The sequence below is a fragment of the Lolium rigidum genome, chromosome 1 (genome assembly GCF_022539505.1).
Source record: "Lolium rigidum isolate FL_2022 chromosome 1, APGP_CSIRO_Lrig_0.1, whole genome shotgun sequence".
Classification (NCBI taxonomy): domain Eukaryota; kingdom Viridiplantae; phylum Streptophyta; class Magnoliopsida; order Poales; family Poaceae; genus Lolium; species Lolium rigidum.
In genome coordinates, this window is record NC_061508.1 from 323542330 (window position 1) to 323595397 (window position 53068).

The 53068-nt window shown below is 42.3% G+C and overlaps 3 protein-coding genes and 1 long non-coding RNA gene across 6 annotated transcripts; 2 read left to right on the top strand and 2 right to left on the bottom strand.

Moving 5' to 3' along the window:
• Nucleotides 1-10345: 10345 nt before the first annotated feature.
• LOC124662503 lies at nucleotides 10346-14046 on the bottom strand. Its single transcript, XM_047200335.1, has 3 exons — nucleotides 13952-14046; nucleotides 12308-13517; nucleotides 10346-10724 (listed from the first exon to the last, which is right to left on the bottom strand). The coding sequence occupies exons 2-3, from the start codon at nucleotides 13497-13499 to the stop codon at nucleotides 10717-10719; spliced, it is 1200 nt and encodes a 399-aa protein (XP_047056291.1). The 5' UTR covers nucleotides 13500-13517; nucleotides 13952-14046; the 3' UTR covers nucleotides 10346-10716.
• A 2387-nt stretch (nucleotides 14047-16433) lies between these two features.
• LOC124698770 (SKP1-like protein 1) lies at nucleotides 16434-16937 on the top strand. The gene has a single exon (XM_047231201.1). It carries the CDS (start codon nucleotides 16434-16436, stop codon nucleotides 16935-16937), a length of 504 nt encoding a protein of 167 aa, XP_047087157.1.
• An 8042-nt stretch (nucleotides 16938-24979) lies between these two features.
• On the bottom strand, nucleotides 24980-42448 carry LOC124698781 (disease resistance protein Pik-2-like). Of its 2 annotated transcripts, none has more exons than XM_047231209.1 (4): nucleotides 41351-42448; nucleotides 40058-40672; nucleotides 37109-38958; nucleotides 24980-25093 (listed from the first exon to the last, which is right to left on the bottom strand). In XM_047231209.1, the coding sequence occupies exons 1-3, from the start codon at nucleotides 42446-42448 to the stop codon at nucleotides 37150-37152; spliced, it is 3522 nt and encodes a 1173-aa protein (XP_047087165.1). In that variant the 3' UTR covers nucleotides 24980-25093; nucleotides 37109-37149. The 2 variants fall into 2 exon arrangements, with proteins under 2 accessions (XP_047087165.1, XP_047087170.1); XM_047231214.1 differs by lacking the exon at nucleotides 24980-25093 and adding an exon at nucleotides 36166-36267 and having other exon boundaries at nucleotides 37510-38958.
• LOC124698799 lies at nucleotides 29082-32197 on the top strand. Of its 2 annotated transcripts, XR_007001126.1 has the most exons (6): nucleotides 29082-29238; nucleotides 29679-29739; nucleotides 30142-30191; nucleotides 30293-30397; nucleotides 30812-30869; nucleotides 31421-32197. It is a non-coding gene; the product is annotated as an uncharacterized LOC124698799 (long non-coding RNA). The 2 variants fall into 2 exon arrangements; XR_007001128.1 differs by lacking the exon at nucleotides 30142-30191.
• Nucleotides 42449-53068: the final 10620 nt, after the last annotated feature.

Here is a 53068-nt window from a genome sequence, read left to right on the forward strand (position 1 = left end):
CCAAAATCTAAAACCTGAAAAAAGTCCTGTTTCTGTTTCGAATTTGACGAATCCATTTTTTCTCCAGAATTCGAATAGAAAATTTCGCGTAGATCGATTTTGATATAAAAAAGTTTTCCATCGGAGGTCGTATGCAACCAGAAAACCCGTTTTACCGAAAGATGGCGCCATTTTGCATAATATATCAAAATTCATTTTTTTCAATTTTCGCTCAACCTAGATGACATATTACATGGGCATTTCAAAGGATTTAATTTTTTGAATTTTCTATCTATTTCTTTTATTTTTTCCAAACTCGAAAAGGCGATCCACGGTGGGGGGTGGGGTGGTGGAAATGTTTGGGCACCACTACTAAGTGATACCCAAACATGTCCATCCTCCCCTTTACATAGTAATGGCGCACCATGTAGAGGTGCGCCACCGCTACAAAAATAGCTGTGGCGCACCTCCGCACGGTGCGCCATTGCTATGTATAAGGCTGGGTCAAACCCATAGTCAAACTTAGTGGTGGCGCACCGCAGGAGAGGTGCGCCACTACTACATTTTTAATAGTGGCCCACCACTTTCCGGTGCGCCACTGCTAAGTAGTAGTGGCGCACTGCCCTCCTGGTGCGCCACTAAAACCCATCTTACGGCTAGGCCTTTTCCTAGTAGTGACGTGTCCGCCACACCTCCTTGAAGTGTGTGACTGCTGCTCCCTGCAGCAGGCCATAGTAAACTGACCGCGTCGAGTACTCCCCTGAGGTCTCAAGGGACCATGAAATCCGATCATTCCCGTCTCCCACCGGTAGACCTTGGATTTCACGACAGAGGTTATCCCATTCAACCTTTTCCGCCAAGCCCAGTTGCCGACGGAACCGGATGCGCCACTCCCCAGGGATCCCCTCAGCCACCCTAGTTGCGTGGACCGTGGTGAAGGGGTCGGAGCACCATCCGAAGAGGAGCGGGAAGAGAGCCCTTAGCGGCCCTCTCCCCGTCCACCAATCGAGCCAGAAATAGGTCCATTTTCCATTTTGGACCTTGTGTCGAGCCCCCAGCTTGAAGTACCATTTAATCTTTTGTATGAAATTCCAAAACTGGGACCCCCAAGTCGGCACCTCCTTAGAGGAAAAGTCCCTTTCCCCGAGGTATTTGGCGCGAATCAGATAAGCCCACAGACCCCCTGTGTTCTGGTAAAACTTCCAAATCCATTTCAACATCAAGGCTATGTTCATAATTTTGGTGTTGAGGATACCTAGGCCCCCGAACTGCTTAGGTTTACACACCGTGGCCCAATCCACCATGTGATATTTCCTCTTGTGGCCGACTCCTTCCCAGAAGAATCGGGATCGCAGTCTATCCATAGCCGCATGGGTAGAATCGTGTAGGAGATACATACCCATAGCAAACATTGGAAGACTCGACAGACAAGAGTTAGTGAGCTCCAGGCGGCCGGCCGAGGCAAGGAAGAGGCCTTGCCAAGGGTCGACCCGGTGACCCACCTTCTCCAGGAGGAAATCCCAATCAGCTACCCTAAGCGACCGACTGCTCACCGGAAGACCAAGATATTTCATCGGTAGCATGCCCAGTTTACAGTTGAGCATGTTCGCCACCCGGCGTTGCTCCTCCCCAGTGACCCCCGTCACGAACACCTCACTCTTGTCAAAATTGATCTTGAGTCCTGACATGTTTTCAAAACATAGGAGCAAAAACTTCAGGTTTGCGATCCCCAGATCCGAAGGCTCAATCAAGACAAGAGTGTCATCCGCGTATTGGAGGTGTGTGATAACCCACAAGTATAGGGGATCACGTGTAGCCTTTTCGATAAGTAAGAGTGTCGAACCCAACGAGGAGCTAAAGGTAGGATAAACATTCTCTCAAGTTCTATCAACCACGGATACAACTCTACGCACACTAAGCGTTCGCAATATCTAGGAAATAAAACTAGAGCGATAACGGGTATGAGAGGTGACTTTGCAGAACAATAAAATACACGGAATAAATGTTAGTGTTGCAGCAATAAAACAAACTAAACTAACAGTACTATGAGTGTGGAAAGGCGGTGGTAATAATGGTGGCTTTGTCCAAGATCAATTAGTGAAGATCTTGGGTTCAATGTCTTCGATGCAGCTTTCTATGTAGGAGAGGCTAAATATACATGATCTCCCTCCGGGATTACAAGTACTATATGATTGGCTTGCTAGCAAACATCCGTAAATACTAGCAAGCATTAAGGTTTCTCCAACCATAGCCTTAAGTAAATGGTCCTCTTACTCCCATACATGCAACTATCCGGTTCGCGTCCTTAAGTTTCTGTCACTTCGGCAGAACTTCCCCCTTCTAGTATACAAGTACTACCAACCCTATGGTGCTTGATCCATGCGCGCACAAATATAATGGGCACCAAGGACGGTAACATGTCAACATACAACTCTAATGAACCAAAGAGAAACAACCAATCAATCAAAGAACAAATAAACTATGGCAACATGACATAGATCATAGGATTATAACTTATAGCATCAAACACCATGTTTACATAGGGCGGTACAGAGGTTTGTGAGAGGATGAACCACTGAATACAATGAGGAGTTGGTGATGGAGATGGCGGTGAAGACGTTGGAGGGCTCAGTGAGGAGCGCCGGGAGGCGGAGGAGTGGGCGGCACCGGCGACGGCGCGGGGGACTCCTTCCCCGCCGCCGGCATCATAGGGGAGTGCCGCCCCTTAGCCTTCTTCTTCCTTGGGTTGGTGCTGGTGTAGATGAGTGTTTCCCCCTCCTTGGCTGCTGCCAAGGAGGAGGATTTTCGTGACAATGCTTGGGGGCCTCCAAAAATAGGGTTTCCCATCAACATATAGTGTTGAAGATGCAATCTAGGTCATGGGATGGATGCCCCTTTGATCCAAGGGCTCTTGGGCACCTCTAGAATCTTCCTAGGACTCCCCTCTGTCCTTCATGAACCTCACAACTCGTGGCTGGGCCGAAATATCCAGCTATGGAAAGAGTTTGTGTCAAATACGTCACCAACTTTCGGAGTCCCGAGACTGCATGAACCTCCGCAGTAATTCTGCATTCCCGGATACATCCGTTGTCCTTTCTGGACGAATAAGATGTCCAAATTGTTCGGTTTGAAATTCTCTACAACTTTGTAGTTTACGACTTTTCCATTGGACGTCGTTTCGATGGAGTTTCGAAGCGATCTTTGAAAAGTGTTCAGCAGGCACAGTTTCCGGGAAATTCCAGATTTCACCATAATGAGCTATTTCCTTCCATATTTGCCTATTTCTTGCACAACAAAGTTGAAACCAAGAACTTGTGTACTTTTGCAACTATTAATAGGTTAGTCCCTTAAAATATATAGTAATTGGTGTAAAACAAGCATGGAACATCAAAAATTATAGATACGCTTACGATGTATCAACATCCCAAGCTTAACTCCTGCTCGTCCTCGAGTAGGTAAGTGATAAAAAAAATAATTTTTGAGGTGACATGCACCTTCAAAGTTCAAAGGATGACTAGATACAAATAATTTAAGAACAATTAATAACACATTCATGATTCAATCAATAATAATTTTGGGACCATGCACATAGAACTAAGAATGACAACTATGCTCTCATAAGACGGTGCATATAACTTAGAAGATGAAGACTCAATATAAAAGTAAAAGAATGGCCCTTCGCAGAGGGAAGCAGAGATTAAACATGTGCTAGAGCTTTTTATTTTGAAAACATAGAGATATAAAATTTTAAGAGAGGCAATTGTGTCAATGGTAGCAATAAGTAATATAGCTTATGTATAAAATTTCCTATAAGTTGCAAGCCTCATGCATCGAATACTAATAGTGTCCGCACCTTGTCCTAATTAGCTCGGATTTCCATGGATTATCATCGCACTACATATGTTTCAACCAAGTTTCACAAAGGGGTACCTCCATGCCACCTGTACAAAGGTCTAAGGAGAAAGTTTGCATTGAATTTCTCGCTTTTGATTATTCTCAACTTATACATCCATACCCGGACAACATGGACATCAGACAAATGGACTCCTCTTTAAGCTTAAAGCTTTTGCCAACATAAATTTCTCATAAGACATTTTTGAGGTTTTAATGTCCATGCTGAAACTTCCACCATGTAAACATGGCTTTGATTAGCGGCCCAATGTTCTTCTCTAACAATATGCATACTCTAACCTTTTATCATGGTTATCTCCTTTACTTCAGACAAGACGAACATGAATAGTAACTCACATGATATTTATCAAAAATATGATGATGGTGTCCCCATGTTAGCATGGTTGCCACACAACAAGCAGCTTATAAGAACTAAGATACATAAGTGACATATTCCTCACCACAATATTTTTTAGGCTACTTTCCCATGAGCTATGCATTGCAAAAATAAGGAATTATTTTGAAGGTTTTAAAGGTAGCACATGTAAATTTACTTGGAGTGATGGTGAAATACCATATATAGGTAGGTATGGTGGACACTTTTGGCATATTTTGGTTTTTGGTGGTTGGATGCACGAGTAGAGATCATACTCAATACAGAATGAAGGCTAGCAAAAAGAAAGATAGCGACCAACTAAGAGAGCAATAATTGTCATAATCATGCATAGCGACAAAACTTATTAATTAAAGCATATGGTGATATTAAAAGTCTAAACTGAATGATCAATTCAACTCAATTGAAACATCAGAGGAGATCTTCCAGTTGCATCATTATTAATATGAAACCTTTTTACTCGTATCCAACACCAATCAACTTATTTGAAACAACTCTCATTTATAATATTCATTAAAGATCAGAGAGCTAATCATATATAACTGAAGCATACTAACAAGCTCTGAACAAAATAGGAGTGAAAAACCAGAGCTAAACGCAATACTAGCAAAAATAAAACGCTCGTTGAACAATAAGAGTGAAAACTAGAGCGTTCATACAATTAAAACGGAGCGTGTGTCTCTCCCAAACAAACATGGTATGATGGTGCCCACTTTATTGAAAATAAAATACACAACAGAAAATAAAGACGCTCCAAGAATAACACATAGTATATGAAGCAATAAAAATATAGTGGACAGAAATAGGACCTGCTATTTTTATTGATGATGAAGGGGATGTCTTGGGCATCCCCAAGCTTTGACGCTTGTACTTCTTGAATATATCTTGGGGTGACATGGGCATCCCCAAGCTTGAGCTTTTGTCCATTCTTCATCTCATCTCATCATTCTTCCTTCCTACACTTGAAAAATTCCTTCATACAAAACTCATCACAAATCTCATTAGCAGCGTTAGTGCAATGATAATATTAATCAAATCTACAAAGTTCAGTATGACATATCAAAAGCATTTTAATAAGCATTAGCTACTGTAGCTCAACTTCAATAAGGTTCTTTGATCAAGAGAACTCAAAAAGGTGGGCAAAAAGATGCAAATGCAAAATAGTGCAAGAATCTGTCAAAACAGAACAGTTCGTAAAAATTGATTTTTGAAAAATAGTTACGCTGCGTAACTCGAAAAACTCTGAACTAATGAAAGTTAGATAAATACCTGGGGAAGATGCTCGTCAATTGGCAGCTCAAACTTACGTTCTGGTGATTTTTGGCGATTCTTCTCGTGACGAACCAGAAACAGTAAACAAGATTGCAAATCTCCCAAATACCGCTTTCTTACCATTAGAGGCAATTCTTGGCACAAAAACAAAACAAACATGATAAGGAGAGGTCATTACAGTAGTAATGACTTCCAAGACTCAACAAAGCAGTAAATAACCGAAATATAAACATATTGGGTTGTCTCCCATAAAGCTCTTTCTTTATAGCCATTTAAGATGGGCATGATTATTTGATGGAGCTCTCAAACCCCCTTTTTTGTTGTTGTTTTTCAATTATAAGTGAAACTGACAAAGAAACAAGAACCAAATAAAGAACCTAATAAAACTAAATAGGATAAAACCAAAGATAATAAAAGCAACTATATACAATGCTTACATGTGGATGGGTAATATTGAGTTTGAAGGAGACAACCTCATGTTGGTTGATGAATAGGGGGATGCCTTGGGCATCCCCAAGCTTAGATATTTGCATCTTCTTGAATATTCTCTTGGGATCCATCTATACATCCCCAAGCTTGAGCTCTTGCATCCTCTTGCTCATCTCATATCACCATATTGATTGGAACTTAAAAACTGCATCCACATAAAGCTTCACAAAACTCATTAGTAGGTTAGTACTCATTAAATAAAATCCACAAGTGTTCAAGTATCCCTAATTTCTATAAAATCTATCAAATATTTAGCCACTGTAATACTGAGGTTTCTTATTATTTCAATCGTACGTCGAAAACGAAGGAAACTTTTGAATTCTAAGTACAATATTTAAACAAAGAGAATAGAAATCTGTCAAAACTGAACACTCTGTAAAGATGTCACTCAATGAGATAGTTACGTAGCTCAAATTGAAAAACTCATGATTAATGAAAGACAGATCATAACCTCAGGTCTATGCACAAAAAACATTTCAGATCAAAATGCCATACTGAGATTTTTCACGAATTTTTGCAGCACAGCACAGGAAATCTGTCTCAACAGAATCAGTCAGTAAATATTGAATTATTAGATCTGTCTACGTACCTCAAATCAGAAAAGTCAGAACTAACGAAAGTTAGATAGCAAGCACTACTATGCACTCAAGAAATTTCAGATCAAGATCACGTTCTGGTGATTTTTAAAATTTTCTTCAGCGGAGCACAGAAAATCTGTTTTCTAGGCAGCATAGTGACAAACCTGCATAACAAACTAGGGGTTATCTATACATTCTATTTACAGTGGGATATGTACACTATATACACTATTTACAAGTTTTTAATGAAAAGCTTCCATGGAAAGAATTGTTTTGATTTCGCAGGCATGAACACAAGTGTTCAAGGTCGACCCCCACTTCACTATTACTCATCTTTCCAATCACTTTTCTTTTCTGAAAACATTTTTGTTTATTTTTTTATATAAGAAGTACAACTAATTTTTTTTTGTAATTCGCATTCCCTATCCATACAAGAGATATAGAACAACTAGGTACAGGAAGTAAAACTACTTAGAGATAAAGCAAACAAGTGCACACGAAAATATTCACCTACGCTATGGCTCCCCGGCAACGGCGCCAGAAAAGGTCTTGATAACCCACAAGTATAGGGGATCGCGTGTAGCCTTTTCGATAAGTAAGAGTGTCGAACCCAATGAGGAGCTAAAGGTAGGATAAACATTCTCTCAAGTTCTATCAACCACTGATACAACTCTACGCACACTAAGCGTTTGCAATATCTAGGAAATAAAACTAGAGCGATAACGGGTATGAGAGGTGACTTTGCAGAACAATAAAATACACGGAATAAATGTTAGTGCTGCAGCAATAAAACAAACTAAACTAACAGTACCATGAGTGTGGAAAGGCGGTGGTAATAATGGTGGCTTTGTCCAAGATCAATTAGTGAAGATCTTGGGTTCAATGTCTTCGATGCAGCTTTCTATGTAGGAGAGGCTAAATATACATGCTCTCCCTCCGGGATTACAAGTACTATATGATTGGCTTGTTAGAAAACATCCGTAAATACTAGCAAGCATTAAGGTTTCCCCAACCATAGCCTTAAGTAAATGGTCCTCTTACTCCCATACATGCAACTATCTGGTTCGCGTCCTTAGGTTTCTATCACTCCGGCAGAACTTCCCCCTTCTAGTATACAAGTACTACCAACCCTATGGTGCTTGATCCATGCGCGCACAAATATAATGAGCACCAAGGACGGTAACATATCAACATACAACTCTAATGAACCAAAGAGAAACAACCAATCAATCAAAGAACAAATAAACTATGGCATCATGACATAGATCATAGGATTATAACTTATAGCATCGAACACCATGTTTACATAGGGCGGTACAGAGGTTTGTGAGAGGATGGACCACTGAATACAATGAGGAGTTGGTGATGGAGATGGCGGTGAAGACGTTGGAGGGCTGAGCGAGGAGCGCCGGGAGGCGGAGGCGTGGGCGGCGGCGACGTGGGGGACTCCTTCCCCGCCGCCGGCATCATGGGGGAGCGCCGCCCCTTAGCCTTCTTCTTCCTTGAGTTGGTGCTGGTGTAGATGAGTGTTTCCCCTCCTTGGCTGCTGCCAAGGAGGAGGATTTTCGTGACAATGCTTGGGGGCCTCCAAAAATAGGGTTTCCCATCAATATATAGTGTTGGAGATGCAATCTAGGTCATGGGATGGATGCCCCTTTGATCCAAGGGCTTTTGGGCACCTCTAGAACCTTCCTAGGACTCCCCTCTGTCCTTCATGAGCCTCACAACTCGTGGCTGGGCCGAAATATCTAGGTATGGAAAGAATTTGTGTCAAATACGTCACCAACTTTCGGAGTCCCGAGACTGCACGAACCTCCGCAGTAATTCTGCTTTCCCGGATACATCCGTTGTCAGTTCTGGATGAATAAGATGTCCAAATTGTTCGGTTTGAAATTCTCTACAACTTTGTAGTTTACGACTTTTCCATTGGACGTCGTTTTGATGGAGTTTCGAAGCGATCTTTGAAAAGTGCTCAGCAGGGACAAATTCCGGGAAATTCCAGATTTCACCATAATGAGCTATTTCCTTCCATATTTGCCTATTTCTTGCACAACAAAGTTGAAACCAAGAACTTGCACACTTTTGCAACTATTAATAGATTAGTCCCTTAAAACATATAGTAATTGGTGTAAAACAAGCATGAAACATCAAAAATTATAGATACGTTTGCGACGTATCAGTGTGTCACCCCGCCCCGCCCCGGGGATGAGGTGCGAGACCACTCCACAGATATGGCCAGCCGTGTTGGCCTTAGTCAGCATCGCAGCGATGCCATCCACCAAAAAATCGAACAAAACGGTGAGAGTGGGTCACCCTGACGCACCCCCTCGCGTTACGGAAGAACGGTCCACCTCTCCGTTGACGTTGATAGCCGTCTGGCCTCCCATGACCAGTTGCATAAGCCTGTGGACATTCATGTCCGAGAAACCCTTGCGCCGGAGGATTTCCTGCAGGAACTCCCAGTTCACCATGTCGTACGCCTTCTCGAAGTCGAGTTTAAGCAAGAGGCCCCCAAGCCTCTTAGCATGAAGCTCATGGGCGATCTCGTGTAGAGCAAGCACCCCCTCTTGAAGACACCTGCCTCGGATGAAAGCAGTCTGGCTTCTGTCAATGGTTATGTGAGCTAGCGGTGCTAACCGAGTCGCATACGCCTTCGCCACGAACTTGAAGATGACGTTGATAATCGCAATAGGCCTAAACTGCTTGATCAAATCCGCCCCTTAACCTTTGGGATCAGGGTGATAACCCCAAAGTTCAGGCGGGCGATGTCAACTCTACCTAGAAAAAAATCATTCAGGATTTTGAGGATAGGGTCACGAAGGATTCCCCAGAATCGCTTGAAGAAGGTGACCGACAACCCATCCGAGCCAGGTGCGAAATCCGGCCTCATACCCAGGAGGACCTCGTCGAGCTCATCAGACGTGAAGGTCAGTTCCAGAGCAAGGTTTTCCGCCGGGGAGATCTTCTGGTCCCCCGACCACAGATCGATGGCAAGGGAGAACACCCTGTCCTCCCCCCTCGAACCCAAGAGGCCGTGGTAGAAAGCATACACATGCTCCATAAGGCCATGTAGTTCGTCCACCTCCCCGTGGTCCATGATAAGCCGAGGGATCGTGCATTTCCGCCATCTCCCGTTGGCGATGGCATGGAAGTATGCCGTGCAGGAGTCCCCTTTTAACGTCCATTGCACCCTACTGCGTTGCCTCCAATATTCTTCCTCAAGACTGAAACTACTCACTTGCAGCTGCTAATTTTTTTTATCACTCGCGTGCAGAACCATTATTTTTCAGAATGTCCAGTTAGAGTGACTGAACTCTCGACTGACATATATCCGAATATTTCTCTACTCCCAAGCACCAATAGCTTTTTGTGACGGACTTGCCAAGTAGTTGAGCTTCAACCGATAGTAACCGCACCCAGGTTCTAATGTTCATCTCCCAAGTCCCAACCAACGTGAACGGTGAACCCATAACCAGTTGCAATGTTCATCCCTATCAAATCCTTCAAATTTTCAGATATGGACCAATCCACTATGCTGGCTGGCGTGGTGCCTACATTTTGTTTTTTTGGCACCCACTTATTTGCGAGCTTGCTCTCCAGGCCTCATGCAGCTCCAAAAAAGCATATCCCCGATTCACAAATGCATGACGAATAGCTTAACATGGTTGTAAATCATCCAATACAATTTTTTTTTATAAATGCAGCCTCACCACTGAACCACGAATGTGTTACAGGTAATAGCTTACTTGATCCCATGGCAGATTCAATATACAATCAGCCAGACTGTTTCCAACGGTTCAAGGAGAAGAAAACGAAAACGTTCAAGGAGGACCTATATATTCATATTCATGGACAGAACAGAGAAAGCCATATAGGAACATGGTTGAATCGTTAGACCAAGGCAGGTGCATTCAACCTTCATGACAGATGGGAATGACTTCGGAAATCGGATAACAATAGGAAGTTAGCACATTTAAGGATTAATAATTCCTACAGCTACACTTCATAGCTCACCGGCGCATGCTACATTGAGGTCAACCTACGCGTCCAGCATATGAATGGAAGAAACTACACCCAAAAACTCTCTCTGCGTCTTAGCCACCCCAATGCAACTCAGGTACCTGCGGAGCAAAGCAAAAATACCATCAGCTAAATAAATTTCCACGGTACCATTCATTCAGTAAAAGCCATTGGGCTTATTGTCACAAATTTTTGTAAGGCACAAACAGTAAACATGAGCTTTGAGAAGGTGGAACTTGTGCCAAAAGCACAAAATTCTAATTGTAGTATCAGCATAATTAGACAAAGCAAACATTTCAGAGAGAACAACAATAGGTAATTTACATGCTACATAGAGGGTCAACCTTAGCGTCCCGCATACAAATGGAAGAAGAAACTACACCCAGAAACTCTACATCTCAGCCACCCCAATATAACTCATGAGGTACAAACCTCAAGAAAGGGATCGTGCATCATCTTATCAATTGGTACTTCCATTGGTCAAATAAAAACTGTCACTGTTTTTTTTACACTGCACAACATCAAGCATTGATGATAATATATGCATAAACATTACAAACTATTACTAGTGATCATAACTTTTTAAAGATGAATCTATCATGTCATCTGGATCATGTGTTCAATAGTATTAAACATTCAAGGTAGCCAAAACAGAAGATATTACACTGCACACAAAGCATACATGCATATAACTTGGACCAGCCAAATTGGTGAGGAAATGTTTAACCAAATAACCTAAAACTAGATTAATCGTTAGTAAATCAACAATAACTTCAAGAAACATAACAAAGAGCACTATATGATTTAATGAAGGCACATGACACAATAACATTTCACAGAGAGCCCAATAGAAACGAGGAGGCATCAGCGAGATTTTGATATAGTCACAACCGTAATTTAAGAAAAAAAACTCAGTTTGAAACAACAAAAACAATAGATATATACAATACATCTACTGCCAAATTTACTGAATAATTCAAAGCAACATTTATTCAGTAATATCATAAAAATGAAGAACATGCACAATCATACACTATTACCTCATCAGAAGGGATAAGTTATCTGGAGTTATTGTTAAGTTTGTTTCACACCATATTGGAAGGAAACTAAACTATATTCTCCTGGCAACGTGAGTGGTCATAATTTATATTATGTAAATAAATTTAGACAAAAAGATGAAAATGAAATCTGCTACAAAGGCCCTAAATAGACTCGCCACATGCAAGGCTATCCCGTAAGGGATACAATAAACAGTGTCATAAATTTCAAACCGACGGGTTTAGGATTATTAGCCATATCAGAAGATATAACAATACTGAACGTAAAAAATACAACTAGCCTTAAGCTTCCAAACGTACACCCATTGAGCAACCTATTTGACATCTTAGTTGGTTCAAGCTAACTTTACATGCAGTCAACCTCCAAATGATGTGCATCTCATCTTGAGAAAAAAAAAACCTGCAGAACAGTTCAGAACAACACCACTCTACATGAAGATGTCATGAAGCAGCAGATTAAACAGTCATGTGACACAACTTAAAATTGTTAGCTTATCACAAAAGGATGTGAAGAACATTTCATCAACGAACTATCATAAATAACTTTGTTTGTTATACTCGTGGTTTAGAGCCATGTTAATTTATTTTAATTTGACATGTGTAAAGGGTTGAAGGTGAATTATTACCTGCTGCATAGACACTTTCAAATGAATGATTGCAAGAAACCAACGTGTGGTCCGGAAGTTTCTTGAACTGCAATGACTCAATATGGATCATGAATACGCCAATAGGTGTCCCCAGGAAGAGCACATTATTGTCCTCAGCAAACCCTCTTACGCACAGGTTCACTCTTGCCCCAGAATTCAGGGAAAGTAGTTTCTCCAGTTCAATAGTTCTTTCCAGCACCCAGGACGCAACACCATCGAGATTGGTCTTCCTTTTCCATAATTGTGCGTTGTATTGTGATCTTGACACAAAGAGGAAACCAAGCCCACCACCCTCAGTCCGCACAACCGTATATTGATATTTACTCATGGTAAGCACATCTACTGGCGGCTGTATCACAGCTATGTTCTTCCTCTCTAAATCAAACTCAAGAATACCAACCAAATCCCCATCAAGGATCCAGTAAAGGGAATTCTCAACCAGCACAGCCGGCTTGGTTGGATAAACAAAGACGACACGGTTACTCGAAGGAACCATGATCGGAAGCGGTGCCGAGATGAGATCACCCCATACGCCGGTCTCCGATGAGTAAACACAGGCGAGCACTCGGTTATGATGAGGGTCGTTGGCATCTGCATCTACCAAGACCACCTGGAAGTGTTGAGCATCTACGGCATCGCGAAGTACTGCTCCATGGATCGCGAACCCTGCAAACCCTGGGGGAAGGTTAATGTGGTGTTGGTCAGCAGTGATTGGATCCCACACCAAGAGCTGCTTCCGTGGTGGTTGGAGGACGAGTACGAGGCCATGGCGAGATCCGAGGAGATGGAACTTGTCACCTTCGTTGAACTGCAAGGAGAATCGCCCAGGCGGGACACGATCAGGGGCATCCAGGGCTGGTACGAAGTGGAGGTCGCGGGAATCCACATCGAAGAAGCCTAGGTGTGGAGGATTCCGGCGGTGGTGGAGGCGGAAGCGGCGGAAGAATCCGGGATCGGAGACAAGACGGCGCCAGCGATGGGAGACGAGGGAGGCGCGCGGGAGGGATGACGGCAGTGGGTGGAGGCGGAGGAGGATCTCCTCCAGCAGGTGGTCGACTTCCAGAAGTAGCGGCAGCGGCGGTGAATCGGGGCGGTGGCCAAGGCTCACCATCATCTCACCCGTCTTTTTCCTCATCTCGCCATCCTCAGTCCTCACATTATTGACCTGCATCGCTGGGGATCTCTTGACCTGTTGAAGTAAGCACAACATATTAGTTGTAACCATTCTCAGATTTTTCAAATTTATTTATGGGGTTCTTAGTACACAAACCATTTTCCAAAGATCTTTTTAAATTTTTCGAAAGATGTAGAATAGATACATTCTCAGATTGATGATAATGAAAGCAACCTCACCGACAGTCAAAATGTACATGGGGAAAATTATTTCAACTATGTTGTGCGGTTATGCGTATACAGATTTACCATAGCAGAGAGCTTCAATAGTCAGCCGAGACCACTATTTAACTATGAAGTCTAAATTAAAAGTTCCCTGATAATACATTGACGCTAGCATCACTCGTGTAAATGTGGTTGCTCCTAGGAACATTTAGGTAGGAGAAAAGACTGCAATTCATGGTTCAATCGTTCACTGACCAGAACTCAAGGGCTAGGCCAAATGGGCACCTGCGAAATCGGGCATAGATACCCAACACCAGTGCCTTCTCCCAGGGGAATAGGGCAAAGGCAAATTGATGGGAAACATGGAAGACCTTCCAGTACCCAACACTAGACCCACCTTTAAAGACCTCCAGATTTAGATCTAGACCAAACAGAGTAGACTAGTCTTCCACACTTGAAGACTTCAAGTTAGGGTCCAGGGAGCATCTGCAGTAGGCGAGCAAGACAGTTCCAGCCAGTATCCATGGTAGAGACGTCAAATTTGGTGTACACACACAGGTCCACATTAAGGATGATGCTTGTGATTGATGACAGGTCCTGCCAATAGCATTGACACCACAGTAGTGTGAGCACTAAAATGTGGAAGATTTTGATAGCATCGATCCTTTCCAATTGAATGTTAACAAATCTAACGCTGGTGTTTATTTATTTACCATTGCAAATTCATGGGTCGAAGATATGTGCATGGCGGGATCCCTGGATACCAGGGAATCGAACCACCTCCCGCAATCAAGCCAAGGACGATGTAGGTACCGCTGGGTTGCAGATTTTCTGCTACCAGAGGGTGCCTGGAACCTACAGCGTTTAGAGCAGTACTTTACAGAGGAAAACATAACAGAAATTCTAAAGATCCAACCCTCACAATGCAATGACGACGATTTCGTTGCTTGGCTTCCAGAAAAACGAGGTAATTTCGCTGTAAAGAGCGCTTATCGCCATGGCCTGAACTGTCTCATGCAGGATCCAGACCGTGGTGCAACGAGTTGCATGCCGGATGGCGAAAGACCGGCGTGGAAGCTTATCTGGGATTGTCCTGTACCTCCAAAGGTCAAAGCTTCTGGCGTGGAAGGTTTCCTGCAACGCTGTAGCAACACAGGTAAACATGCATCGCAGGGGCATGGCTACATCAAGCTTATGCCAGATTTGCGGTTCAGAGGATGAGGACACCTTCGACACCTTCACACGGTGCCTGCATGCACGCAGCCTCTGGTTAGCAATGAAAGAAATATGGGATCTCCCAGCTGATTCTCTGCTTAAGAATACAGGGAAGGAGTGGTTGCTCAGCCAGCTACATGAAATACCACTGAACCAGCACTAGAACACTGATGGTATTGTGGAGAATATGGCATGGCCATAATGAACTCACGCATGATAAACCTTGCCCCTCAATTGAGGGCTCTAGACGTTTTCTAGTAAGCTACTTAAACTCACTTGATCAAGCAATGGCCCGAGGCTGAGATGGAGAAGGGCAAGATGCATCACACTTTAACTTTTTTCTATCACTTCCACAGCCGAATGATGGATACTCACTGTCTAACAGAACAGACTGCTAGCAAGATAGTTAATCTGCTAAGACTGCTTCTGTTAGCCAGTAAGGATCTGGAGAACAGAGTGCTAGCAAGATAGTTTATATGCTGCTAAGATAGCTTCAGACCACTCCGCCCCTGCAGAGCTTGCCTCAACATGGTCTTCTCTTCAGCCACCTCAACAGCTTGTGTCAATCTGTATTGACATCATAGCTCGCCAGAATAACCTCAATGGTTTTACACACATGCCTCTTCACAGTTTACCTTTTTTCTTGTTTTGCATTCACATATTTTTGTGTGTGGGTTCCTGGGGTTTGTGTAGCATACATTTACGCCAGGTGTATATTATTGCGGAGTAATGTGTAATGCTGGACCAGCTTCATGTCGCTGCAGTGAAGCTGATTTAATAGTGATGTTAGCTGGATAAAAATAGATGCGAACTGACAACAATTTCAATAGGTGATGGTTGATATCACCCGTCCAAATGTGTTCCATCTTTTCTGTTCCAAATTTGGGTTGCCTATTGTAGATGTTTTAGAAGGCTGCACTTAGCTATTTCATTTAATACCTTCCATACTCAACTTGTAGATATCCTTGATCAGCATGGTGCTACTAGTATTCCCTGCGGACTTTAGAAGATAGTTTGCTCCGGGAATTCTTATAGATGGATGCAAATCATCTGTACTGCTCTTGAGGGTAGCAGTTGCTGTTTATTCACTGCTAGGCCTGAAGATTTCCTGCTGATTCACTAGTTCCAGTCTGAATGAATCTGTTATGAGGAGCTATCTTGGTATGTTAGTTGGACGCACTGTGTCACATGAAGCAGTTTCGTATTCCCTATCAACTTCTATTGCTTACTTTTTTTGTAGTAGATATACGCGAGTAATTAGGAAACAACAGATTTAGAAGTACCTGTTTTGGTGGGACATTGTACAATTTAGAGTTCATATAGAACCTATCCTATGATGCTAGAGTAGTCCCGACGGGAAACAAAATATCAGCGGCTGATTGCTGGTGTTTTTTTTCAGAGGGCAAAAACTTTCTACTTAAGCGTTCGGTGACACCGGGTCATTGCCCCCAGACTCCTCTCTCTTCTGCAGCCGCCCCCTTCTCGTTCGCTAGGGTTTCCTCTCCTCCCAAATCCCCCCAAATCCACCCCAGATCCCCAACCTCACCCTCCCATGGCGGCCGAGGATCTGAAGAAGATGATCATGCTCAAGTCCTCTGACGGGGAGGAGTTCAAGGTGGAGGAGGCGGTGGTGATGGAGTCGCAGACGATCCGCCACATGATCGAGGACAAGTGCGCCGACAACGGGATCCTGCTCCCCAACGTCAACTCCAAGATCCTCTCCAAGGTAATTGAGTACTGCAACAAGCACGCCCAGGCGGCCAAGCCCGTGGCCGATGGTGCAGCAGACGGCGCTTCTGCCCTGTCCCCCGCGGAGGACCTCAAGAACTGGGACGCCGAGTTCATTAAGGTCGACCACGCCACCCTCTTCGACCTCAGCCTCGCCGCCAACTACCTCAACATCGAGGAGCTTCTGCACCTCACCTGCCAGACCATCGCCGACATGATCAAGGGCAAGACTCCGGAGGAGATCCGCAGGACCTTCAACATCAAGAACGACTTCACCGCTGAGGAGGAAGAGGAGATCCGCAGGGAGTACCAGTGGGCCTTTGAGTAAATCTACAACCTGCCGCGTTGCTCGCTGTTTCCGTATTTCAACGCTACTTTTTAATGTCGGAATTAGTGTCTGAGAGTCGAGGTCTGCTTTGTGAACATCCTCAGTGGTTTGCTTATGTCTGCAAGAAGAAAAACTATCTATCTGTCGTTGGTCAGTGGTCAACGCTTGTGCTGCACAACCGAGTTCATATCGTCAACTGAAATTGATTTTGCAGCTTTATTTATGCAGTTCCTGTGCCATTTTAACCAAGAACCCCAACGCACTTCAACCCTGCTGGCCTCCAAAGCTAACACTAATCATATACTCATAGTTTAACAATACAGAATGCTAGCAAGTTAATCTGCTAAGACAGCTTTTGCTCTACAATCTGTATTTACATCAACAGTAGCTGTTTAACACCATATCAGATTAGCATCTGGTTAAGGATCTGGAGAACAGACTGCTAGCAAGATAGTTTAATCTGATGCTAAGATAGCTTCAGACCACTCTGCCCCCTGCATTATTTGCTTCCACATGGTCTTCTCTTCAGCCACAGCAACAGCTTGCGTGGCAATCTGTATCGACCATCATAGCTTGCCAGAATAACCCTAATGGTTTTACACACAAGCCTCTACACAGCTTACCATCTTTCTTGTTTTTCATTCACATATTTTTGTGCGTGGGTTCTGTGTGGCATACAAATGCCCTGGGCTTTCGTAGGAAGGGCAATGTTTGCACCTGGTGTATATTATTGTGGAATGACATGTAATGAGGCAGGACCGTCTCCACATCGCCGCAGTGAAGCCGATTTACTAGTGATGTTAGTTGTTGGACCGAAAGAGATGTAAACTGACAGCAATTTTGATCGGTGATTGTCGATATCTTAATCACCTGCCAAAATGTGTTCCATCTTTTCTGTTCCAAATTTGGGTTTGCCTATTCTGGATGCTTTGGAAGGCTGCACTTGGTGGTTTCATTTAATACCTTGCATACTCAAGTTGTAGACATCCTTCATCAGCGGTGCTACCAGTATTCCCTGTGGATTCTACAAAGACAGTTTACTCCGCGAATTCTTGTAGAGGGATGCAAATCAACTGTATCACCCTTGTGGTAGCAGTTGTTGCTGTTAACTATGACCTGATGATTTCGTGCTTAGTACCCATGAGAGTCCAGTGCAGATTCTTAGCAAGAACTAGTTCCAGTCGGAATGAATCTGTTATGAGGAGATATCCTGAATCAGTTTCGTATTCCCTATCATCTTTTATTGCTTACTTTCTGTGCAGTGAAGCAGTTTCGTTTGGCTGACGACGGGAAAGAGATACCAGTCTTGTAAAGATTAGTAGGAATTGTAACCAGGTTAGCCATGAACTAGCTAAAATGGGCAGGCTTATGCGTCAGACTTAAGTCTGGGTCGGGCTGGGGAGTTATCCACCTAGGCCATGACTGCCGATTGTAATCCTGTGTTTGTTTAATGCATGGTTTTTGAGTCAATGTATAGTCGCCGAGTCGTTTTCCAAAAATCACGGTGACTCGCGACTATACATCGACTTATGGCGACTATACAGCTTTTTTGGTCGACTATACATGAGTTGCAGCCTTAGGCGACTCACTTTTGAGTCGCGACTCAAAAACCATGGTTTAATGTATTTCCTTTCCCCGCAAAAATAAAAAAATCATGGGTTCAGGTCCTACATGATAGGATTCACACCTGGGAACTTCAAATGGTGACTCGGATTCTAGACATGGCAAAGGAAATCTTTGGACTCTGGTGAGGGAACCTACCACTTGATTGGAAGATTTGAGTGCCCTTTAATACTGTTAAAAGATCAACATCGCTAGCAAGTAGCAACATGTGGGGATCGCTGGCGAGAACAGGAACAGTACCTGCAGTCAGTGCCGGCGGAGAAGCTCGCTGACGGGGACAGCGTCGTTCAGCAGCACGCCGGGGACGGCGGCAGCCAGCCGGGGACGGTGTCGTACGATAGCAGCAGCAGCCAGCCGGGAACGGCGTCGTACAGAAGCAGAAGGTCGGAAACGCCGTCGCACAGCGGCAGCAGCCGGCCGCCGTCGTCGTTCACCAGGAGAGGAGAGCCAGGGCCGGCAGGCCGGTCAACGGCGCGACCCGGGAGACGTAGGGAGTGGCGGCGCGGAGGGCGGCGGACGGGCTGCGCAGAGAGACGCAAGGGGTGTGGGGCCGGCGGCGCGGCCGGAGAGGCTGGCGGCGGGGGAACCCTAGTCTTCTCCGGCGGCGCGTGTGGTGATTGGGGAAATGTTTCAGTTCAAAAACAAATTGGATCCTTCCATTGTCAACCGTCTCTAGCAAAATACTGCAAAAAAACTCGGAAATTCAATTCGGCTTCCGGTGCGTATGCTCTCTCTACCAAAAAATCATATTCCGAAATATCGAAAAATTTGGATAAAAAATTCTACATGTACATATCCATAATATACGTGTGTTCGTCAAATTTCAAGAAAACTCAATATTTTGTGTGTTCTATATAAAAAGGGGAAAGTTTATCTTGTGAAAAACATTATTTTTAACACTGAATTTTGTCTTTTTTACACACGGTCACATGTCAATTTTTTATGAAACAATTTTGTGAGCACGTAGCACGTGAAGATGTACGTGCGAACTTTTAGTTTTAATTTTTAAAAAATATAAAATGTATGTAAGGTGCATTTCGAAATATAGGAATCATATGCGTTCCAACACCGCTCCCGATCCCTTTAAAATAATCTAATCCTGATCGGGCCACGTTGGCTCAGCTGGGCCAGCTTAGCCCATTAACCGCACCTTTCTATGCAGCAATGGCATCTGAAAAAAAAATCCTATTTTTTTTTATCAGTTGTGAATGCGACGAAGGAGCAAAACCGGGGCCGCTATAGCCATATTTTGCATGAAATCATGGCGTCCTCAGTAGCGTTTTCTGATTTTTCTTTAGTTTATGAGAATAGAAGTTCGAATAATGAGCCGCATGTTTTGGCTCGCTCGATTTTAGGATCCCCGCATGGAGGTATGTTTGGTTTGGCAACCCGCCTGCAGACGTTTGTATTCCCCAACTATTGGTGACTAGCCGTGTGCCCGCGCGATGCTGCGGCTATCTTTGTGACCCTCTTTTTCCTCATCACGGGTACGCGACCATCTTTCCCTTCGACATGAACCCTGCCTTGTGGAGGTACCGGAGTCTTTTTCATTGTCTTGCTGTAGTCCTCCGACTTTAGAACGGTACTCGGTCGCAATGTTTCCTTCCCATCGATGGCCTCGGCTGGTTTTTAATCTCACCACCCGCACCAGTGCGTGTATGAACTGTCTAATTGATGAAGTTTACATCTTTTGTAAATTCCCAAAACATTTTCCATCATTTATTTAATTTTGATGTTCTTTTGAAAGTATTTCTTCAAACTGAGGAGAATTCTAGACGCAGGCATTTGGTTACCTGAATCGTGTTTTTGCAAGATGAAGTATTTAACTTCTTATTATGTCCTTTGTACCAGCTGTACACCTATCATCTACTAATGCCCAAGTGAAGTTGCATAATACTGAAGCAAACTGCACCGCAGTGCTTGCTTTTAGAAGAGGAAAAGAGGTCAGCTCTACTAATAATGTCCTAGTGAAGCTGTATAATACTGAAGCAAACTGCACCACAGTGTTCGCTTTTAGAAGAGGAAAAGAGGTAAGCTAAGTAGATTTTTGCAAGAGATTCACACTGCCGAGCCAAAAGATTAAAAATCAATTGATTTTTGCGTGGTAACATTCACATCATCAGCACATGTGAGCCCGCGGTGCAACCAAACTGGGCCATTTAGCTGGCTCAATGATTCAGGTACAACTTCGGAATTGAGGAGCTACAGGTAAAGTGTATCATTATGGCTCTGCTCCGCAGTACTTCGAGACGAAGCCCTCCAAGATGCCATCGTGTGGGTGGAAGCATCGCATCCGCTGAATCGCCTACGTGTCGGGGGAATCATCGCGGCCGCTGAATTACCTATCGCGCAGCTGCAAATCATTTGCTACTAATGCAGCAGTGTGTTTAAACCAGACAACTTCACCCAGGCTGGAGATTATGTCGAACACTTTGTGGGCATAGCCGCATAGGCCAGGTGGGCGACCTGACGACCGCGCAACCCCGCACCCAGCACCTTCACCGCAGCCTCCCCTCTCCGCTCGCTCAGTTCCTCTACCTACGCCATGCACAAGTAGCTCAAATCCCCCGCCACCGCTTCACCGTCGGCAAGCACTGCGTCACGTGTTGTCCTGCCGGCCTTCTCCGTCGGCTAGCCCCAGTCCCGACTCCGGCAGGCCCCAGCTTGGCCTCCGGCCGGCCGGTCGTGTCCTCCATGCGGCGTCTCCAACATCCGGACCGGACGTCGCCTCACCTAGCCATGGCTGCCAAGCGCCATTGCCATCGCGTCTTTCTGGCGGCTTCGAGGTCGAGTACTTTCTTTTTACGGCTGTAGATCCTGGTCGATGTTTTTTTTGTTTGATGTTATGCTCGTGGTGAGGAAACAACGTTCACCGGTTCACGGAAAAACCGTTTGATGTGATATTGTTGGGCCTGCCAGTTGGCCCACACGCGGAAGTAATGAATCTATCGCGGGACGCTGAGGACGTACACGTACGAACGACGCATTGGAATTTAATAGTTAAGAAGATTTAATAAAGGAGTGGTGGTTTGTGCTCAAAAAAAAAAATCTGAAAAAAAAAACAAATTCCGGCGATGGAGGTGTGGGGATCACGGCGGACAGGCGGCGGGTAGCGGTGCGAGATGTCTGAATGCGGTGCGGGAGGCGCGGCAGCCGGCGACGACGGTGGTTAACGGCCGCGGTGCAGTCCGCGCGCCGGCGGCGGCTTCGGCGTCGGACCTGCTGCCGATGGGGGCGGTAGGAGCTGGTGGTTCAGCTACCTGCCTTGGGTGCTATTTGTGCCAAGTAACTCTTCTACTCACTTTCTTACTCTCAATGCCGATAGTTGCAGTACAATATATTTTTCAAGCGTGAGATGATCCAACCTAATTACAACATTGGATGTGTTCAAGCGGATCAAAGATTTTCTGCAGATCCAAGTTTGGCAATTGGAGTTGAGATTCACCAACCAGTTACTGCACTGGTATCATCAACATTGCTGACAGACTACACCATACATATTGGCTTGATTTATCTTTTATCTCTTAATAGGAATCCCCCACTACATGAATTTCCTTCCCTGTGGTGAAGCCACGTCGCCCCTTTTCCTCACACACCGTGTGTTCGCGCACAGCTTCGCCGTGCGTTGCTTCGCATAGCTTCGGACCGATATGGGCTCTTTTCCTTTGCCTTGCTTCGGACTACATGGGCTGTAAAACATGGAATGGAAGATATGGGCTGGACATCCGTATGTCACATTGTATACGGGATATATTCACTTGATTGCCAACTCGCTGGACGTTCCTCCTAAAAAAATCTTAGACTCTGTTCGTCTTCCTCCACCGCCGCCAGCGCCCATTCTCCTCCCCACGAATTTGCCACGGCGAATTAATACTCATGAAATCACCTCATAGATCCGAGCATTCAACCACTGAAAACTGCTTAAAGGAGCTCATCCGCCACCGCAACTTCATCCAGCTTAAAAGGAAGGCCCGGCTGCCAACCTGCCATCTGCATCGACAACAAGGACGCCAACCTGCTCGCGCCGCATCACGCCTAGCGGCGTCCACAGTGTTACCTAGCCACTCCCCACCCTAATACCTCCTATATTTGTTTACAATCCCTCAATAGATCCTCCCAATTTGGTAGGTTGATCTCCGGCTCGATTACCGCTCGACGTTGCACACCGGCACCCGATTCCATTGGATTCAATCCGCTGCTACCCCAAGCCCTCCCGATTTCTTTGGATTTCTTTGCTTCTCTGTCCTCGGTGGAGATTTTTTAGGTTCAGTGACTTCTTGCTCTGCAGACACTAGACAAGGCCTTCTTTCTTTTTTTGAAACAAAACAAGGCCTTCTTTCATTGGTAAGCATACTCTAATCTCTTTTCCCCGTTCTGTTTCAGTAAGCACATGTAATCATATTATTTAACATGGCAATCTTTGTATGCTGTCTAATGGATTGACAGGGATCAGTAAATACACATATTTTTCTCATATAGCTCTTTCTGTAGTTCCTCCAGGTAATTATTTATTCGAAGATATTTCTGCGCTATTTGTAGGAAGAATTAGACGCTGAATTGTGTGTGCCTTTATATCTTCCTACCAAGCTATGTTTAGTGACCAAAAAAATTATAACAGTAGTCCGAATTGAGATGTAGATGGAACAATCTACAACTGAAAATAACCTATTAAATTTTAGTTTACTTTGGCGAAGCACAACCTTCTATTTTCGTAATCATGCTGCACAAATTAATTTGTTACCCTCAACTCTCGCTAAATTAGTTAGTGCAATGTACCGTCAAATTGCCCCCGCAAAAAAAATGTGCCGTCAAATGCATGTGTAACAATGTTGGCTATCAAATCACAACAACAGTAACTGCTTCTTTTCAGGTCACCTGTGTACGTTTGCAAAGATGGATATCTCTCAAAATCCTGAACCTGGTAGCCATTCCGTCTCACGTCCCATAACTAGCGCGGGCACGAGCAGCTTAGGCATAGAGGTTGGTCAGGGTCAACATGTCTCTCCAAATATTCTATTACATTAACTGATATACCTGCTAACTTATTTATTTAATTGCTACTGCGTGTACTGAAGAGCGTTGAGTACATCGACGATTAAATGAGGAATCATATTTTATTCTCTTAGGCAAGATTCATCAGAGATTTAGTCTGCAAGCCTGATGTTTATTCGGGTTCCAGGTTATGATTTGGGCTCCAGGCTGTGAACTTCAGGAGAAAGATGGCAACTCAAATTGCGAAGTCTTGATGTGCGGATCTATTTTGCATTTCTAGCAGCAAAGGAAACATCAATGTATCATGATGATCGATGCTGCAATAGTATATGCCTCGGTTGTTCACATCAGATAATGTCAACCTTTCATGGCACAACGTGTTTTTGCTCTAATTAAGGCTTTCAATATTTGTCTTTCAGTCAGGGGTCTAAGTAGCTTTTTACAATCTACAGAGGTATATCTGAAGTGCTGACGAAAATCAGCATTGATGCTTTTGACAATATAGCAGAGCTGGAGCCATCGTGAGTGTTTATTGCAAGTACTATCAGAAAGTCAGCTAACGCAATGGATGTAGGTACTGCGGTCATACTTATTATTTACAAACTGGCGCATGTATTGTTCTTTGTTGTATTAAATCTGGTTAAGTGGTGTTAAGAATAAACCACATAATCCCTGTACACTCAACCAAGAGTATATATTGTTCATTCTTAATGCAGGTATCGTGGAATTTAAGGACCACTTTATAGGATATCAGTTCTCTGGGCTTTAGTAAATTAGTACATATGTTAGAAAGGAATCGGAATGAATTTTACCATCTGATTCCCATCATCTCATGTACAATCTCCATTTTCTTCCTTTACACAAATAATATAACCTCGCCTCCGAATACAATTGGATATGGTATTTCAGATCAAGTGTAACTCCTCATAAATTAAATATTTTTTTTTGTTTCTTGCTTCATTTTTATTCACATTTTAACTACGATCCTGATTTTGTGTGTGTATCAGCTCTACAAATTATTTTAGTCTATTTATTTCAACATTTTGTAACATAAATTTCCGTAGCAACGCGCGGGGTATCATCTAGTACCTATAATGAAGCGACTAAACATTTGAGGTCATAAATAGGGATCAGTAATAACTACTGCACTATTTCTCTTCAATTCACCCTTAATTTACTGAAAAGCTGAACCATACACACCGGCAAGCTTCCCGAATCAAATTGTACCAATGACGACCAAATGGGTCCACTTCATCTAACTACAACTGCAAGAGGAGTTTGGAAGAAGAAAATTAGATAAAAATATGTCCTTAGTGGTAGCTCCCACAAACTCTTTTATGCTAGTACACTGCAACAGGCTCACTACCATCGTAACATCAACCACCGCTCCAATGAAAGTAAGTTTCTTCTTTTTTGAGAAGGTAAGCTAATTAGAAGACTGCATATAGTATTTTATTACAGGATACATGTTTATGAAAAATAAAAACACAAGCCAAATACAGACATATGAGAAATTGCAAGGGTTGGGTCCAGCTAGTGATTCTTCCTATAAATGTTACAACACTACCCAGCCAGCCAGGGGGTCTGAGAGGGGCAAATCAATCTGGATCGCACGTTTTGACCTCTACAGTAAAATCTGGTTCCCACTTTCTACCACAGCCGTCGGATGCGCTTACTTTTCTTTTACCAGTTGCTTCTGCTGCTGCGTGCATGACGGCTGGGCCAGAGCGTGTGCGGGTCCGGCCAACAGACACAGCGAAACGTGCTCGTTCGCGTCGCCTTATTTCGCTTTCATTTTCGACCGGATGAAAACCCTAGCTTTCTCCCCACCCGTCCCCAATCGTCCGCCTCCTTCCTCCTCCCCCAATCCCGCTTCTGCTCCTCCCCATCACATCCCTCCTCTGCTCCTCGTTCAATCCCCACCTCGTCCTCTCCTCCTTCCCTAATCCACGGGAGCAGCGCTCGAGTGACGGAGACGGGCCGGACGCGGGAGCCGGGCGGCCGGCAGGGCTCGCGTGCCTAGCGACGACGGCGGCTGGACGGCGCGGTGGAAGGCGGCGGCTGGACGGGGTAGTGGAAGGCGGCGCGCGCCAGCCCTGGCAGTGGTTTCCTTCATCTCCACGCCGCGGTTGGCGGCGCAGAGATGGGCGACGAGTTCTACCTCCGACCGAGATCTGGGCGTACGACCAGGTGCGTGTGGGTTCGGCGGTTCCAAGGCAAGAGAGGGCGATGGTGTGGGGAAGGAGCGGAGAGGCTGGTGGCAGCGGGTAAGAAACAGTGGGGCGGCGATGGTGGCCGAATCGGATTGCACCACCATCTTCTTCCTCCTGCACATTCCGAGGTGATTTTCTTCTTCTGATTCCTAAGTAGGATTTAGTTTCTTTTTTTTCTCTTATTATGGTTTGGTGTGTGGCCTGCAGATCCCAACATCGATGGGGGAGAGAGGCCAACGTGCCTGTGTGGTGGGATTGAGCGGGCAAGGGCAAGGTCATGGGCTGGTGAATCGGGCAATAGCCAATCTGGTGGACGACAGCGGCTGTCTGCAGGAGGACAATGGCTGCCATAATTGATGGAGGAGGACGACGGGCATCAGCACGCTAGCCTGGTCTCTGCTCGATCAAGGTGACCACGTCTTCGTGTGGCCTACTCCCCAGTTTCATCCTGGGCATTTCCCAAATCTTTTGGCTTGTTTTGATCCGTGTTTGGCCTGTGGAGGACTTGTTTGAGGATATACCTGGGACCATAAGCTAATGCGTTCTTGTGCCTGTTCTGGATTTGTTTGGCCGTTTTCAGTTGTAATCTCGATGTGCTCCTTGAGCACTGAAAATGAGTTAATTCTGAAGTAAAGGTTAATTCAGACCTTAGTTGTAACTTTCAGCAGAAAAAGTGTATGCTTATGTTTGTGTAAAGACCTGATTACAAAATCGTGTCAGTTTGCAGGTACATTGATTCACCCTATTGCTACCTTTATTGGTGTAGTGACCATCTAGGAAGTAATCAAGGTCTTCAATGTGTTCCAGAAAGAAAGATGAGGCTGCCTTTTACTTATTGTGTCGGAAGGATGCAGCACCATTGAAGGTACTTCATTGTCTCGTGCTATATTTATTTGATATATAAGCTTCTAGAGAATACTTGGTTCAGTACTACATGTTGGACAAGATGATTTCCTTATATGCTAGAAGATTACATTGCTGCTTGCTGGCTGTGGTTTTTTAACCTTTGGGAGATAGAAGAAAGTTGTTCGGCTTGCCAGTTGCCACAAATGAAAGCAAAGTAGAAAAATATTGTTAATAATAATATGGACATCTGTATGCACATGTTACCTTAGGCATGTATAGCAGTTGCCTATCCTTTAGATGAAGATAATATTTGCTTTATTTTCCTTGCAGGCACTACTTCAATCTATTACGATTGGTAAGATGATTGTCATTGACTTATTTTCTGATGTCAAACCGATACAACAAATATCCTCTCAGTTCTATATGGAATATTGGAATGTATGGAGTTCTAGATTCAATTCCATCTGGCCATACTGATGCATGTGCAAGGTACAATTCAAAAATAGTACATGTTACTTTCATTTCTTATGTATATTTATTACTAACACAGTAGAAGTTTCCTTTGCTTCCCTAGAAAAGCACATTTTTTATTTTTTCCTAACGGGGTGCTTACGTTTGACCCTTCCTCTTATTTAGGTTTGTGTTAGCATGTGCATGGAGGAAATAATAGAGCATAATCCAGTTGTTTATATCTAAATGGCATTCGTAGTCAAAGGGTTTAGGTTGAGGTATGCGTTAGATATACGCATGGTCCCTGTTGTGCCGTAAATTATGGTTTACTCCTCTAATGTAATCATTCTAGACAAAGATTTTAACTTCATAGAATAGAGGGCTAATGTGAATTCATGTATTAATGCATAACATTTAAACTCGAAGGATTAAGTTATAATTAATCTGGTCTAAAGTTAGCTTCTGCCGAGGTTTTCTTTATGCTCTTCCTGGTTTCAGTAACACCATGGGATTTATTGATATTTTTATATCTACGAGGCCTATGTTGAAGCTTAGGTTGATTATATATACCCACGTAGTAGATCAGGCATCAGCTTGACTTTCTTTTCACCTTTCCTTTTTCTCTAAACTACTCAATTCCTATATGGAGTAATTTTTCTGGTTAATAGGTACTTGGTAAATGGAACACGGTTAACCCAGACAACAGGCTTGCTCCATCGGAAAAAATGGTATCGTGGCTAGAAAAGGTGATCCTTTCCTCAAAAATGGTTGCATTGGATATTAAGATGCCATTTTTATTTTGTCACTCATGTATTGTCTTCCATTCAGCTTTATCTGCTAGATCATAGTACCATGCCTATTATTAATGTGTCATGCATACGAACACTTTAAACCAGCTAAACCACTTGCCATGTGGTTAGTACTTACGGTTTGGCCTTCAGAAATTTCAAATGGGAATGGTCTCAAAATTTTAAGAAAAGGTTGTTTGGGAGCATGTATTTATTTATTTGTCGTTTTTAGCTACATTAAGTCTCAGTTCTTCCAGCTGCATAGAATCTTTCTTCGCCTTTTATTTATCTTTATCATCACAATGCAAAATCAAGCACCCAAGTATTCTTTGTTCCTGTATCACTGAAACAAAAATGGTTTCCAATCAATAGCTTTTGGAGACTGTTAAGTTGTGTGTAAATCAGGTTAAAAGTTAATCTAATGTTGGTTTCATATATTATATAGATGACCAGATGAATGACACTGTGGCTGGTATGATAAGAGGTTGTTGACTAAAATTTCTGTCAATAGGATCTCACAAATTGTCAGCTTAGCCCCCAGTGAAAGTCTTATATCGCCATGATTTTGCCCCAAAACAATGGTATTTAGCTTTCCAGCCTAAGTTAGAATCCATTTTTGTGCTATGCCTGCTGTTTCTGGAGAAGCCAGTCTTTCTCTGTTGCTGACATCATAAATGGTTCGCAGTCTCGGGACAGTCCATTTGCATAGTGATCATTTGTGTTCTTGTTTTCAAGGCAACCTCTACCCCATCCCAGTCTCTGTTTATCTTTGTATTTTTTTTTGTATAAATAGAATGTAGTTAAGAAGCATTTTGGAACATTTTCATGTTATGGGGCATGAGAATGATAATACTACCTCAAGTAGGGATAAAGCGGGACAAATAGGCTTTTATTGCTTCAGGTCCAATTAAAATGCTTCAGGTCCGACTAAAATGTTTATTGCTGCCAGGGGTCTCCTTATTTTCTGTGAGAGATACAGGATTCTTGGGAGAATGAATGACTCATGTTTATGACTGCCAGTGATCTTCTTATTTTAGAGAATGTGCAGAAAGCTTCCGGCCTTCCCTATATATTTCCAGCAGAGAATATATGCAAGACCCCTGTATACCTGTCAGAAGGCCAGCTTTCAGATGGATCATCTATCGTATGAGTACCAAATTGCTTCACTAAATATGCATGCTCGCTTGCCCTTCTGTTTATTGTTTTACTACTACATGATTTTGTAGAGTATTAGCTGAAAGAAGTGCGATGAAACTCTGGAAGAGCAATTAAAGAAACAGATTTCAGCTTCCTAATGGATGGCATTTGGCTTATGAAGTAAAAAAGATATCCCGCTGGCAGGGCAATATTTTGGTTGACCTCATTCTCTTGTTTCCTCAAGGCTATAAGGTAACGACACATGTTGCTGTGTTTTTGGAGTATATTTAATATCAGTCTTGAACCAACATCTTCTAATTGTATGTCACCAGACACTTTCCGCAAGTTTCTAAATAAGTGAAAAACAGGAGCTCAAAGTTCTGAAGTTGCTATGAGTTTATCTTTCAAACTGAATTCTACATTCAGAATAAAATTCTGTGTTTTGATACTGCTTACCAATGATAGATCCTTACTGTAAATAATGCTACTTATGTACTTGATTTCTTTGATTTCAATTTGATTTGCTTGCCCTTCTTCAGTAACGAACTTACAATAGCGTATGAATGCATATCTAATTGATAAACTGCCATCCAATATGCAATATTTTACCATGATAATTATCGTAAATATCAACTGTGTATGTTCATACCATTAGTCAGTGCTTCTCATTCTAATATATTTATTATGGACAGTGATGTGATGTAGCAGAAATGAATGATCTGTGGATGACTATATGGCTTGCAAGAGACTGAGGTGCCCACTTTTTTTCTTTTGTTCATCCTTTCTAAATTTGTTTCCTTGGTAAATAAGAAAAATCAAGGACCTATGGTCACCATGACGACATGCCTATTTTACTGCTTCTTAATTAGCGTTTTTCTTCTACTAGAGCATTTCACACTTGTTTTAAAACAGAACCTAAAATCTAAGGATGAATAGTTATGGATCATTTTCTTAGTAATGATGGAATTTACTTGCTTTAATTGGACTCCGATGTCAATAGACCGGGCGCTGCAGTACATACCGTCTGGGGTCTGGCTCACGAGGCCCAACCTCTCAGATCTCTTGATTTCCAATTTCATTGTTCTGTTAAGAGAACACGCCAAAATATTTTTGTTCTGCTAAACTACAGTCCATAGCTAATTGTTCTTTTTGCAGTCTGAAATATGTATTGGTCCGTTGATATTAAACTTGACAATAGTCAATAGGTAATGTCAGCTTAAGGAAAAAAGTTCCATACTTCGAATTTGTTGATTACCATCTTTTACCTTTTACTATTATTAAATAATTTGTTACTTCTATTTTGTAGATTGTCACACCATGAGAGTATGCAAAGGTCCTCCATTCTGATGAAAAATTTGACATTGCAAGAGCCAATGATATCTGAATTTGAGTGTTCTAATATTGTACAACAGTAAGTCTCAAAGAATGAATTTGGTTATAGTACAGGTACAATTGAAAACTAGATAAGCCTAAATAACAAAATGGCAATTTGAGTTTATCTGGAAATGCAAGTTTTGGAATTACACTAACATACAGGAAATAACATTAATGTCTTAGCTTCCGGATAAACTAATTTCTATATTCGTTGTATTCTCAATACAAAGACGTTGACAACCAATAATGCTTAGTGGGAAATTTGACATTGCTAGAACCAACGATATTCTGAATTTGAGTGTTCTAGAATACCTCAATATGTGCCCTTTATTTATATCTTTCAAAAATCAAATCGATGATTCAATGGTTGCAGTTGGTTGACACATCGCTGATATGTGTAATTTTGCATCACGATTGCTTTTGGCTGATGATAAATATTACTATGGTGCAGGCAGTACTTGGAGGTGTTCTGGTAGCTGTGAATCAACTGTGAGGTTTTCCTTAATTAGGTACCCCTCTATTACTATCTTCTCATCTGGTGTTAGCTCACGTTTAGAAACTCTCTCAACCACTACTATTTAATTCTTAGTTGGATTTCCGTCTCCAGCAATTATGATTTGTTTGTAGTTATGTTTGTTATTTCATTCTCCATATTGATTGCTCAATATTGTTTGGGTGGGGTGTATATTTGTACATCAGCGCACAACCTGTAAAAGCTCTTGGCCGGATTATATTTTTGTGACATGGTCAAAGGTGGAACTCTACTAGATATAAAAATCAGTGCAAAGAGTAGAAATGGGATAAAGATGCATTTCTGTGACAATTTTGGGAATCAAACTATTCTTGTAGTTCTCGGTTAGTTGGTTGGTGTGCTCTCGATTAGTTGCATCCAGTCAATTCTTGCAGTTCTTTGGGCTGCTCGAGGTTTCCATGATACACTTGAACTATATGTAATTCAACTGAGCCTATTCAGTATCCGCTGTAGCTGCTCTTTGCTCACTGAATTTCTCTCAAATGCTTTATTGTGTTTTATCTGATAGGTGTTCTTTGTGCTGTGCAGATTGATGCCTTCAACGATAAGTTGCAAGAGCTTCTCCATAAATGCTAAATGGCAGCTGATGGAGTGTAATTATTTGGGTTCACGAGAAGCTTTTTGTTTCTCTCTCGAAGATGCAGTAGATTTATTTAGGGGCTTGTCGTTTTATGATTTTTCACACTAGATCACCGTCTCGACCTGCGTCTTCAGTTCCGTCTCTGCCCATGACATTGGGAATGGCTATGGTTGGGCTTCAAGCATGGCAGGATTAGGACCTGCGAGGAAGACGAGTCGCCCCAGCCATGGCCATGGTTCCACCGACTCCCCCACATGCCTCCACTGTTGATAAGTTAATTGACAGATCTATCTTAATACTGAAGACTAAAATTCTTAGAACTGTGCCATGCCACTTCTCTAATTATTGTTCGTGTGTTATTCAGAAAACCTCTTACGATGCAAACAAGGACCTGTCATGTTTGGATCCTTCAGCACTATCCCTGAGCAGCGAATTTCAGTTTCTGTTTTGAATCTTCTTTTGATCACGAAGATTCTTTCTGTACCGGCAAGACCTCAGATTCACCCAATGTTGGTAAGATAAACTATGTCTCCAGCTTTGCTAACTTTGTTTCTTGAGCATATTAAATGGAAATTGTGTTTCTTAGAAAAAAAGAAACTCAAACAGAGTTTTACAAAAGTTAAGTAGAGATTAGGTGTTCGTATTATGCGTAAAAGTATTGTTTTCCTCGGCTATGTAGTGGAGCTTGCAGATTACATGATTCATTTTGTAATTCAAAATTTTCATTTATTTACGATGTTTCGGTTAATATATTACATGGGATTTATGTCATTTCATCCATATTTCTATTGTGTGTTGCTTCAGTGCCACCCTTGGCCTTATGATTTGGTAGGACTAAGCATGGGATTTTCCTTGAGTAGTGCCCAACCTAAATTTAATGATATTAAAATTACTTTTTTCTACAAATATGTGATCATTGGCAACTACTGCAACGCCTTCAGTCAATAGTCGACGGCAACAGTGAAACACAAGCAATTCTTGATGTTGTTAACCTTAACGCAACGCATATTTGCTAAATTGAGGACAACATTGTGCTATATTTGATGCATGTCCGAGTTGCTATGTTTTTCAGTACAATGAGAACTCTATGTATATGCATTTATTTATTTACTCTGAGGCTAATTTAAATTTGACCGATGATGTAGTGTTGCAGGCTTGCTAATCTGCAATTTCTGCTATCATGTAATTTGAGGTATATCTTTCAGAGAAAATAAGAAAATCTCATTCTAAGGAGGTATGAGCTATATTTGCTTCGCTAAATGTTAATGTATTTTGTCACATTATTTTAGTTAAAATGTTTTCTTGATGAGGAGGTTATGAAAATATATAAAATTAAAATAAGTTAAGCTAGGATTATAACGCTTGCTCTTGCGATTAATTAGTTTTCAAAGTGCTCATTAGTGCTCTGTTCCCAAGGTTGCTGCAAAAAAAGGGTACAAACTTCTCCTGCTTGAACACAAGTACTTTGCCCCTCAAGTTTGTGGTCTATTATTCAGGGGTCTGATGTCATGTTTACAACTGGTTCGTTGTCAAGATTAGGCCAATTACTCCTTGCTGTCAAATGTCTATGCAAGCTCCTCCTTTTACAATGAAACTACATTATTTCGTTTTCATGGGGCCCAGAATCAGTTCCTTACCGTATGGGAGTATGCATTTAATTTACCTACTGGTTTTCATTTTATAAATAGAGATAGTGTGCTGCTACAGAGGCAGAGAGCGTCCCTGAGAGATTTCAATGATTGATTCTCGATGTTGCTTATGTAGTTTGAGCTTGAAATATGAGTCAAAGTCTGAACAGTCTGCTCAAGATTCTTCAATTTTTGTATGTGTGTTACGTGCGTTGCTTTAAATACGAGCTTTAAATTACAATCAATCTATGTGTCATGTAGCTCCACTGTCCAACTACATCATTCCACATTATTACTCTTAAACTGGTCGACACCTGACTACTGAAGCTCCCAACTGGCTTTTAGATTTCGCCTCTGACATTTTGTTAACATTTGCCTCTGATCTGGCTTATGATTCATGAGCTCTTGCCATCTAATTTGTTTAGTTGTGTTATTTAATTTAATCTCCTGTGAATAAGTATCCAAAATTTATTTATTTGTACTCGTGCTATGTTTTTGCTTATTTATAATTGCCTATGATTTACTCGTGCCATTCCTGTTGTTATGGTTTGTAAATGTGGTCTTAATGAAAAGACCATTTTATCTGCGGGTTTGGTATAAACGGATACTTCTCGATTGTCCTCTTTTTGGTAGTTGGCCTTTTTGTAATTTCTAGGTATAACTTTCAGAGAACAAGCAATCATATGAGCTTGCTTCCCTGAATGTCCATATATTTGGTAGTTAGGCTTAAATATTATCGCCTTGGAGCTGGCAATGGTCGCCGCCTCAACTGTCTTCCGCTCCCCTCTTCGAGTCAGACATCAATATATTGGTGCTTTGCAGGTCAAACCCTATCTTATTATCTCTCCCTCCCCCTCTATAAATCTTCGGATGCTTTATGTTGAACAATGGTACATCACATAGTTATCAGATCTTCTATCCACTAAAACCCACGAACGATACAACATGAGGAATGGAAGCTATCTGATAATCATAGAATTAGTTCTGGTAATCATGTATGTTGTTGTTCCTTTTGTTTTACGTCCTCGAAATATTTTTTGGTCCTACTGGATTTTACAATTGAAATTCCTGTTTTAGCTCCAATTATCTGTTTCTACTTGATTAGCACTCCCAAGTGAACTCCAACTGGATGGTTCTTGCTTGGCCTGTGAAGAATCCACTTATTGTGTATTTCCTTACTTTTTCTTCAAAACACACCATTGTTGATTTCCTTTACATATCTTTATTATTCCTATCTTTCATTTGTATATCCATCATGTTTAGTTAAAGGATATTCTTCTCCTTTTATCCTGCCATATTTTAGTCTACAACATTGTCTGCCACAAGCAATTGGGTACACTCATATTTAGAGAGGACATTTAAATAAACCCTTCTTATTCCGAAGTCAGTTTATACAAATTGTGATGCAATGCTATTAATTTGTTTGTCTCTCTTATTTTACTTATTCACGATGCGGATAACTCAATATTTAATTTGTTATTTTAATATCCAGGTGCTAATGTGGATATACATTTCATTCCAAAAACTCAAGAGGGCTGATTCAATTCCAAACATGCAGTCAATTATTGCTGCTTTAGATGGGTAAGGCCCTGAACATTGCCTATATTATTCGTTCTCCCTCCCACATTTAAATTTCCTTAGATCGCTTGTGTCATGAAAATTGCGTTCAAGAAATTGTTCTCAACGGAGCTTCTTGAAATGTTTATAGGAAATGGTGGCTCATGGAGATCTGGGTGTTAAACTTACAGTTGAGACTAAAAAAACTGCATATATAATTTTGGGCAGCAAGAAAATGCTCATCCCTTTTATACACCCCTTTCTTGTTAATATGCCTAAAATGTAACCAAGCGTTTAGTATTGTTGGTAATCATATTTTTTGAAGATAGATTGTTGTAAAATAAAACACGCAGGTTCTTTCTTTTTGGCCAGTAACATAATGGTGATTAGATCTGATACTTCTTTGGCACATTTATTTTCTCTCCATGATTTGTAAAATTGCTCACAGGTTCTTTCTTTGGCTGCTTTATAAAAAAAATTGTTTGTACACAACCTATGCAGTATGAAATGATTATTAGCTACCATTTTTCATTAATTGCAGTCTGTCTACCAGTGGAATGCAAAGCAATAGCAAAGCATATTGGTCTTAAGTAGGTTTATCTAAACATACAATGCATGATGGTTATTTCTTTTACTGCAGGTTTTGCAAATATACGTGTGTATGGCATATTGGCCTTTCTTAGGAGTTGCTTTCTGGATTTGCTCGCTGCTATATGGATCTATTATTTCAAGAAATGATGTTATACAGTGATTTGCACCATCTTTGGGCTTTTAACCGCTTGATTTGAATTTTTAAATGGAGTCAAATAGTGTCCCTCCATCTTAACATGCCACCCATTTATCATGTGTGGCGTGTAATTTAAGAGGGCATGAGTGCATGACATGTGCATTGCTGATTACAGGGTGTTGTAAAGAATATCATCTTGGCCATGCAATTATTTCTGCTGCTTGTGCATTGGAAGCTTTAAAGCTCTTCTCTGGCTGCAGCAGAAGTGTGTCAAATTATCTCACGGTAAGTTTCGCTGCATCATGCATTCGTAAATTACGCATGGTTATGTATGTATTCTAAGTAAACAATGATATTTTCATTTATGTTTCAATAACAAATTGGGTTTAATCTTTAGTTATATACAACTCACCCTCTGTAGCTAATAGTAATAGGCACATGGAAGTTGAACTCACCCTCTGATTACAGGGCGATGCAAGTATTTTCATATACAGACTTCTCTTCCTTTTGTATGTCTTTATTCCCAAATCTCCTTTTTTGTTTTTTTTCACTGGTATACTCGGCTTGTTTTAGCCACCGTTAATTGATTCTAATTATGCTGGCCAATTTTGTGTGTACCAGCCGGGAGCCGCATACAGTCGGTTCGGACGTATTTACATGTAGTATGTATGGCAGTTGCAGCAGCTTGCCAATTAGTACCCACCAAAGGTAATTTACCTCTTCATTTTTGAGGTCCTACTGGTTGTTGCAAGGGCCGACATTGTGAAATCGATGTCTTGTGCCGAGGTTCAACTTCTTGTGCACCATGAAATTATGCAAGGTCCTCCATTCTTATGGGAAATTTGATATCGCAAGAGCCAACAATATTCTGAATTTGAGTGTTCTAGAATAGATCAATAGTAAGTCTCAAAAGAGTAAAATTGGTTAGAGTACATGTACAGTTGAAAATTAGATAAACCTGAAAAAACAAAATGTAAATGGGAGTGTATCTGAAAACTGAAAAGCCAAGTTTTGGAATTATAGATATACTAACATATAGGAAATAATATTACTGTGTTAGCTTTTGGCTAAGCCAAAAAAAAAATTATAGGGCGCTATCTTCTCTATACAGAGATGTTGACAACCAATAATGCGTAGTTCTACTTTTTCTTTTGCAGTTTTGGCGGTTCATCTTCTCCGAGCAAAGCATAGGCCACGGATCCGCTGCTCTTCTCTAATTTTGTAGCAGCCTGACAGTTGGCGAGAGAACAGTTCAGGACGGGGCTACCTTACCGGAGATCTTGACGGTTTAGAGTTGGAATGCCCAAATTCTAATTTTCTGTTTAGCCCATTTGCCTTATTTATATGTTTTTTATAGCTTAGACACCATCAGAGTAGAACTAAACATATTATTGCAACATGGGCTATTTACTATGCAGCGATTTTTTGATTCTATCATACATTGTACTGCTATTGGTGATTTTGTGATCAACTTCGTATGCAACCAAAGTATCAGTTATCTATTTACTGTTGATTCATTTACGTTTTATTTCTTGCTGATTATCTGGTAAGGCATGGCTTCAATTCAGGCTCCGGTTCAGTCTTTAGGCTGAGGCACAACGGGTCATCCTATGTATTAGTCGTCCATTAGCATATTATTAATACGCTTTCGTTTGCACTGATTTAGGCATTTCTCTCGTGTATTGATTCTGTCATTTGCGCGATAGCGCAACCGGTCATCTAGTAGGTGGAACAAAGGGAAACAAACAGACAAAATGCCAACCCTTCAGGATGAGGGTGGTATTCCTCCGAGCTTCACTGCGGGCTTCTTTGGATGACCGGCAAGCAGGTTCTCAACGTATGTCTTGACTGCTTCATCATCAGTACCCTTGAGAAAGACCTCCTTGAGCTCCAGAAGATTGTTTTGGCCTGTAAGCTTATATGCAGCGCTGGAGCAGTCAATCTTGAGCAGCTCAAGATTCTTCATCGATTTTGACCCAAAGCTTACATGTAACCTGCTGGACATGCAAGTAACCTCGAGGATCTTCACCTTCTCGAAGATGTCCAACTCCAAACCATTCATTTCGGCATAAAAATGGAGCTTACCATCCACAAGCTGTTTGACTCGAAGGTGTATGATACGTACCTCTGGTAGCTTGGTTAGAGACTCCATTCCAATACTCTGTAACGTGTCCATCTCCAGATCCAACTTACTGAGCTTTTTAAGAGTGTCCATCTCCAGTGGCAACATGTCTTGGAGGCCATATAGTGTAAGACTCTGCATGTTCTCCCAAGGAAGGGAGATGTTTTCCAAGCAACCTTGACTGTCCTCATCAAGTTGTACCAAAACAGATTCCAAATGAACAAGACTTGAGGTTTCAGAGAAGAACTCATTGATGTTATGCCTGTTGATGCCGGACACTCCGAGCTTGCGCAATTGGGTCAACTTCTTGAGCTCTTCCATGATGGCCTTCCCCCCTGAAGCATCAACGTTAACAACACCAAGCGTGTGCAGCGCTGTTAGTTTTCCAATACCTCTTGGCACCTTAACACCAACTAGACCATGGCGTCTGATGAACTCTGGCAACCTGCTAGATGAGGCCAGTGGCGCTGATGCTGGGGCTTTGGTGCCGGCACGGACGTACTGCAGCTTCTGTAACTTGCTGATGCTCGCTGGCAATTTGACTATGTGGGTGTGTCTCACATCCAGAGTCTGGAGCTGTCTGAGATCACCTAGTGAATTTGGCAGACGGGAGATGTCCTTGCATCCTCGTAAAGAGAGAAACTTGAGGCGAAGCAGCCACTGCACCATTATCTTGAGATCTTCATCTTTCACACCTGATGTGTCCTCTAGATCAAGCACCCGAAGTAGACTCATGCTTTCAGAGATGAAGAATGTTTCCCACTTTCCAAACACCGTCAGCGACCGTAGCCGCGAAAAGTCAATGCTCTCGAAAACAATTCTGTCTCTATCCCAGCCTTTCAATATGATAAGGTGACGCCCAGTACGTTGGGTGGTTAGGACACAATTGGGCCCAAGTTCAAAAACAAGGTTCTCTTCCATTCTTCTTGACACGATGTACTCGCGGATGAAGGCATTGACCTGACACGTGACCATCCTTGTATCACTAAATGCAGTGGTAACTAACTGTGGTATATGCTGGATTATACTCAGGTCAAGGAGCTTTGAGAAGAAATTCTCCCCTTTATCCACTGCGGATTCTTCTTCACTGTCTCTGGAGTAACCTTCTGCAATCCACCTCCTTACTAGTCGCCTTCGCCGAATGTTGTGACCTCGAGGAAAAATTGATAGGTAAAAGATACATGGCTTGAGGGAATCTGGGCAAGTACGGAAATAGTTATACATCCAGTCAAATAGGCCCCGCAAACTATCATAATCTGGATTCGTCTCTAGATCGTGCATAAATTTGTCATTCAACGCACGCACAGTATCCATCAATGTGACGGTCTGTGTGGCCAATAAGGCAGCTATAGAAACTATCACTTTGGGAAGACCTCCACATTTCAAAATAAGTTCTTCTAGGTCTTCATCTTTGTGATCGTGTAAAGGGCATGCTGGATTCTTTCTTTTTACCTAATATTCAAAAAATAACATTAGTTAGCATCAGTTAATTAGCATGGTAAGAATCAATTATATTCTCATATTTCTATTGTAGAATATAGACCGACAAATCCAGTGACAAATGTATGGTAAATGCATGCATCAGTTCAATGAATATTTGTATAAATTAATTAAGTTATCTATCATTATGTTTCTAAGTTATTTCTATAAGTGGTCAAGAAATTTTCATTATAGGATCTGTATGGAGAGACAAACGTCTCTAATATTTATGTAATTTCAGGAAAAAGGTGCACTTACTTCTGTAACTTTCACAAGTAGGGAAAAACTAAGTAGAAGTGCTAGGTGAAAATAATACCATTGAATCCGCAGGCAAAGTGTATTCAACATAAAACTTAAAAAATCAATGTTAAAACTGCATGTTAGTTAGAGTCTATGTCCACGCCTAGTGATATTATCTTAATTTTCTTACAAACAAACAAATAACATGAAAGCCTTTTTAACAAGAAAGTTGGGGGAGGCTAGACAATCGCTTTTAATTTATTTACTTACATATTTTCCTATCCAAAATATGTTGGTACCTTCCTAAACTTCTTAAAGTATGTTTTGTACCTTTTAGACACATACATGAAAATACGTAGTATAGTATTTTCACTTCAAAAAGACGAATATATGTACATAAAAGACGAAACTTTTCTTCGAAAATAGATAATTGCTACATATTGTGTACTTACTTCTTTGCAAGTGGACATGAAAACATGTTATATGAAAGTTGAGCATTCATGATTTTCTTTTTTGACCTATATTTAAAATTCTAGAGTCTCAAGGCTACCATTCTAGATAAAATGGAAATAAACACATTCGGAATAATGGTTAGTTATGTGCATATGTAATGTAGATGCTTGGAGCAAAAATAAAAATCTTCTATTACCTATAAAAATATCTAATAATAATGTTAAAATATATGTACCATTTGCACATTCTGGTCAGTAAAGTGGGACAGAGCAATTCATGCTTGAACGGTTAAGTCTAGGACGACATGCATGCAAGAAATGCTAGTTACTATAGATTCCTTTAAAAAGCTACTTGATAATATAGCCGGAAGAAATCACACCTCTTTCCTGAAGAGATCCATGGCTGCATCAGCTTGTAGACCTTTGACATTAAATACTTGGTCTTCGTTCTTTGTGCAATGAGTGGCAAGGGTAGCATCAGTTGTAATGACAATGATAATACTTGAAGAAGGTCTAGATACCAAGGCAGCCTGTATTAAGTCCCATTCTTCTTTGGACTGGAGATCGTCAATAACAACGAGGCATTGACCTTGACTCAGAAGCTCACGACACTCTTTAATGGGATCTTTTTCCGAATGATGATCTGAAATTAAGCTTCGAGAAAAATCCCTTAAATTGAATGGATGCGATATATCAACCCAACTGTACTGCTTAAACTGGCTGCTGTGAAGTATTCTGTCATAGTACAAGTTTCTAACAAGAGCAGATTTCCCAATGCCAGCTATCCCCCAAACGGACACCACTCGGGAATTACTGAAACATGCCTTGGCTGTATAACTGCCAAGTTCATTCATTTCTGTCTCACGTCCAACAAGGGGAGAGTTTTTCATCCAATAAGTGGCAGCTTCCCAGTTAGACGAGGGAGTTTTTCCATTGGAGGAATTTTGGCCCACTTGAGACAAAGCTAGTTTCTCATCTTTATCTCCTTGAGAACCCTGCATGTGAGGAATGTGTTAAGCTTTTTTTTTTTGAACTGGGTGTTAAGCTTTATTGACAGATAAACGATGCCACACAAGCTGGTGCTAGCAGAGCAAAATTCACTCAGCCTTTTCTTGCCTATAGCTCTACCAATATGATACAATGGCCTAGATTTCTTTTTAATGATGTACTTTCTCCATCTAATATGTTAGTCATTTAATTCGTTCTACATTCTCGATGTACTTTTACTCATATTTTTCTGTTTCCCCTTGCTAATTTCACATTTATTATTCCTGAGAGAAAAAATAAAGGAATAAATGAAGGGTAACATTGACATTTTTCTTGTTCTTGGATCCGAAGTAGAAATTAGTCATACTTTGCTCTACCATCCCATACTTCACCCAGATCACTAAATTTTCCACAACTATTAAAAGATACTCTATATATTGCAGCTAGCTAAGCCAATACATAACAAGACTTGTTAGATAAAAAATGCTATGTGTAGTTTTTTTTCTTGAAGTTTTAATACACATAAGCATATTTTGATTAAAAGACATAGAAATATGATCAAAAGTATATATGTGTAAAACATTAATGTGCCCATCTTTAAACCTACGGAATAAAATAGCAAAATAGTTTCTAAAAATGAAAATTTCTAAAAGTACATAATTGATATTTATAATTGCTTGCTTTACCTCTTTGAAGAAGGCACAGACTGAGTGCTCAGGCGAGAACTGCTGCAGCTCCAATGGCTGGTAGGAGCCTCCGATGCACAAGCTTGCAATCTCGAATTGCTGCGTTGACACGATGATCCAGCTGCCATTCATCATGTCAGGAAGGAATGTCCTCACATCATCCCAGTCTACCATGTCGGTCAGGTTCTCCAAGACGACGAGGTACGTCTTGGTTTTGACTTCTTTCACGAACTCCTTTAGGAGATCTCCTTGCTCAGCCTTCATCTTTGTCAGGACATGTACACCTACATCTACTCCTTGTTCTTCACAAGAGTTTTTGTAGACCTGAGCCATGAAGCGCCGGACAAATTCGTTGGGGTTGAAAGGATGCATCAGCTTCACCCAGGCACGGCACAAGAACTTCTTGCAGATTTCTGGGTCAGAGTACGCCTTCCTGATGATGGAGGTTGTCCCAAGATCGCTGCCTGTCCCCCACACAGAGATCACCTGAAGATGAGGGTCTTGATTGTCTTTGTTGGTGATTAAGTGGGTGATATCCCCCAAGCCTTGCTGCCTCCTGGCGGCGTCCCTCGCCTCGGCGAGCATGTTGAGTTCCGTTGAGCTGAGGGCAGTGGTACCGGCCATTGCCGCATGATGCTGTGTGACAGGCTTGGAGCCAGAGTCGCTGATGAGACTGTAGCGTGAGTTCCTGGTGCTCACATCCTTCACCTGGGCCTTGAGCTGCTCAATCTCGCTGACCGCCTTGTCTAGCGCCAGTGCCGTGGGCGGTGGCGCGATGCACCACGAGGGGATCATCCGCCAAAACCAGTTTGTCTTGCTGGTCTTGGTGTCAAGGTGGACAACGAACTCGATACAGTCCTCCACGTCGTAGGCCAGCTCGCGGACCTGCCGCACCCAGGTCATCACCACCTTGTTCTCCACACGCTCCTTGGTGGCGACGTTGAGGAAGGAGTGCATCATCTCAAACTCACCGGTGATGAAGACGAGATCTCGCTGCGCACTCTGCTGGAGCTGGGACTCCTCCTCGATCGCCGACTGGGCCTTGGTCAGCGCGCCCTCCACCACCGATTTGGCCAATCCAACAACCAGGTCCGCCATGGATCCAACAACCAGGTCCGCCATGGCTGCTACCTCTCTCGATCTGGTGTTTAAATCTTGTGTGTGATGCTGGGAGTGCTGGATTGGGTTGTGCTTCAACTGAGCACCCAGAGATGCCCTTTCTGAAGGTGAAATAGATGGCCTATTGTCCAGGTCTGAGATGTGCAAGTTTTGGCAATATTTTTCCCAGAAGTCGTACGTGATTAGCTGTATCACAGAAGGATTTGGAGCCATCAAAGAAGACAGAGGGCCATCACAAAAGGATTCCCTGCAGCACATATGGCGAGGAAAGCCACATGTGAGATGTGCATACTCTTGGACCATCGACACTGTATATTAAATTAATCCAAACAAGACTGGCCAGATAAAAGGGACGAGTCCACAGAATTTCATTAACGGAATCAAAACATTAGAGCATCTCCACCGGGCGTCGCATAGCGCCTAGATAGCTTTTTGGGGGTCGGCGGCTAAAATGGGCTCACACTGGCGCATGCCAAACAGCACCGGCGCGTTTTCGAGTTCAATATAAGCGTTGGCAACCTCGTGCCGGCCCCTTCACAAAAGGAGCAAATCGGGCGTGATGGCGCCTCGCGGCACGTCAGAAATCGCGTGTAGGCTCCGCCTGGCAGCCAGACGTGCCGCTTTCCGCACCTCCCACCCCCGCTCGAGCCGACTCCCACCCCTCTAGATCGTCATCGCCACCGTCGCCCCCTGCTTGCAATAGACACCGCCGCATGTCTAGGAACCGCCGTCCATCGACACAGCCGCTACCCCCTCGACTGGCAGCTGCTGTTTCGACCGAAACAGAGGTCGCTGCCACCGCCGTCCAACCGCCCCGTCCGCAAGGTGTTCGTCAGATTGTTGCGATGGACAGCGACGGCGAGATGATGGTGCAGCTGTTCACGGAGGAGCAGAACGCTGCGGCTGTCCGACGGCAACAACAACAGCTGATTCTGACGAGTGATGAGTGCATTTTAGCATGTTTTTGCATTACTATTTTATCAAGATATCATCAAGTAGTGGTAGGATATTTGTATTTCACCACGCTACCACGCCCTTTTATGCTTGTCTACACAGCATCTCAAAATAATAAGTCAATAATAAAATATCAATGAATACTGTCATTTTCTGGTATTTTGACGTGATAGAAATTATTTTTGCACTTAATAATGCACCTGGGCGAAAGGACAACATGAGGACAGCTTCCAGGAGCTTTAACGGGCATCGGTACGGGCAAGGCCCGCCCGTACCACCCTCCAGGAGTACCGCCTCGTCAAATATTTTCACCTTCCGTAGATGGATCAGATATCAGATACACACAACCCCACGAAACAGAGAAACACCGCCCCAGATCATATCTCAAGAAGGAACTTCGGAGAAGACAAGAAACGTGTTGTGCACCATGTAATATATGCCTATTGGTCTTGAGAGGGAACAACTCTTTGAAGTGTGGTAAAGTGAACGGCGGGAAGTGACATTACCGTATCGGCGCTTTGACACATGAATAAGGGGGACAAGAGGGATTTTCACAAAGCTCATATCGATGACCACGGGTACACCCCTTAATAGCACTAGTCCATATGTGGTTGCAGAAGGCTAGATGCTTTGGTTATTTAGAGATGCGATGACCGATGGCTTTCTGGGCGCATCTTATTACGGAGCTCTCCCACACACAACATGCTTAAAAGCATATTTTATCTTAATTAACATGAATCCTAGTGCTAGAGGTGGATCCAATAATCCCTGAGAACACTTTGTTTTATTAAGTTTCAATCCATTTCTTACAATATTTGTACTGCTTTATTTACTTTATTTGCAACCATTTACAACACCCCTCTTTAAGCATTTTGAGATTAGAAGACAATTATTAAGTAATCTTTAGTAGAAAGTAGCAAGGGGCATTAAGACCCTAACCAGTAGCTCCTCATGGTTCGATACTCTTATTTCGAAACTAGCTACAACTGATATGTGTTCTTGCAGTTATCAAGCTATTTTCTAGCGCCGTTACCGCGGAGCTCAGCGCTTTTGGTCTTTCTTCTTAGTTGCTTATCTATTATCGTTTTTACTAAAGTTGTTTGATAGTTTCAAGCAATACCATGGCTGCTCTCGGGCTTATGAATAAGCTTGATGCAGCTGAATATCTCGGAAGATTCAACCGAGATTTCGTTAAGGAATTCCCCAATGGGAGTGATATTGAATATTCTATTCATCCACGTTTTATTGCTATTATGAAGGAGAATAGTTTTGCAGGAGATGATCCCGATGAGGATCCTTATAGTCATTTGCATTCTTTTACTGAGTTGTGTTGGACAATTAAATTGAGAAACTACACTGATGATGAAGTTAAGCTTAAATTGTTTAGTCAATCTCTAACCAACACTGCATTATCTTGGTATAGAACTTGCCCTGCAGAAAAGATTGATACTTGGGAGAATCTTATGAAGGAATTTATATTTCGGTTATATCCCAAAGTTAAGTATGCGGAAGCAAGAAGGGCTATAACCAATTTCAAGAATCGCCGCTGTGAAAGCTTAATGAGAGCCTATCTCAAGTTCAAAGGTACTGTTCAAAAATGTCCCCATCATGATTACCACCTTGGTATGTTTACATGTCTTTTATGGAGGACTAGAACAAGATAATAAAACAGAATTAGATTTGTTATCCGGTGGATCTTTTATGGAACTCACAGCCGAACAAGCTTGGATACGTCTAGACAAAGTTCATAGAAATAGAGTATCATGGGGCTTTGATCTTGGTAGTGAGGGAGAAATAGAAATTGAATATGATTGTCTAAATTCTTATAAAAACACCGGGCAATTAAAAGAAACAACTAATGAGCTTAATCTTGATGATGTTATGGTATTAGATGTTCTTCAAGCTTTTACAGAATTCATTGAAATATCCAAGAAAGAATGGCTTCATTACACTCTGTCACCTCAAGTTGTTGAAGCAACGCAAGTAGAAGCTGAAGCACCCAAAGTGGTGCCTATTGAAAGGATGCCTTACAATGAGCCGCTACCTTTCCCAATGACAGCGGCAAGGCACATCCGAGCTCAACTCCTTGCAGAATAGAAGGAAGAGGAGGTAAGGAAGGTAAGAGTACAAGAGTTAAAGATTAGTAACGAGGAACCTACTTATAAAACTGCAAATGGAGAAAGTGAGGTAACTAAGGAAAGTATTTTAGCTATGTTTGCACACTGCAACGTAGTTGAGCTCGATTCCGAAGCCTCACAGTTAGTAGAAGGAATGGTTAAAGCAAAAGGTGCGGGCAAGCCTGTTTTACCTTGCACTTTTGGTGGATCCTCTTATTATGGACTCTGTGATATTGGGATAGCTATTAATGTTATTCTCTATAGATTTTACTTTGTTATCCAAGATGAACTTGAGCATTCACATTTAGAAGACACAAATATGACAATAATGCTAACTGATAAGACTCTTAGAGTTCCTATGGGAGTAATAAAAGATGTACCTATTACAATAGGACCCTAAACTTGTCCCATTGATTTTGTTGTCATTGATATGCCAATTGATTCTCATTGTCCAATCATTTTTGGAAGAACTTTCTTAAACACCGCAGGAGCTAATATTGACTACAGGAAAGAAACTATCTCTCTTAAGTTTGGGGAGGAAGTGATGAGTTTCCATTTCTCGAAGTTCACGCATAAACCAATTGTTGAAGAAGAAGACTTCGAGGAGGTAGTTGATCTTGCTACTCTTTCCGCAATACTTTATAATACTCCTGAAGATTATTTAGAGGTAAGTTTACTTGGAAATGAAGATAATATTATAGGATCAAACCAAAATGATATTGAGAAATATTTGGAATCTCTCCCTATAGCTGATAGCTCAACTAATGAGAAGTATGAAATACCTGAAAGAAAGGGAGATGAAGATTTACCACCTCCAGAACTAAAACATCTTCCTCCAGATTTAAAATATAAGTTCGTAGATGAGACAAACAGATATCCAGTTATTGTGAGTACTAACCTTTCAGGAAAGGAGGAAGAACAGTTAATGATGGTATTTAAAATGCATCGTAAGGCCTTTGGGTATTCCTTGGATGACTTGAAAGGGATCAGCCCCTCAATAGCCACTCATCGAATATTCATGGAAGATGGAGCCCAACCAGTTGCAGATTTTCAGAGGAAACTCAAGCCTGAAATGAAGTAAGTGGTAAGAAAGGAAATCATTCGCCTCCTCGATGCAGGTATCATCTATCATGTCGAAGAAAGTGATTGGGTGAGTCCCGTTCATTGTGTTCCTAAGAAAGGAGTATTTATTGCTGTACCAAATAAACATGATGAAATGGTCCCAACCAAAACTGTTGTAGGACATATGATGTGCATTGATTTTAGAAAATTGAATAAGGAAACTAGAAAAGATCATTACCCATTGCCTTTTATAGATCAAACTCTGGAAAGACTTGCTAAGCATTCACATTTTTGTTATCTTGATGGATATTCTGGGTTCCCCAAATAGTTGTTCATCCGGAAGATCAATTGAAAACAACTTTTACTTGTCCTTTCGGATTATATGCTTATCGTAGAATGCCTTTCGGATTATGCAATGCTCCAGCTACTTTTCAAAGATGCATGGCCGCTATATTTGCCGATTATATTGAGAATATAATGGAAGTGTTCATGGACGACTTTTCCATCTATGGAACTTCATTTAACCTTTGCTTGCGAAATTTGCATAAAGTGTTGCAGAGATGCGAAGATACTAATCTAGTTTTGAACTGGGAGAAGTGCCACTTTATGGTTCAAGAAGGGATAGTACTTGGGCACAAGATCTTAGGAAGAGGCATAGAAGTTGACAAGTCAAAGGTGGAAGCCATAGAGAAAATACCACCTCCGCGAGACATCAAAGGTATAAGAAGTTTCCTTGGTCATGCTGGATTCTAAAGAAGATTCATTAGGAACTTTTTCTAAGATAGCAAGACCCCTTACTAATCTCTTACAAAAAGATGTTCGGTTTAAGTTTGATGAAAATTGTCTCAATACTTTCAACATTCTTAAGCAAGCTCTACTTAAGGCTCATATGATACAACCACCTAATTGGAAGAAACCTTTCGATCTACTTTGTGAGGCAAACCATGAATCCGTTGGAGCCACTTTGTGCCAGCGGGATGGTGATGAAGTTAATTTCATCCATCATGCTAGCCGGACTCTAAATGATGCACAAAAAAATTATCTATTAATAGAAAAGGAGTTCTTTGCAGTTGTATTCGCCTATGAAAAGTTTAGATCGTATATCACTGACTCAAAAGTTGGAGTCTACACTGATCATATGGGTTTGAAGTAAATCCTTGAAAGGACTGATGTTAAGCCCAGAATGATCCGGTGGATTTTTCTTTTGCAAGAATTCGATTTGCAGATTATACAAAGAAGTGAAGAACAGCTCGAAAAACGAGATTCCGTGGACAAAGAAACATTATCATGCAGCATATCTACAGTCTTTGTTCCACTAGGTACACTTCGTCTTTGTGAAGGAGTTCCTCCTATTCTTTATGATGGTGCAAGCAAGAATTTGCTACCCACCATCTATGGAAGAAGGAGAGGAATAATATGATGATCTAGAAAGTACGGTACTCTTTACTCCTAATTGTTGCAAGAGAGTTTTCTTTGGTTTTATAGGTTTGAAGTTTCTAGATTTTCGTTCTTTTATGTGCGTTTTCGAGGTCCTTACAATTTTCTAAGCTGATTGGAGTTTTCGCGACCTCGGTACGGGCGGACGGTACGGCCGGACCCGCCCGTACCAGTGGTCGTTAAACTTACAGTAAGTTGTCATCGAACTTCATTTCTAACCGTGATTGTTGTACGGGCGGACGGTACGGGCATATTTGCCCGTACCGACGGGTGCTAAAGTTACAGTACGTTTCTCTTTCGTTTTCGTTTTTTATCATAAGATAAATAAAAATTAGCCGCCTTTCTTATGTCGGTAAGTCGGTACGGGCGGACGGTACGGTGTAAACCCTCCCGTACCAAAGCCCCGAACCGACTTTGTCTCTTTCGAATTTTGGCAGGACGTCGGGTACGGGCGAACGGTACGGTCTGCGCCCGTACCACGAACCGTCGTGCTGCCCAGAATTTCCTTTTTCAAGTTTATCTGTTTCCAATTTGTTGGGATTCTTTTTCTGTGCGACTATAAACTCCAAACCCACGAGATTTCTTTCTGCTTCACCCCTAATAAGGCCTCCCAAAGCCTCTCCTTCTCCATCCTTTCAGATCTTCACCACAAGATGCATTACGTAGCTCCGGGAAAAGGGAAGCCTTTCGGCCTCATGCCTCCATCATGGGACAACTCCGAGACATCGTCCCAAGAGGATGACAAGCGTGAAGCTCAAGGTTTCGGCTCGAGGAAGCGCGAGATATACTATGACTCGTATGATGAAGACAATCAGCCATTCATGACTCCAGCTCCATGTGGCTGGACGCAGCCATACCTAGCTACGGTGACTCCAGAAGATGAGGAAGAAGCCAAGAAGCCACACAGGAAAGGGCGCGTGGAATCCCTGAAGCTCCTCACCACTCACTATGCGTCGCCAAAACGTAAGCATAATGATGTTGATGCAGGAACTTATGAGGAGACTACCGCCCATACTTCCACGACAAAGAAGATGGCGCTGAACACTCGCATCAGCGTGAATCCCATGGATGAATGGGGCTTTGTGCTTAAGGATGAGCCTACCTCGCCAGTCAAGCCACCTATGAGGACCAAGCTGCGCCTTCGCCTGCTGGAAAAGCACCAAAATCATGAGCTTATCCATCGAGAGGTTGTGCACCGGCGTCTCCTGGACTTGGCCGAGAAGAAGGAACTCAATAGAGTGGTGAAGGCAATGACTGAAGCAGTGAACTCGACGCGCTATGGATTGCAGTGTGCTTTCCGTCGGATATCTGCTCTAGAGGAGTCCAACAGGAAGCTCCGTGCAACCTTCTCCAATGCCATCCATCCACCTTGAAGCTGCAACGGTATCAAATAATCACAAGGATTATTTGATCCCACCTGGCTTGATTCCAAGCTTGGGGAGATCTATAACACCTTGTAATCTATCCCTTTAGTTCGAATATTTACTTTCCACCATGCATTTTAGTTCGAATTTTGATAAGGATTGCATTAGCACTTGTTTAGTTTCGCTCGGAAAGTGAATGATTTTTATCCAATGAATCTTGAGCCGTTATCCTATCTGAAGTGTGATTGAATTATGATTATTGCATTAGGTGTGTATGAATTATGATGAGTATAATTGTACTTGCATCATGATAATGATTTTATGGTCCTCCACACCAGAAAGTTTTGATAGGATATAGGAAAATTATTAACAAAGTATTTTATGATCATTGGTTCCTTCGTGTGAAAAAGAAAAACACAGAAAGAAAGGAAAAGGAAAATGAGAAATAAAAAGAAGGGAAGAAAAAAGAAGTGCAAAAAGAAAGAGTATTAGTAAAAGATTCATGAAGAAAAGCTAACTTCATGATTCTATGATATTTAGATAAAGTAATCTTCTTGTCTTTTATTAAACCTAGAAAGGTGTGGAGACCTTTAAGTCATTTGAGTTTGAGAATAGTATGGTGTCATTCATGCTCTAGTTTTACATCCGATGTTATAATCTTTGTTCTTGAAAATGCCTCATTTGTTTTAATAATGACTCTCGCTTCATGAACAGACTCTCTCCATTAAAGCTTCTATCTTGCTCGGGGACGAGCAAGAGTCTAGCTTGGGGAAGTTGATGATGTTGGAGATATGCCCGAGAGGCAATAATAAAATAGTTATTGTTATATCTTAGTGTTCATGATAAATGTTTACACTCCATGCTATAATTGTATTAACCGGAAACATTGATACATGTGTGTTGTGTAAACAACCAGAGTCCCTAGTAAGCCTCTCATTTAACTAGCTTGTTGATTAATAGATGATCATGGTTTCCTGATCATGAACATCGGATGTTATTAATAACAAGATCATATCATTAGGTGAATGATGTGATGGACACACCCATAGTAAGCATAGCATAAGATCAAGTCATTAAGTTCAAACTTGCTATAGGCTTTCGATACATAGTTACCTAGTCCTTCGACCATGAGATCATGTAAATCACTTACACCGGAAGGGTACTTTGATTACATCAAACGCCACTGCGTAAATGGGTGGTTATAAAGATGGGATTAAGTATTCGGAAAGTGTGAGTTGAGGCATATGGATCAAAAGTGGGATTTGTCCATCCCGATGATGGATAGATATACTCTGGGCCCTCTCGGTGGAATGTCGTCTGATTAGCTTGCAAGCATGTGACTAGGTCACAAGAGATGACCTACCACGGTACGAGTAAAGAGTACTTGTCGGTAACGAGGTTGAACTAGGTATGGAGATACCGATGATCAAACCTCGGACAAGTAAAGTATCGTGTGACAAAGGGAATCGGTATCGTATGTAAATGGTTCAATCGATCACTGAGTTATCGTTGAATGTGTGGGAGCCATTATGGATCTCCAGATCCCGCTATTGGTTATTGGTCGGAGAGGAGTCTCGACCATTGACAAGGTATTAACTTGTCAATGCCTACGGATTGTAGACTAGGGTTTTAGCGGAAGTAGAGGGCAAGTAGATCTCGAGGGTTTAAGCCGAAAAAGTACTCGACTGCTAAAAGCTAGGGTTATGTTGATAATGGAATCGATCCTCTCTTTGTCCCTCGACTCCCCCTTATATAGGAGGCGGAGCCGAGGGTTTCACGATGTACAAGTTACAAAGTCCGGGAAACTCTTTGAGTTCGTCCCGTAATAGTTACAAGTCATTATTCCTAGTACAACTCTATCTTTCCAAACTATCTCTTAATTGGGCTTCCAGGCTTCATAAACTTCGGGTCGTGGGCTTTCGGAAAACCCCGGGTACTATCTTCGGCAGGCCCATTGGGGATGCCTATGTCAGTAGCCCCCGAGATTTTGCTTGAATCAAAGAATCAAGGAAAATATCCATCATTACAATTAACACCTAATTTCTTCGAGTTATCAAATGATTTTTATAAGTCAATCATATATTGTACAGGGATATGGTAATTGGGGCTGGTTCATCTGACGGATCAGGTACCATTTAACTGCTCTCGTGGCAATCCCGCAAATACCTACTTCAAGATCAAGTCCCTGGACATGATCTCGGTATACTGACGTAGTTTCGACATGCGCCACTTAAGGTCTTACCATATGCCGAACTCCAGTCGCGTTTTATCGGGTACCTAACGCGTCCGTTAGGATTTTTCTTCGCATCTGTTGATACGGAAAAAAGTAGCAGAGCGCATTCGGGTGCGGTGCCACGCCGCGCAGAACGAATCTTGGGGTCTTACCTTCGCAAAGTATTGCGGCATTCAGAGATTAAATCGCGACTGAGGCGCTCTGAGAATATATTGTCGAGTGCCTTTTTCGGCTGCTGGAATAGCACATTTGTCCGAGTCATATGATGACTTGTATATATTTTTTATCTCGTCCTCCCGATGGGAGTATATGAAGAGTTATATCGTAACTCGAAATATGCTTATCATGACTTCCTCAATTTCATCGGGTACGCGAACATCGTTCCCGATGGGAGTAGCCCCCGAGGCTACAGCCAAGTGCTTGTACTTGGTTGTAGGCTCACATTTTTAGTATATCAATTGCTATATTGTCGACGTTTTCCAATGTTTCCATATTTATCGGGTGCGCGACCAGCGCTCCCGATGGGAGTAGCCCCTGAGGCTACAGCCAAGTGCTTGTACTTGGTTGTAGGCTCACCTTTTTAGGATCTCAATTGCTATATTGTCGACTTTTTCCAGTGCTTCCATCTTTATCGGGTGCGCGACCAGCGCTCCCGATGGGAGTAGCCCCCGAGGCTACAGTCGAGTATTTATACTTGGCTGTAGGCTCAACTTTTCTATCTTTGCCAAATATTGCATATTGAACTTTCAAAAAGTAGCCCCCCGAGCATTTGAACAAAAACTTGTATTTGATCAAAGGCTTCCGAGTTTGTTTTGTCTGTATCACAAGAACTCCTTTGTCGCCAAACTTCAAAGAACTGAAGTCGAAATGTCCCAATTAGTGACATCAATGCTGACGATAGCCACGATCGCTGTGTTGGGAAGGTGCGAGTTCTGTTCTTTGACTAACATGCGGGCCCTCACCACTGCGTCGTTTGACACGTTACGCAAGTGGGGGCACACGTCCTCCACTTTCCCTGGCATGCGCGCTGTAGCGCCTGTCCAGTTCCTTCGCAGTAAAAAGACCTTTTTACCCCTAGAAACACGCGTAGGGCATCGAATCCATTCTCCCCTCATCCAACGGCGCGGCGATTCACTGGCTTACTATAAATAACCTTCTTCCTCCTCCTGTTATCCCCTTCGCTGCGCCGCGCTCCTGCTCTTTCTCTCTCCAAAAAACCTCCATTGCAAACACCAAGCTCCTGCGCCTGTATTCCTCAATCTCTCCAGCGCTCACTTTGATGCCACCGCGGGCAAGACTCACAAGGCACACCACTCCAGAGACCACCATGGCAACGGAAAGCTTCGAGATCTCCGGATGGGAGAGATCCAAGATCTCCAATCAGGAGCACTGCTTCGGCCCCATGGACTAGAAAGAACGGAGTTTCTGTGTT

What these genes read in the sequence shown, in the direction of transcription:
- LOC124662503 (XM_047200335.1), bottom strand. Translation starts at nt 13,499, where the DNA reads ATGCAGGTCAATAATGTGAGGACTGAGGATGGCGAGATGAGGAAAAAG.
- LOC124698770 (XM_047231201.1), top strand. Translation starts at nt 16,434, where the DNA reads ATGGCGGCCGAGGATCTGAAGAAGATGATCATGCTCAAGTCCTCTGAC.
- LOC124698781 (XM_047231209.1), bottom strand. Translation starts at nt 42,448, where the DNA reads ATGGCGGACCTGGTTGTTGGATTGGCCAAATCGGTGGTGGAGGGCGCG. An exon ending in TCTGTGCCTTCTTCAAAGAG is followed by an intron (nt 40,673 to 41,350) that starts GTAAAGCAAGCA and finishes CCTCACATGCAG; the next exon opens with GGTTCTCAAGGAGATAAAGA. An exon ending in TGGATCTCTTCAGGAAAGAG is followed by an intron (nt 38,959 to 40,057) that starts GTGTGATTTCTT and finishes TTTGAATATTAG; the next exon opens with GTAAAAAGAAAGAATCCAGC.